Here is a 71,438-nt window from a genome sequence, read left to right as displayed (position 1 = left end):
TTTATTAAAGAGGATGGCCACGCCTCGTTTTCTCCCGTTTTCGAAAGAAGAACTGAATACCAGATCCACCCATTCTCTTCTAAGTTTTAAATGCTCTTTTTCTGACAGATGAGTTTCTTGGAGCATGGCTATAGAACATTGTAATTTCTTGAGTTGGCTCAGTATTTTTTTCCTTTTAACTGGATTCCCTAATCCCTTTACATTATAACTAATACAGTTTAAACTGTTCATGCCTATCCTTATGCTTTCTTATATCACCCATTCTTGACATTTAGACATACTTATTAACATAGTTATACCAATAACCCAACTAGTGATAATTTCAAGGTGGTAGTAACAAACAAAACATAACACAGAACCTTTAACAATATGAACACTAAACTTCCAAATACCCAAATGGTTTGCTATAGGCCTACAACAAGGTAAGAGAACAATGGCCTCTACACTAAGCAAACCACATCCCGATGTAGCTTGGGCAGAGGACGGTGACAATTCCTCTGTGGGATTCGCACAAAGTGCCTTGGCTGCTGTCGTCCAGGTTGTGGAACGGTTGCTGCTCAGTATACACGTATACTCACAGTTCCGCTGATCTCCGTCCAGTAAGGAAAATAAAAAGGATAAATAATCCTAACGTTTGATGTATCCAGAGGGGGGGAAAAAAGTCTTGGCGTTGACATCACTTCTTAGTTATAACGGGCCGTGTCCGCGGAAGGAATCCCTCCCGCTGCGCCTTCCCCGCTTCTCTCGCCCACGACATTCCACCTGTAGCTAGACATCTCGTCCTCCATCTGTGATCTTTCGTCGATCTTTGGATGTATGTTGTACTCAGCCAGGACTGGGAGGGCCTCCTTAAGCGTAGGGTAGATCTGATCTCCTTTTTCCGTTGTCAGTTTTAGTTGCGCCGGATAGAGGCATTTGGCTTTAACGTTCTTCTCTTTTAATTGTTTGATGGTCTCTCGCACTTGTGCCCTCCTCCTTTGCAATTCCGGAGAGTAGTCGTGGTCAAAGTATATTTGTTTGTCTTTATACATTAATTTTTGGCTCCATGCTTGTCGCAAGATTTTGTCTTTGACTGAGTAATCCACAAATCTGACGATCAGAGACCTCGGAGTAGCATTGGGGTCTTTCGGCTTGGCCGCCAGGGAGCGGTGTGCTCTTTCTATTTGCATATTCACGTCTGGCATTGGTTTAAGTACAGATTGAATCATCTCCGCGACAAACTTCTTAACATCTTTTCCTTCACTACCCTCCGGCACCCGATAAATTCTCAGATTATTGCGCCTTGTTCTGTTTTGCAAGTCTTCACATCTAGCTGTTAGATCTCTCTCTCGGTGTAGCAGATAACGTATGGCTCTCTCATACCTTCTTCCATCGTCTTCAGTAGCACTTATACGATCTTCCGCCTCTTTGGTTCTTTTCTCTAGTTTGGTCATTGCCCCTTTCAGTTCTTCCATTGATGTTTCCAGCTTCTTAAGGGACATTTTCGTTTGATTATGTCCCTCACGGTTTGCTGCCCTTAGCTTTTCTAGCTCGGCTAATATTTTGGCTCCTGAGCTAGCATTATCTGTAGCCTCCTGTTGATTTAGCTTCGAACTATCATTTTTCTCTTTTGAGGTCTCTGGTTTCGTCGCAGTCCTGCCTCTAGCAGATGTTGCCATTATCAATCCGTGATGTAGTACCAAGTTTTAAGTTTAATTAGGTTATTTACTATTAAGTTAGACGGAGCTCAACTTCAAGGTTGCTTTTCAACGCATGACGTCACCGGAAGTCCTCGGGAATCACTTATTTAAAACACAAAAAGGAAAAGATATGGTGTGGATCTATAGTCCAGTGTTGTTGCAACATTAAAAAACTGAGAACTTACCTGGAATAGGTAGAAGAATTTGTAAAATGCATTTACTTAAATGACAAATTGGCATACAGTAGTAATTTACATGTAGAATTTGCATGTGGGTATACAAAATATGCAGAGGTATCATGACAGTGTGAGACTTGTTTAACCTAGTAAATAGGTGTGGGAGTCGGACAAAATGTTCCAGGAAGTTCACAGATACTATCTCTACGTGTGAATATTTGTCTGTGTATTTGGAGAAGTGCAGTAAAATGGTTGCATCTTCCTGACAAGAACCTTTTCAGAGGCAAGAAGACAGCGAGAGGTAAAACTATACATTATATAAGTGGTTATTATTATTTATTTTACTATTACTACTAATACTCTTCCAATTGTAGAGAGGTGTATGGTCTCTGAGAACACATCCAGTCCGGAAAATAGTCAAAGAAAACTCACTTATCTAAATAAATTATTATTATTAATATTACATACTTTTGTATTTGTTTAGTCTGAAAAAACTGCAAATATTACACATCTGTGAATTTCTAAAGTTCACTTCTAGGATATCAAGGCAGAATTGGAGTATATCTTTTCAGAAGTGTTTACAATCAATGTAATGAGACTAAGGTGTTGTTCAGTGAATTATTTTTGTGTGTATGATGGCACGGACAAAGGAGCTTTCTGTGGAGCTCAGAAAAAGAGTTGTTGCCCGAAAAGGTCGCAATACCATTTATAATGAGATTGGAATCCACAAATACACAGAGAGATAGTGAATAAATGGAGGATCCAAAGTGTTTTTAAAAAAGGCAACTGGACTAGTAGAAGTTTATACAAGTCCAGTTGCCTTTTTTAAAACACTTTTTAGATATACTATGACTTGGATGACTGAGAACCTTCACAGACAACAAATGGAGGAGATTTAAGACGACTGTTACCCTCTACAGGAGTAGTAGACCAACAAAGATCACTTCAAAAGCTACATGCAAAATTAATGTAATTAATCAAATAAAAATCCTTGGCTCTTGTGAACCACCATTTAATTCAAGTCATTTATTTATATAGTGTCAATAACAATACAAAATGTCTGAAGACGCTTTACAAAACCTGGCCTGAAACCCCCAGAGAAAGCACATAAGTTACATAAGAAACTCAAGCAATGTTCAGAATGTTAGTAATGGTCTGATAGTTCTGATTATTTTTTTTTAATTAAAAGCCCTCTCTCACATTGGCTAATGTTAATGTTCTTGAACATCTGGGCCAGGACTGCTCATTAACAGACAAATTAATTAACTCTAAATTATACCAGCATACAAGGACGAAATTTTGATTTCAGAAGTGGGGGGGACGCAAGTATTTTTAATAAAACTCTAATCTTTCAGTTCACTGTGTTTTCTAGTAGTTCTTCTAGTTTTCTATTGCTACTTTTAGATAGTTTTTTAATTAATCCCAAACTGGGAAATTTCTCTGTTGCAGCAGCAATGTACAGGCATTCAGCACTATATAACAAAAAGCTAAAAATCAACAATAAAAAATAGAGAACTAAAAAAACAAAAATCTATACACAATATTTACAAAAAAATAAGTTTAATGTTCCCTTTTTTGGTTTGACTGGTTGTAAAGCATGTAGCAAAACATTGTCACCCAATTCTGTGTTTCACCTTGTTAGTCAACCTCACTCCAACTCAGTACCACCAATTATACAATTATGGAATTTATGGTAAACAGAGCTCATTTACAAAGCACCACCCAGTGGTGGGCAGGTCAAACTGGCATCACAGGTGGGGAGAAATTGAATAAAATGTCGGCACGCACATACGCGCATGGACACCGATTCAAACGTTAATGCAAATGAAACCTCTGATATTACAATCCTTCTAGCTGACGTGACCCAGGCAGAACAAACGCCCAACTTACAGTAGCAGGTTAACAAGGACTCCTGACCGCAGACTGTAAGACCGGTGTGACAGCAAGGTGGAGTGACAGCGGGGACGGCCAATCACACAAGAAACGGCAGAGCCAATGGAGGAGCTTGTGGGCGGGTCTAAACTAAGGGAAACAGGCTTCAGCTTGAGCGGCCGTTTTCCGCTTGGTCCTAGTGCTTAACGTTTCTCTGTTTACTATAGCGGAACATTGTTTTTGGACGGTAAAAAGTGCAGGGGACCAAAACGGCCTTTTGAAAAAGTGCAGGGGACATGTAGTGCAGTGCCCCCCCCCCCGTATTTCTGTACGGTTCTGTACTGAGGAAGGAATGGGAAAAAATTCCTCCCAGCTGTTGTAGATGATAGATCAACAGTTACTGGAATTGTTTAGCTGCATTATTGCTGGACAGGGGTCAAACCAGTTACTGAAAACAAGAATTCACGTATTTTTGATACTGACAGATACGCTATGTACAAATAATTAATGAAGGGTGTCCTGTGGTGTCTGGCAACAGAATGTTGTTAGTGGGGACCCTCGGGCCCTATGGGTAAATGGAGGGGCCTCTGTGGACCATCTCACTTGATCAGTTTGCGATCTAGTGAATTTGGAGGTTAGGTCAACACCTTGTGTTGTTTTTCATGTTTTTTTAGTTGTTCGTAAAGCGGTTTTGTGTGTGTGCCTGTGTCAGGCTGCATCCTGCTGGGGATGGCTGCTGCCATCAAGGAGTGTCATTGCTATAGGGTGGGGGTGCATGGTCTGGTCTAGGTGGGTGCTACATGTCTAAGTAATATCTACATGAATGCCGGGTCCAAAGTTCCCCAGCACAACATTGTATTGTTGCAAGACGGTCAGTGTTATTTACAGCACTACCCCTGGTTTTAATGTTATGCCTTGCATACTACTTACTGTGATGTACTGTACACACAGTGTGTGCAGCATTGCATGGAAACATAAGCAGGAACTTCAGGGCTTGAAAAACAACATTTCCTTGTTAAATGTAGGCAGGGAGAAAAGGGAAAAGGGAACACCCCTATTTCCTTAGTACCTTTGAGGTCTATATATCTGCACCCAGGATTATATCCAGGATTTATTTAAAAAAGAAGGAATTTTAATTCAGTATCAACTTCTTTTAACTATGGACATATGTTCTGAAAATTCTCTCCTATTCTAATGGATACTTAGTTGTTTAGTTTATTTAATCTACAAAGTCTAAAATCCAACAAAACTACAAGCTATTGGAACAGAGCCAAGTGCTGTGTAGTTTGAAATCTATTAACGCTCAAACTTCAGTAACATACTCATAGTGTGGCAAAGATTTATTAAAATGCTGCAGCACCATCATGTGGCGTTCCATGGTCATTTGCAAAAGAAGCTGACTTATTTATTATTTGTTTCAGAGATCTATTCTCAGCTCCAATATAACATTTTTGAAAGTTGCATAAAATCACTGTAAACTAATTGATAATGATGATGATCATACATAAAGACAAAGATTCCAAAACACAGGATTAGATGTTCTTTGTGCAAACATATACAAGAGTTCTTGGTGAACTGGTTGAAGAAGCTCAGGAGTTTGGTTGAATTTTGGGATGCATCAGTAGTAGTGCTCCTCTGGTTCACGGGGTGTTTTGGCCTTTCACACTATACACCCTCATAAGAGGTGGCCGGCTATAGGGTGATCAGTCCTGAGCCTGCATCTCATGTCCAATTGTTCATGAGAGTCACCTTGTTGCGGACATCTTATGTGACTATGCATGGCATGGGCGTCCTGTTCCCTGAGTCAAGCCTCACCACATACCTTGGGTCTGCTACTTGGGGGCCCAGCAGGGGTCCTTCCGCTTCATCCAGAGCCACTGGCTGCTTCTTTTTGCTGCCTCTGATGCATTTTTGATGGCACTGACTCTGACTCTGACTCTCTCTCTGACTCTGGCTCCTGACTCTCAGTTCTCTCAGCAGTTTGGTGGTTGATGTTGCTACAAACCCTCTGCACCCAACCTCCACTGGGTGGACCTCCGTGTTCAAGCCTCAATGCTTTGTTTTTGCTCGTATGCCTCCTCCATGCAATCCTCACAGGGTACAGTCAACTTGATGATATAAACCTTCTTTAGCGAAGGAGACCAGAGCACAATATCAGGTCTTAAGGTGGTAGTGGGGATCTCTGGAGGTAAGACAAGCTGTCGGCCAATATCCACCAGCAGTTTCTAGTCACGTGCTGAGCACAGTTGGCCTTTCTCTGGTGGTGTAGAGCTGCTCCTGGCTGCTTTAGACCACCTTAGCCTACCTTGCAGCCTCCTCCTGATGGCGGACTTCTTCCATAACCATCTTCCTCCATCCTGGTGCAGTGGCCTTGCTCCAAGATGGGCTGCAACTTGTTAGCCTTAGGGCTGCTCTCCCTTGCTGAACATGCCCTACGATGTCAGCATGTCTGATGGCTGATGTTGCGTCCTCCACTGCTGTTGCTGGTCTCCATTTGCGCCCAGTGGCCAAGGCTGGTGCATTGTTCCTCACTACTACGTCTATGGATTCATTCATCTGGAGTTGTGTTTTAGCGCACTTGAACTCTTTCTTGAGACTGGTGAGGGGCAACTTGAGGACACAAACCACTGTCCATTGTCTTCTTTATATTTTTGGATTTACTGTATTTAAAATGAATTAAAATCCAAGATTTAAATATTCAATTCAATTCAATATGTGACTGCAACAGTATTTACACCCTTAGTTTAATGCTCTAAGGATACTTGTTGGAGAACAGGTATACTGCAAATGTTCTTGGTTATTTTAGTCCGTCCTTTGTCACAGACCCTCTCAAGCTCTGCTAAATGTGATGGGTGTGAGCTACCATCCAGAACTCTTTCTGGCCTACTGCTGAAGAAGGGGACTAACAGTATTTTAATATTATTCCAAGTGTCTCCTATCCAGTTTAGTTAAGTTTGTCCTTCCATGTGTGTAGCTATTACTGCTGTATATGCTGCTGAACAATAAACATGAACACATTATGTGAATGCAATGGTCACGTGCCACAACAACCACAAGTTTTCACATTGCAGGGCGGTGGCGCATTTTTTATTTGTTGACTTCCTTGTAGCATTTCAGACAAGGAATCTCCACAGCCAGCTTGTAGTTTTGAGCATCTCCACTGGTTTTCCCTACAATATAATAATGAAAAGTGATTGTGTTTACTGTATTTACTCTCTAGTCAGGATGGCTTTACCAAAGGCTGTAGGATACGTGGTTATTCTTCTGACTATATGCTGCATTCAGGAGAATCAAGGAAATGGAAAGTCTCTGAATGTCTTCAATGAGGTGAGAAAAATAATTAATGAGTACTAATACTGGAGTTTTATACTATAAAATACTGAAACTGGTGGGATTTGATCACTAAACACAGTCTTAATTGTTTAGTTGATCATTAGTATTTAGTTACAGTTATTGATCTATGTAGACTGATCTGCACAGTTGAACTCATCTGATGATTTTTCCAGGAATTAAATGATACAAAAGGAACCCCCATACATGTCAGAGAAAAAAGAGCAAGTGAGTCACATTTTAGTTCATCAGCTATTATTAACTGATTGATTATTGCACATCTCTGTGCTGATTATTAGAGCAATACGAACTGATCACTGAATCTGTTCTGCCCTGTTTACTGATGTATCAGTTCAACAGTGACACAGTATCTGATCATGTCTGGTTCTACTCTAGCTCTCACTAATTCCATTGATTATGAGCTCCAAACTGTCATCTCTAACCTGGAGGATCTCCGAATGATTTTGAACGATCTCAGCTTTCCGTTAATGATCAACAGCACAAGTGAAATCACCAGCATTGACATCACAACAGGTAAAACATCTTTTTGTTTTTTTTTAATTCAGTTGTTTTCCAAAGGTTGATGTGTCTTCACTCTAACAGCAAACATTGAGGTGTGTGCTACTGTTTCTTCTCTCAGTGTGTTCATCATCTCTGACTGGAGACCGCTGCACATGTGGGGAGAGCTTTGCTTGGTCGTATGACAGCTGCATTAAATATGGAACCTGTGATGCCATCGCTGGTGAAACATGTGGATGTATTAATGGCATCCCGAATGACAACCAGTACTGCCAGCCCAACATCAGTCAAACAGGTACAACTGATGGCTGTCACACAATACATCATTACATCATGGTACAATGCAACCGTGTCTTGGCTGAATCACAGACAGACAGGAAGATAAATGTATTTTTGCTTTTTTAATGGCAGTCAGGTAGTTGACCTCTCCACATGCCTGAAGAGAGGAATCTGTCACATGCAGAAAGAGATTACATTTGACCCCACTTGTTTCCTAATTGTTATTTTTAACAAACGAGTAACACTTATTCTAAAGATTTTACTTGGAAAACACTGGATAAAAAACAAGGACAGCTGTGTAGTTCCTGGAATATGTGCTATAGAAAAACACCATCTTGTGTCTTCTATAATTTGTAAATATACTGTATGCATCATGTTTGGTTCCAGTGTTGCCAGATAGTTAATAATGCTAATTATTTATACAATACGTTCAGGGCCTATACAATATAAAAGGGCAAATATATGGGCAAAGTTACAATTAAATCATCTGATGTGGGTTTTAAATGAAGACATGGAGTTTCTCTGGGCAGAAAGGGAAATAATTTAATCTCTAATCTTCTACAGGTATCATAACATTTGCAACCCCAATTTTAACTGATACGGACAACATTTAATGTTGTTCTCAATTCCACACATTCTGTAATCACTGAACTAAAATATCAATGATTATTAGAGCAATACATACTGATCACTGAATCTGTTCTGTTCTGGTTACTGATGTATCAGTTCAACAGTGACACAGTATCTGATCATGTCTGTTTCTACTCTAGCTCTCACTAATTCCATTGATTATGAGCTCCAAACTGTCATCTCTAACCTGGAGGATCTCCGAATGATTTTGAACGATCTCAGCTTTCCGTTAACAATCAACAGCACAAGTGAAATCACCAGCATTGACATCACAACGGGTATAACATCCTTTTGGTTTTTTTAATTCAGTTGTTTTCCAAAGGTTGATGTGTCTTCACTCTAACAGCAAACATTGAGGTTTGTGCTGCTGTTTCTTCTCTCAGTGTGTTTATCAACTATGACTGGAGACCGCTGCACATGTGAGGAGAGCTTTGCTTGGTTGTATGAGAGCTGCATTAAATATGGAGCCTGTGATGCCATTGCTGGTGAAACATGTGGATGTATTAATGGCATCCCAAATGTCGACCAGTACTGCCAGCCCAACATCAGTCAAACAGGTACAACTGATGGCTGTCACACAATACATCATTTCATCATGGTACAATGCAACCGTGTCTTGGCTGAATCAAAGACAGACAGGAAGATAAAAGTATTTTTACTTTTTTAATGGAAGTCAGGGCAAAGTTACAATTAAATCATCTGATGTGGGCTTTAAATGAAGAGATGGGGTTTCTCTGGGCAGAAAGGGAAATAATTTAATCTCTAATCTTCTACAGCTATCATAACATTTGCAACCCCAATTTTAACTGGTACAGACAACATTTTACGTTGTTCTCAATTCCACACATTCTGTAATCACTAAACTAAAATATATATCAATGAATATGAGAGCAATAAGTACTGATCACTGAATCTGTTCTGTCCTTGTTACTGATTACTGATATTTATCAGTCAAGAAGAGCTTTGATTGATGCTAATGGTGTCTGATTTATTTGCATTGATGACGACCACAAACACAGCAAAGATGTTTACCCTTACCCTGAACATGGATTTCAACCCCTCATACAATGACCCAAGCAGTAAAGTTTTCCAAGACATTAATAAATCAGTAAGTGTTAAGGCTTTTTTTCTGTTTGTCATTCAGTGATATCACAATGTTGATCTAGTTAATGTGATATTTATTAATTCTGGTTTGATTCATCTATCAATTTATCTAACAGATTCAAAACCAATGTAAGAAGCACATCTCAACTTTACATTCAGCAAAGTTAATCTCATTTAAGTAAGTACATTTTGAGTTGTTTAAGTTTACACTCCCTGTTACATAAGTTTTGGACTTTGGAATTTTGGATTCTTTTCAACCATAATTGCAATGTACGTAGGATTGAGGAAATATAGTATTATTTTATTACATTTATATTTTCATTGGTGTGCAATCATCAGTAATTACAAAGTTGGCCTTCAACTTTTTTGATGTTGAAGCGTTAATCACCTTAGTTTCTTCTAAACACTTGGAAAGGAAGATGTGATTGAGGGGCATTCTGTTGGTTGCAACCTACACACTGCACCTTTAAGTTTAGTGTAGAAGTTGTGGTAAATGGAAATGTGGCAGGGCAGAAGTCTTCAGTAAGATATTTTAAAGTTAGTATTAACTAAAACTTGGTCGAAACGCTTTCTGTAGGTAATGATTGGGGAATGACACCATGGTTTCAGATCAGATGTAATGTGGTCCTATATTACTTACCTGGATTTTTACTGGTATTCAATTCTGTATTACAGGAGCGGAAGCACCATTGCTACCTTTACTGTCAGTGCTACAACTTTTCAAGATGCAGAAATTACAGCACTTAAATCTGGATTATTTATCGAGCTGAGTGGAAATTACTCTGTGATATTTGACAGTAAGACAGTTTTGTATGTTTTTTATTATTTTCCAGAGGTGGCAACAGTATTCACATTCTGTACTTAAGTAAAAGTATGGATACTTGTGTAAAAGAATACTCTGGTAAAAGTAAAAGTACTGATTCAACTCCTTTACTCAAGTAAAAGTAAGAAAGTACAGGCTCTGAAATGTACTTAAGTAAAAAGTAAAAATTATTTTGCCATTAATGAAACAATTCATCCGTTGATAATTTTGCAAAATGAAAAACTTCTAGCAGAATAATCTAGACTTAATTGACCAGATGTCCTGCATGAGTATCTGGATAATTTAAAAAAATAAAATGAGGGTTGTTGTTTTTAAACTGCTAGCGAGTGTTAGCTATAGACTCAAAACGATGTTCCCATAGCATTGCTAACGTTGTAAACTAGCTTCCAAAAAATCCTCAAAAAGCTAATGATAGCAACAGAAACCACACCATACATGAATTTTTTTTTTTTTTTTTTTTTTTTTTTTTTTTCAGATTAGACCAGTAGTTCTCAAATAGTGGGGTCAGGTGGACTATCAGTATTACTGTCTTTATTAATGCTTGAACGATAAACAAGCCTCCAGTCACTAGATGGCAGCAGAGCTCAAACTGAACAGACTGCCTGTTCAAAACAGTAGAAGATGAACTCTGGTCATGTCCGGTCTGATCATGTCACGTCTTTTACGTCTTGTCATCCATGGAGGTTAAAAAAGTAACGACACTGTTTTTTCAATGTAAGGAGTAGAAAGTACAGATATTTGTGTACAAATGTAGGGAGTAAAAGTAAAAAGTCATCAGAAAAAGAAATACTCAAGTAAAGTACAGATACCTTAAAAATCTACTTAAGTACACTAACGAAGTATTTGTACTTAATTACTTCCCACCTCTGTTATTTTCATGTGTATAATCTTTGTGTTTGAAAGTTTTACGATAATTATCTGACTTTCTTTGTCCATCCAGGTACAGCATTCTTGAAGTTTGATCCAAAAGATGTATTCTTTGAACATAGCGTGACTGTAACGTGTGGCCCTCCACCAGAGGGCCTCAAGTTTGGTACTAACTGGACTGCTGAGTGGACACGTAATGGCAGTCTCATACTTGCAGATAGAGAACACAGCTTTTCGAGACAGAACGGATCAGCAACATTAACCGTGTCAAGATTTTTCAGAACTGACATTGGTAAGATACAGATTGAATGTGATTACAATGTTTGCCTTTTTTATACTTTTTTATATATAGCTTGTGGTAACCATTACGTTTTGCACCAGTCTCGCACAATGAAATGTGAATTGTAAAGAAAATCAACAGGTTGCAGTACATCGGGAGAGAAATTATTTTGTTCCCTGAAAAACCATCACTAGACTTTAGTAGGACTTGCAGACATTGCATTCTGTGGCATTTGAACAACAATTAAAATGCTGCAGTAGCAGATTGGCCATCTAGACTAAAACTGGCTTTTAGTGGACATTACTGATTTATGGCAGTAGTGTTAAAAGTATAACTCTCCATGTGCGTAAACTGAATTGAATTGAACTGTAAAAGAACGACCAACGGTATTCCAACAACCTAGTGGAAAAAAATGGCCATGCTGTTGTTTCAGTAACACTGATTTTCATATGACGATATGATGATCATTGATTTCAGGACTTTATGAATGTAAGCTGATACGGAAAGATGGTTCAGTGTTCCGAGAGAAGTCCGATGGATCCTTCACCTTCAGAGAGACACCCGTAATCCAAGTGAAACCACTTAGTGCAAATGTGAAGTGTGAGGATGGAACTGTATCAGTGGAGTGCTCTGTCAACAGTCCCTACGAGGTTGAGTTTCTGAACTTCTCAGGTGCAGGTAAATCTGACACAGACAAAAGGCAAATCAGCTATCAGCTAAAATCATGTACCGATTAAAGTATCTCTCATGTCAACTTTTTATAATATGTATTACTTTTAGGTTGTCAATGTTTATACTCTACCAGTGTCTATATTTGTTTATTTGTTTTTTTTGTTCACAGGAATTAACATCACCCATCTGTTTTCGGTCCCTGTTGACTGTACAACAAACCAGGAAAGGAAGCTCACTTGTCAATCAACCGATCTATCATTTAAAAGAGAAATAATACTGACATTATCAAATGACAGTGAGTGCTGATCCAAATGTTCCAATCAAAATATAACTGAGATCAAGATATGTTTTCCTATAACTACAAGCACTGACATGAAAACCTCCTTTTTCCCTCTAGAATTCGTGTGTTTTGATGACAAATTTGGAACTGCAACTGAAGGTTACAAGGCTGTTGCCCCATGTGAACCAGACAAGGTGGGAGAAAAGACAGCAGTTTGTAAGGAAAATGGTAAATTTGAAGATCGCCAAGACAACTGCGTCCTTCAACTTATTCAGGAGCTCTTTGTGCAGTCTGAGGTAATCGTGTTCTCCACCTGTTTCTATCACCAGATGATGGCATTAGCGGCTGCCTTCCTTCAGCCATAGTATTTCCCTTTGTGTTAATAAAAATGTTGGTTTGCTTTGGTAACAATAAAACAAAATGTTCAGTGACAAGACAGAATATGCAGAATATAAGTCGATTACATATTTACATAATTGTTTAACCCAATAATGGAGGTCTTGATTCAAAATGTCTCGCTAAACATGACATTGCCGAGCTAGACATTTTGATTGAAGGTCTTTAAATTGGCTCCTTGAGATAACCCATATATCTTAATTTTCTACTTTCACAGTCTTTAAATAATAATTCACTGCCAGAATTCTTGGACGAGCTCAGCAACATCACTGTCACTTCCACTCAGAAAGTGATTGAATCTCCTGCGACCATCAGGTCCATTGTTGAAATACTCAGAAATGTAGCCAATGCCTCATCATCATTAAATATCTCAATAAGCAGAACTTCAATGGAGGTAAGTGACTTAGTCTGTCAAGGTTTAAATGTTGTAAATAGTAATGTTTTTAAAATGAATACCTTCTTTTCTTTCAATTTAGGATGTGCTGTTAACTGTAGGTGTTCTCACCACAGACAAGGCCAGAAAGTCATGGAACTTTCTGAACACCAATGATACCAAAAACATGTCATTAACAAGAAGTAACATCCCCACAGCTGAAAGTGTCAGCTCATTATTGTTGCAGTCTCTTGAGACTATAACAAGGGGCCTTACCAGTGACACTTTTGACATTGATACTCCTTTTATTCTCTTGAACAAAACTACATTCACAGACACTTTCAGTGCTGATTTCAATTCTTCAGTTGAGATAGACATACCAGAGTCTGATGGAGGAAATAAGTCAATCACTGTTATAACATTCTCCTCAATGGATAAAGTACTTCCCGCAAGAGACGAAGACAATTCATCCCTCAATATTATCAATGGCAGGGTTGTACTAGTTCAATCCAGTGGTACTGTCAGTAACATCTCACTCACATTTGATGTCATAAACAACACTCTGGACAATCCTCAGTGTGTTTTCTGGAACTTCAGCTTCTTTGATGGTCTTGGAGGATGGGATGACCAGGGCTGTGAATTGGTATTCAGTGTCAACAGACGAGTCACCTGCAACTGCAACCATCTGACCTCCTTCTCTATCCTTATGTCACCCAACAGTTTCAGTGACCCTGTCTTGGACTATATAACCTACGTTGGAGTTGGTATATCCATAGGTTCCTTGTTCATATGTCTCCTCATTGAATCTGTCATATGGAGAAAAATAAGGAAGAACAACACGTCTTACTTGCGCCATGTTTCCATTGTTAACATTGCAGTGTCTCTTCTGATTGCAGACATTTGGTTTATTATTGCAGCATTCATTTCAGACACAAAGGAGACAAACAGCCCAGCATGCACTGCAGCTACATTTTTTATTCATTATTTCTTCTTAGCCCTCTTCTTCTGGATGTTAGCATCAGGTCTGCTGTTGCTCTACCGTACGGTCGCTGTCTTTGAAGGGGGTTTGTCTCAAACATCTATGTTGGCTACTGGATTCTCTCTAGGCTATGGGGCACCCATCATCATTGCAACCCTCACTATAGCTGTAACTGCACCCAGAAATGAATACCAAGGAACTGGGTCCTGCTGGCTCAACTGGTACGAGTCCAAGGCTCTACTGGCATTTGTGACACCTGTGCTGTCAATAGTGCTGATAAACGTCATAATCCTTCTTGTGGTGATATACAAAATTTTGAGGAGAAATGTAGGAGGAAGTGCTGCCCAAGCAACTGAGAGGCACATGATTATGGTTATTGCCAGGAGTTTGGCTGTACTCACACCATGTTTTGGATTAATTTGGGGCCTGGGAGTTGGAACCATGGCCAACCCAGACAACGAAGGATTTCATTTTGCATTTGCCTTGTTCAATTCACTGCAGGTACTAATTCAGTATTTAATACAGCAGAACTGTATATTATATTGTACTACCTACATTATTTGTTGGCTTGTCTGCTATCACTGAATCCCTTATAGCTGACGTTACTCTGTGTTTCTTTATAAAGGGTTTCTTCATATTGGTGTTTGGAACACTATTGGACAAAAAGGTATGTCTGATTCAATATACATTTTAATCAGCATAATTAAAAGCCAACTCTGATGTAGAATCCACATCTTGTGTAGCTGATTAATGTGTGATTTAATAAGTAGATTTATACAGATAACTTGGGATAAATGTCCACCTTTAAAGGCTACTTCATGGTTTGTCTACGTCCGTTAATGATCCCAAAGTGACAGATTTTCACATTCCTCTACACGTTCAAGAAAGTGTGATAGCAACATCCTCATGCTCGGAAAAGAAGCTTTCTGTGGTGTTTGGCTGGGCAACTTGAACAAATATAGCTTGGTTTGATTGAAGTGATGAGCTTTAAAGTTAGAAACCCAAAACATTGCAAATGATTCCCAACTTTGAACTTTACACTTTCCTCTAAAAATCAATGCTTGATGCTTGTTACAGGTGTGGTCAGAATTAGCAACAACAACACAACAGTGGGACGAAGGTAATAACAGTTTTCTGAATAATATTTTTTTCCAGCTAATTGGTTGTTTTCAAATATTGTGATGGATCATGCGTTTACTCTTAATTTTGTTGTAGAGCACCAGCGCTGGAATTTCTACAAGTAGACTGGGTTTGGACGAGAAAGTGGCTAGACAGAGTTTGAATGACAATGTCACTCACACATGACACTGTTTGGATCTCTGGGAAATGAGGTTCAAAAACATGCCTGTGATTTTTGACAATATGGAGATATTTGCAGTTGGCACTTTAAGAAAAATAGTTAGGACTTAATTTGAAAATGCTAACAAAGTTTTTATTCTTCTCTTGTTTTAGTACAGATCTAAAAATGAGGGGGCGGCTGTGGCTCAGTAGGTAGAGCGGGTTATCTACAAACCAGAGGGTTAGTGGTTCGATCCCCGGAATGTGCCACATGCCGAAGTGTCCTTGAGCAAGACACTTAACCCCCAGTTGCTCCCAGTACGTGGCACTGGTGTGCAAATGTGTGAGCGAATGGGTAAATGTGTCTGTGACTGTATAGCGCTTTGAGTACCAATAGGTAGAAAAGCGCTATATAAAAGCAAGACCATTTACCATCTGCTGTTTTATTGTTTTGCCACAGACTGAGTCATGTTGTTTTCTTGTCAGTTTTCTGATGGCAACAACGTGTCACCTGGTCCATCATCCAGTGACTCTCTCTCTTCTAGTCAGTCAGAACAACAACTAACTAAGCAAACCTGCTTAATAGAATGTTTTTTTCACTGCCTCAGTTAGTGATTCTGCTCCTTTGGCTCAGCTCTCTAGAAGAGCCGACTCATATGGCTCCCAAATGGCTCCAAAATGGCTCTTCGTTTAGTTTCACTCTGAGCCTTCTATTTTATTGTAATTTACATATTATGAATAGTTTGTGTGTTGGTAAGCAATGTCATATTCATTGTTTTCATAGAAGCCTTATTTTTATGCATTTTTGTTGTTACAAAAATACAGTTACTATTGTTTAACATTTTAATCAAAGCTTTAAATAAACAACTGAAGCACAGCAAACAAATCAAATAAATACAGGCCAAAGTCTTAACATTAGGACACTTTAGATAAATGTCTTTAGAGCAGGTTAGTATTCTGACATGCCAGATGCCTCAGCATGGATGTCTAATTTCTAGATTCGTAGGAGCCGCTGAAGCTTTGGCTCTCCCCAACAGGAATAGCTCTTCTCGTTCTGGTTACACCCCAAAGACACTAAAGTAAACTTTACAAAACTTACTAAACTTTAAAATTTCTATATTGTTCAAAAACTGCTCACAACAACAATATGTAACACACACCAGCAAGATGTTATATTGCGAAGACCCTGGAAATAAACATAACTGGAGACAGAGATCCATTTGCACTTGTCATGCCCCTTACACCACGTGACCCCAAGAAGGCAGTTTTATTCAAAGAGTTCTCTTTCTCTTTTCCTCAAAACTACAAACTCAGCATGGCCTGGATACCAATGAACGCTACAACCATCAGACCCAGGCTGTGAATCTGTCACCACTATTAACCTGACAGCTCCAAACGTATAAACTATCACTTAGTAACTGTTGCAGAACACTTTAATGAATTTTTCTGAACATAAACAGTCTCTTAGTTGTTTGAGGGTGGGGCAGACTCCTCCACTCGCTACATTATATTGGATGTATAATATTGTATTTTCCCTTTACAACATTTGTGTGTGTGTACTCGTGCACAGGCTGTGATAACATACATTGTAAATACAAGAAAAACTTCACAATGCATACTGGCTCTTCTTTCGGTTTACTTTGCAACTCAAATCAGTTAGGCAAGGCATGGCTGTCTTACACAGCTGAGTGATCTTGTTTACTCACAGTGTGGCATCAGAATGATAAATTGTCCTGGATGATCCTTTCAGTCAGATTTAATTCCAGCAGATAGAGGCATATCCTGACATATCTTTATGAATTATTTTATTAGCATGTCTTTTTTTTGTTCTGCTGTTTATTTGGTCTGTTGCATGTTGCCCGTTACAATATGTTTATATATAATATGTACTATATCTATTCCTCATTATGTTTTGAATTTGTAATGCAGACATGTATCATTTCTTTCTTTGTATGTTGGTTATAATTAAACCCTTTGAGAAGCCATTGGACTTTGTGGGATTCCTCCTTCACATAGCTTGCTAATCTGGCACAACGTTAAAAATATTTCTGTCTGTCAAGGTTGGATAGAGGCCTGATGGCAGATTTTAAAGCTTTTGGTTTTACTTTGAACCCAAGCAGGCAGAGGTTTCAAGGCAGCTGCGGGGTAAATAGTGAAGCGGGTGATTGCTCACCTGGATCAGTTTGTCAAAGAATATAACACGTCACAAATTTAAAGTAGTTTGGGAATTCCTAACACCATTATTTCCTTGTTTTATTTTGGGTAAAACGAGGATGCAGTGGACACCACAAGTAATCTGAGAGGGCATTCAGGGTTACAGTATATTGCTCACGGCGCACGCTCTGCTGCAACGACACTGTCTGTCATGCACTGTTTTGTGTTTTTCTGTGACAGACTGTGGAAACAAATTTCCTTATGGGACAATAAAGGCTATCTATCTACCTATCTACCTATCTATCTATCTATCTATCTATCTATCTATCTCTTCCACATCAATAATATAATTTGCACTGTTTAAACTTGGAAGTCAAATAAAACCCAAATCCTCTTAACCTGGTCATCTAAACAAAAGAAATAATTTTTTCCTATGTTTCAGTTGCAAGATTCATCATCCAGATCTATTTGGTTGGTGGCTTTGCATAATGGTTCTATAGGATCGATGAGAGTACTAGGTAAATTTGTGCGTCATCAGTTTAACTATGGCAAGCAGGTTTGTTGTTGTAGATGATGTGGCGATCAAGTACGGCTTCGAGTCAGAATTCTCTGTACTTTATTAATCCTTCCTGTGTGTATGGAGATAATTCTAACATCAGATTACATCCTCTTACCCTCACACACAATGATAAATAATAAATAAATAATTTAATAAATGCAGGAAGCTCTTCCTTAATGCTTCCTCTGACACAGGTGATAACAGTGTAGTGCTAAAATGCACCGTGACGTTATTTTTACTCACTTCAGTTGGTTACATTCATAAAACAATGTTACTTGTTCCAAGCTTAACCTAAGTGAGCACTTTTACAGTGTAGCATTTTGTATTTGTCCAACACCAGTATTTATTCATTGTTTGTCACTTTGCTGCAATGAGGCCAAACTATCTAATTATTTTTCTTCATAGTTTAGTTAGTTAGCAAAGGGAAATAAAATGTGCAGATATATTTGTCAGTGACGATGCTGATTTTCATTCAGGAAGATTTATCAGTAAATGTTTGAAGTTATTTATTAGAGTAATTTTGTTTCTGGGGCAATTGCCTGTTCTGGCCAGTAGATGATGATATGTATGCATCCACAGCCTACATGTTATGCGAATATGACTCATAGAACAAAAGAGTATCGATGTCTGGAATGTAAAAAAAGGCATGCTCTTGTTCTTCTAATCAGAGCCTGAAGAAAAATAGTGTCACAGAAAGATCAATGGATGATGGCTTGTTCCTCACATTCTAAATACATTGTATAGCAGCATCTGATGGTCTGGAAGTATGTGCAGTAACTTTGAGGTTTGTAGGCAACATGTAGACATACTGTTACAGATTACTAATGTTTGGATTTGCATGGATAAAATACAACGCATTCTTTAGCTGCAGTAGGGAAACAACATTATTTGCTTTATGAGATTCATCTTAAATAGGTCTTATGATGTCTTAGAAAATTAAAAGTGCAGCTGATTTAAATGTATTCACTTTCACAGGAAGCACACCAGTGCCAACTCAGTCACTGCACGACAGAAAACTGAAACTTTAGTAGCTGTAACAACTTGGATGGGGGTGGGGGCTCCTGGTCTGGTCTAGATGTGTGGTAGTAACATCCACATGAATGCCAGGTCCAAAAGTTTCCCAGCAGAACATTGTATTGTCACAAGATGGTCAATGTTATTTACTTCTCCTGTCAGTGGTTTTAATGTTACGCCTGATCAGTGAATACGTATGGAGAGAGGGAAATCCAATGGACCCTTCACTTTCAGAGAAAGTGAAATGTGATGATAGAATTGTATCACTGGACTGCTCTGTCAACAGTCCTTACAAGGTGAAGTTTCTGGACTTCCCTGTTTCAGATAAATCTGAAACAAACAAAAGGCAAATCAGCTATTAGGACATCATTTCCCTATTAAAGCAGTTCTTGTGCAAACTATTGGTGATACAGTATGTGGCTGTATGCACCGTACTGTCTAGGTTGAGTTTTGTGCTTTGTGTTGTTTATGAGATAAGATAAGACAGGACTTTATTTATCCCCGTGGGGAAATTAGGGTGTTACAGCGGCAGGGAACAACAGTGCAAGATACAGAAAGATACAAAAAAATTGATTAAGGTAGACAAGAGAAACTATATAAAAGTAAATACGTTATGGTGCAACAAATATTTACACATTGCATCAAGTTGTCAGTCACTAACCAGAAGTTGAAATAACCAACTCGTGTAAATTGAGGGTTGAGGGGGTAAGGAGGTTAAATATACTGTACATATTGACATTCATGAATATCATGAACAAAACAAACTCCAATAGGAGTTGCATTAAATATTGCACCAGAAAGACGTGAGATAATGACAGGGGTGACTTGTATATACTGGGTGATTGGTGCATGTATGTCTATACTGTCCTGAAAATAAGCTTAGCAGCAGAGCTAAGAAATGCTGATGTTAAAGAGTTTGACGGCTGAGGGGACAAAAGACCTCCAGAAGGGCTCCTTCTTGCACTGTGGGTGTAGCAGTCTTTGGCTGAAGGAGCTTCCTAAAGTCCCAACTCTCTCATACAGGGGATGAGAGGGGTTGTTCCTGATGTTTGACAGTTTAGCCAGAGGACAGCCCAGGATTGAGCTGACCCTCTTGATCAGTATGCCCAGTCTATTCTTGTCCCTCTCTGTGACTCCGCCAGACCAGCAGACCACAGCGCAGAAGGTTGCCGATGCAACCACAGCGCCGTAAAAAGTCCTAAGTAGTGTCGTACACACCCCAAAGGACCTCAGTCTCCTCAGCAGGTCGAGGCAACTTTGTCCCTTCCTGTATAGGGCATCCGTGTTGTCCGACTAGTCTAGTTTATTGTTCAGGTGAACACCCAGGTATTTATATCCATCCACGATGTAAAGTAAAGTAAAGTGCTTTATTTGTCATTATACAACGAATCATACAACAAAATTTCACGGTCGGATGGAGGGTTAGACCTGAGCCGCTGCAACCGCCACCACTGTGGGTCAACCTGACCCAGCGCCTAGCACATTTTGATGATGGGAAGATTTGAACCGAGGACCTTCTTGCTGTGAGGCACCAGTGCTATCCACTATGCCACCGTGCTGCCCTTGTGTATATCCAATCCCTGGATGTTCACCGGTGCGGTTTGTGTTGCCTTCCTTTGGAAGTTAATCACCATCTCCTTTGTCTTGGTGGCATTGATGTGAAAGTGACTGCGTTCACACCAGTCGATAAAGTCCTCGACCACCTCCCTGTATTCCAGGTCATTCCTGTCCGTTACCTGTCCAACAATGGCTGTATCATCCAAGAACTTCTGGATGTGGCAGTTGTCTGCGTTATAACGAAAGTCTGGGGTGTAGATGGAGAAGAGGAATGGAGCGAGTACTGTCCCTTATGCACGCGAAAAGTGGTCACCTGTCAGTTTCCGATCCCTGGTGATTGTACAAGCCGAAAAGGAAGTTTACCTGTCAATCAAGAACCCATCCAGTTTTTTTTAAAAAAAAAAACAAAAAAAAAAAACATTACCCCACAGGCTATCCAAACTTGAGAAAACATTTAGAACAATTTCATTCCACACATGTTCCTGTGATTACAACTTCTGAGGTCAAAAACTGCCTCTTTCTCTCTAGGGTTTATGTGCTACATTGAAGAATTTGGGGAAGGAACTAGAGGTTGCAAAGCTGAAGTATCCTGCAAACCAAATGGTGTGGGCATAAAGACAGCAGTTTGTATGGCAAACGGTAAATTTGAAGGTCTTCAAGACAGCTGCATCTGCTCAGCCAGTCTGAGAAGATCTAGTTCTCCAGCCGTTTCTGATGTGGTGATCTGGGCAAAGCCGGGAACATGGCCCTTATTTTTGGTCTCTTTTAGAAGATTGCTTACAGTGCAAAAACTATGCACTGGCCTATCTAGTGCATGACTATTAATTCAAGTAAATATACTTCCATTGCATTAGGTTTTTTTTTTTTTTTTACTTTTGAAATGCTGAAGTTTCATACTAAAAACGTCTTCCCAGATGTGCAGCTGTGCAGACAGCTGAGAGGGACATACTAGTGGTCATTGCCAGGAGTTTGAATTAACTTGTGGTCCGGGAGCACAAAGCAGTACCAACTGTAATAATACTCTGTACTTTTATATACACACTAAAATTCCACTATCATTCAGTTTTCTGCAGAATTCTTTGGGACAGTATAATCATTTGGGATATCAGAAGTGTTATGGATACATACACTACTACAGTGATGGTGATGGAATGAAAGTGGTCTAAATTCTCCATCAGTGGGAAAAATTGCGTAAAAATTTAATCCTTTTGTTAAGGATGAGCTGTGAACACTAGTTTAGCTAGTGACAAGCAGTAATACTGCTGTAACACTACCTGTCTGTAGCCATAGACTGGTGGTTCTGATTTTGAACTTTTCAGGTTCTGACAGTACAAATCCATACTTCCAACACTGGAGCAAATAGCCTCCAGATTCACTAGATACCAACTGATCAAGTATCTGTGGGATGATCCACAGAGGCCCCTCCCCTCAACCCATAGGACCCAAAGGCCCCCCCACTAACAACATTCTGTTACCAGACACCACAGGACACCCTCAGAAGGCCCATGTCCATTCTCTGATGAGTCAGAGTCGTTTTGTAGGCACAATGGAGACCTACACAATATTAGGAAGGTGGTCGTAACGTTATGGTTGATTGGTGTATGTATGACTTGAAAAAATCAAGGAGCATTAATATTGGACTTTTTTTGTACTTTCTAAATGTCCTTCTTTCCTTGTTTTGAAATGTAATAGTATTCATAGAATAATTTTAATTAACAAAACCTTCACAAAGTCAATGCAAACTGGACCTTCTTTTGGTTTACTTTGCAACTCAAATCAGTTACACAAGGCAAGGCTGTCTTACACAGATCAGTGAACTTGTTTACTCAAGGTGTGGCTACACAGTGATAAATTGTCCTGGATGATTCTTTCAGTCAAATTTAATTCCAGCAGGTATAGGGAGTGCCAGCAATTACCTTTATGTTTTAATAAGAGACATCTGCTGCTATTTTGACTTAGCAGGAAGACACTCTGAAGACGCTCTGTTCTATCAATGTCTTTCTGCTTAACTACATGTAAAGTATATGGCTCTGAACAAACCTTCGGCTCAGTCTGTCACCAGCTGCTTTTGACTGTAGTTTTTGCATATTTATAATGTCAGTATAAGAAATAAAGTATTAAACAATCATACTGAGGACATTGCGTAACTGGAAGGATATTTTTGACTTATTTGAAGGTTCACACTTGGCATTGTTTTTTTGATATGATACAGAAATGATACAGTATACAAGAAATTCACATTCAGTGTGTATTTTGTACAGAGGTCGTGCACAGAACCGAACAGATTCTTGAATGCTTGGCTTGATGTTACGATGACACACACAAGATTAAATGTGCTCTCAAGGGTACGTTTCCACACCTCAGACGTGTCCAACTATAGTTGTTGTATAGTTGTTTGTCTGTAGGCAAACAGTCTAAAATGTCTTGGCTGAATGTCTTGGCTCTGACATTACTGGATACATGGGGATAGTAAGAGTACAATTTAAAAAACTGCATCCCAGAAGTTTTATGTAGTTCCTAAAGCTTTAGAAAACAGTAAAAGGAAATACACAGATCTGAAAATGCTAATCAGCACTGTTTAACAAGTAGAAAATTAGAGATTCAATTGACATGGTCAGGAAAATTGGTTAGGCTGCAAAGAAAAAACAAAACACAAAAGTTTTGATGAAATACAGGCCTCTTTGTAAAAGAATAAGGAGATTCTTGGAGATGCTAAAATAAAAGCTGTCCATGGGATGCAGTGGGATTTTCCAACATGGAACACACAGCCAAGTTGTCAGTGGCCACAGCAGAAGACAGTGAAGGGTTTTGGAGCGACCACCTCGGGCTCCTGACATCCTCATCATTGAGACGCTTAAAGGAAGTCTCAAATGTGCAGTTCATGCAAGATGACCGGGACTTGGAGGCTTTTTGCTAAGGAAGAATGAGAAGCCTGAGAAAATAAAAGACCTCATCCACAACTATCAGAAAAGACTGTGCGTTGTCATGGATACTAAAAGGGGCAACACACAGTACTTAGAAGTAAGGTTGCGGGGACCATCTCTGTAGTTCCTTCATTACTATTTTTCTTTTTCCATTTCCATTTTTGTTTTTTTTTTGTGCTTTCTGTAGTGTATTGCAGTTCATTTTTAATTTCAAATGTGCTTTTGAAAGTGTCCTGGTTCCTGTAACAGATGGACAGTGCCTCGGGACAACAGAAGTTGTCAAACATAAGAGTTCAAACATAAAAGCAAACATAAAAGGATAAAAAGTGACAGGTGAAGATTGCACCGTTTGGTTTGGCTAAAAGAACTAGCTACCCTCCTCTGTCTGTCCTTGACATGTCGGATGCTGTGCCACGAGTTACGATTTCATTTTAATGAGTAAGGAAACTAGGAGAAAATGCAAAGAGCAGAGTTTGCAGGGGCGCACGTGTGCACGTGTGTGTACTTGTTGCGTCACTATCTTTGCGAGATCCAGTTTGAGTTTTAGTTTTCTCATGATAATGTAAAGCTTTCACTTGAGTAAAAGGCATCCATTCAAAGTGAAAGTGTACTTTAATTAAGAATGTCAAAATATCCCCTCAGCAGCTAAAACGGCCTATGTCAATCTAATGGATTTTATTGGTGTATCTTTCCGTCCTGTCATTTATACGTGTTTTGTGCTGTATAGTGTATGTGCTTTGTAGTTTTATGAGTTTTATAGCCTTTATTTGGAAAGTCACATCATCTGTCACACAGATCAATGTAAAGTTCAATACTCAAAAGAAACACAGGTTCAGTGACAGAATAAATATACTTTCCACCGCTGATTAAGTCTGAGCTTGATCTCTGTGATGCATGTTACTGGGTATTGAATCCATCATAGTGATATATTGAAAAATACTTTGTTAAAAGTGCCAGTGTTTTATGATACCAGCTGTACACAGACTGAGTCACATCCACGACACAGGCTGCTGGTCGGTGACCTCCTGAAGGTCAATGCTTTATTTGATAGACAAATATACATGGAAAGCTGAAACAGCCTGTTGACCACTCCTGCTGACATGGAGACACGCCATCAATGCAAATGGTCTCTCAGCGCAAAGCCAGGACATCACTGTCATCACTGTGCCCCGTAAACCCCCACCCCCCTCCCTAACACGTACACACCACCCTCGACACACACACCCTCCCCAGCCTAATCTAGCCTCTGTGACGGATGCACTCGCTTACTTTGACTCTAATTCTGATGTGCTTCTGACAGATATGGAGTACCGTCAGATTTCAGTTCACTAACTGCAAGAAACGTTGACGGATTGTCCAGTTTTCCTTTTCCTGTACAGTGGAGAGTAAAACCAAGGTGAGAACAATGTATTTATGCCTTTTTTCTTAATGCAAGAAATTAGAATCTGAATGACTGTACTGCTGATAACCTTATATGAAAAACAGTCTGCACTGACCTGTTGAATGAATAACCCAAACTTTTAAATCAGAGAGCTCTTCGTGTTCTTGTAAAAGAAGTTAGGTAGTGAAATGAATTAGAAGTGAAATGATTTGCCAGGATGGTTTAAAAAAAAAAGATCTATATATTCCTCCTGTGGTAAAGAACACTTCCATCACTATTTTGTTGATAGCAAATTCACCCTTCCACAGATCAAAGAACAGAAAACTACTGAGGTATTTTATGCATGGATATGATGTATGTACATGACGTATATAAGTATTTTGTTTAGCATGGATACAGTATCACCATGGTGTTCTACATTATTTGATGGATTTACTATGAAAACCTGAATTGACTTTATCTGTCCTGATTTAAACAATAAATACGAATGCTACAAGGAAGCTGGGTCCTAACTGAAAAAGAAAATTACGACTGGGCACCGTGTATCACATCAATAAACCTTTACTGCGGTTAATGTGGGCAGGAATGAACAGTACACTGTTAGAGGCAGTGAAAACCACCAAGTCGATGTGTGTATTTATAGCACCAAACTCATAGGCTAAATGCAAAGTGATGCAAAGACATTTTCCTAGATACATACAAGCTCCCTATGGTATGAAAAAAAAACAAAAAAAAAACAGATGGATAAGCTTCTGGGTGTTAGAATAAACATGGTATAACACTGTCGGACGCACAGTATAATACAATGATGCAGAGACAGTTGGTGACAAATGAAAGAAAATGACATGATTCCACTATTTTAGATGAGATCCTGTGAGAAACGGCACGGGTGACTCGGGACGTTTCTCAAGCTAGACTGAGACAAACTTAAAAGCAGTACATGTATTTGATTATAACTGAAAAAGTTTTCACGATTGTTCAGCAGTTTGTCAGTGCGAAACAAGAAAGGGACACTTCAAAGCAACGACGCAAGTGCAATCCTCTTTTTTTGAGTGCTGGAAATGATCTTAAAAGCTTTTTTTTCTATTCTGTAACAATGACATGTATTTGTGTTGCACATAGTGGTGAACATACACAGCTCAGTTATGAGTACGGAACTGTCTTGTAATGTTTAATCGTTTGGTTATTCACTCTCGCTGCTCTCCTTCATCCTGTATACTGTGTAACACTGTATACTACTTTCCCTGAACCAGACAGCAGGCATTCACACTAACCAACTCGCTCATAAACATAGCTAAGCTTTACGCAGCGGAAGAGGCAGATATTCTTTTCAGAAGCTGGCAACATTAAAGCAAACTTAGTGGAGTGCCCAAGCTGATTCAAAGTACCTACCTGCATCACTGTACACTACAGTTGAGCTTGTGACGCACTACAGTGTTGGAAATTTAGTTTGAAACAAAAGATTAAACAGTTGCCATAATTATTAGTAACCATTCTAAGTAGCAAAAGTTATCAATATCAGGCATGTAGCTGTGGAAACATCTCATTTTATGTCAAAATAAATGCTCCCCAAAGACATACAGACCAATAAGCTATATGATAAATCTGTTGACTGTGGACATTTGGAAGCCGAAACTGTGTACATATGATTTGCTGCCAGTTTTATCTAAGAGGGTGGTGTCATCTGCGTATCTGGAAAAATTTGGAATGTTCCAAAAACAAGAAAAACTGCATGTACTGTACAGTGTCCATGCATCTGAGAGTGTTTGTATTTACAGTTATTGGCTTATGTCTCTTATGTGTCTTTTTTTCCCCCATCACAGTAACAATGTGTTCCAGGGTGTTTATTTTTCTGATTGGAGCTGTGTACATCTACTATCAGGTAGACATCTTTATCAGTCTAAAGTCTTATGTTTTAGCATGACAACACCATAACAATATACTGCATTATATACTTATAACTGCACTATTTCAGTGTCTAATGCAATGTTTTAATATTGTATATTCTGCTTTGCTGCACACAATGTAGTGAAACGTGGTTATAATTATAATCGGTTTTATATGCATACTAAAATGTAAATGACAAAATCCAACTTTGTTTGTGCAGAATATCGATATTTAACGACAGTGTGACTTTTTTTTTCTTTTCTTTTTTTGCTGTTGCAGGTCCTTGCGGAAGGTGAGTCACCTAGCATTTGTAAATATATTTGTAGTGTAAATATGTTCCGCTTATTCATTCCAATGTAACTGTCATAATTCGTGGATTTACTCCATGGGTCACAGTAAAAAAAAAAAATGCTGACCCATAAACGCACACAAGTGAACGTAGGTGCTGCTGCAGCTTCCTGTCTGTCTTGTGCTGTCCCATTTTTATTTTGCGTAGCTATTTAGTACAAATTTGTCTACGCAGCCAACATTAAGCCAGGTAATTCCATATTGAAGGACAGTAATGTATCGGTGCAAGCTTAGCCTCTGATGTAAGGTGATCTGCTGTGAATTCAAACAGAACATATGAACATGTCTTATTTTGTCGTTGAAGATGTCTACATTGCTGAGCTGATGGTGGAAAGTAATGTCACGCTGGACTCCAAAACCGTCTTGTCAAGTCTGAATGCCGCTAACCTCAGTGTGACACATGGCGGGACTGAATACAAAGTGACCCTCACAAGCGCTGAACTGGTAGCAGGTACACTTCTGAGGCACTTTCCTTCTTCTTGGGACACAACTATAAACAATTATTTTTAATGTGATGGGGCATGCAATATAGTGCAACACGCAAAAGTCTTATAGTGAAACTTTGAGGTATAAAGTTTCACCATGTTTTACCACTGACATGTGCATGAGGAAATCTTTTGGTTCTGTTACTTCAGCATTTACTGTCCCCTCTGCCACTGGCATTGTCCTCACTTGTCTGGTACAGGGCTTTTTCATCTAATACTGAATAAGAAGATATTGACCCATATTCTCAAAGTGGAGACAGTCGCCATAAAATATTATTTTGTTTTTACAAAAGCTGCAGATTACATTCTAATATCATATATCAAAGAACTTGCTAATAACAACAGTAATGGTTTGATATGTAGTTCAATTACAGCCAGTGATGCATGACGTACTGATTAGTCGACAAATGTACGTAAAATCAAAACTTCCATGGTAAATTTTTAACAATTACATCACTCCTTAGTTGTTTGTTAATGCTTCCATATTTTCTTCCTCCTGCAACAATCTCCTTTTACAGAAGAATTGGCAAGATATTCCTAAATTGCTCTGCATTTCTGAAGTCCTGGTCGCCATCTTGGCTTTGAGAACAGTTTTTGTTTTTTAGTACTTACAGTGACCGACTTTTATGTCTGTGTAAGGGATGACGCACAAACATGAACTGTGCTGGCTAACATGCAGCCATAGCAACAAATCCTCGGCAGTACAGAAAATTACTTTTAAATAGCCGTCCCATGAAGTGACCACTGTGTATTTAAGCAAATGAGTTAGATGAAAATTCCAGCCGGTACAGTTGTCAGGAATGGGGGAATTTGCTATAGAGATAAAAATTATTTTATGTAGCAAGATGGTAACGTGTTTATTTCTGCTGTAATATGGGGGTTTACTTGTTTTTAGAGCCAGCCTCAAGTGGCCATCGGGAGGACTGATGTTTTTGGCAATTCATTTTGGCTCAGTTGTCAGCATATTCTGAATAATGAACCACACAAATGTAGTAACCACAAACAGAGAGAGGCATAGAGAGATCCAGATTAAATTAAATTAAATTAATGACATCTAATGGGAAACAATAATTCAGTGGTAAGAGTTACAAAAATAAAGTGCAGTGCTAGAATAACGTCTAATTTATTAGATTTATTAGTTTTATTTTGTTGGGTGGAGCCTGATTCTTGCAGGTTTGGCATGAAGTATTTCTTAAGTCAGGGGGAACCCATGTGTGTACCCATAATTTACCTGTTTTTCAACTTTCTAATTAAAATGATGGACCTAGATTGGAAGTGTCAAACATGCAGCCCAGGGGCCAAAACTGGCCCACCAGAGGGTCCAGTGATGGCCCGCAGGCTGAATTTGCAGTGTGAAAATGATATAGACATTAACTGCAATTTTTTAATAAAAGTTACTGCTGTTCCTAATTTGTCCATTAGGGGTTGCCTTGTTTTAGTCACAGTTGTGGACATAACACAACACTGAGAATCAGAACCACACAACAACAACAGATGGTAGCAATGTGCAGAAACTTATGGAAGACGTTTTTCATAAAACGTTTTGTAAAGGGATAGCTCATTAAATGTTTTCAAAATGGACTTGTAGTTGTAGAGTTATAGGTTATATTGTTACTGGTCTGGTCCCCTTGAATTCAAATTGGGCTATATGTGGCCTCCGAACTAAAATGAGTTTGACACCCCTGACCTAGATGGACCCACATTTTCATTCATTCGTTCATCTATTTAAACACTGCTTAAAAAGATGAACGAATGTGTTTTTCCTGTTTCTTCCCCCCGTAGGTCAATAGAAAGAACTTACTTATTCCACACAGAGATAATTTTTCTATTGAGCAGAACATCATAGGTTCAGTTCTTCGCAGTTCAGTCGAAAATTAGGTCCGATCAGTCTTTTCCAACTGAAGGGGTTACGTTAGACATTTCTGTTTCCAAACAATCGTATGACGTTACAACGACAATGAAGTTTCTTGCCTTGTGATTATTAGCAGAATACTATAGTCCATGTAAATGTTGCCACTCAGAACTAAACTCAGTAAAGCACAAATGTTCTGTTTTATGTTTGTGCTTCTCTTTCTAGAGTGCCTGATCATTGGAGACGACACCAGCTGCAACTGCTCTTCCGGGTATGTTTGGAGCAACGAAGTGTGCTACAATTTCAACTGCTGCCGTGAGACAACTTGCACAGGAAATGTCTCCGACATCACACCACTCTGCGTTGCCAAAGTCAACGGTAACCACCCTAATGTGTGACAAGTATCCTGTCATTTTTGTAGTACTGGTACACATGTTTCATGGCATTCTGTACTTATTGACACAACAGAATAAGGGTCAAGACGATTTGAAAGTGTGTGTGCCATTTTTGTTGGTAGATTTGCTTTTTGCTGTGCGGGAAGATATGTTTGTTGTTGATATCAGAACTAAAACGAGTGTTAATCTTTGCAATCAACACAGTTCACATCAATGGATCAATAATCTTCAATGATCTTAAAACTACGTGGGATGACACCAAAACTGAACTGGTACTTCTCACAATCATCACAACATAACATTCTATTATACTGCTGAAAGTGTTTGCCAGTATGATACATGAACCAAATATAAACGATTTCATGCTCTTTCTTTTCAAAGCTTACAAAGGCCTTTGACGGACTGAATGCCGTGCAGCTGGTGAACGTGAACGGGTATAGTACAAAGATAGGAATTTGTTTGTTTTTCAGACACAATTTGAAGTAAATCTTCACCTTTTTTCCCCACCAAACAAAATAGTTTGTGTTCAAAACCCCCCAACCCACTGTTTTAAATGTAGACATTATATTGAATACCTGGTATGATTACAAATATTACACTGCAGTCAAATTTAATAGTTTTATATATTAAAGGTCTTGTAATTCTTCCTGAGAGGAATCTGAATGTCAGTGCAAAATTAGTAATAACATGATGCCATGCTGCATCTAGATGTTGATTCTATGATGACTATATCATGAAAGCATGACACCAGCAACATACAGTGTATGTTCAGCTCTCTTTTCAACCAGAAGCGTTCAGAGTGGCTGCACAAAAAAGGAAGAGCGCTCTGAAGAAAAAAAATAGAAAATGCTACAACACACAATACACTTTAGAAGGAAGAACCATGTGTATTTTGCAGTCCTGTCTACAAACTGTATCATTTTGCCCAAATTCTTTTTTTTGGATATTTTGTAATGCTGTCTATTTGTGCACTGGCAACCTTTTCTAGAGCAGCCAATTTACGTAAAAATGGATAAAGGAACTTCTTTCAAATGTTGCTTTAGATGTGTTCATATGTTTTTACAGCTTAACGAAATACCATACAGATATGGACATGCAAATGGACACTTTATCATTACCTGTTCATCTTTCCTCAAAGGACATCCGCGCCAATCACATTTGAGACACCTGTCAGTGTCAAATTCAGCACCCTTGTCCTTCAAAACGTAGTGACGAAACTGAAAACCATCCTTCTCGCTGAAGTTTTTGTCGACACTCTAGGTTGGTAAAATGTGTTACAGTTTACTGTGTTTTTTCAGATCATGATTATTTTTAGGGTGTAGTGCGTGCTTTCAGTGTATTACTAAGCATCATTTTTTGTAAGAGTAACCTGGTGACTTCATCACATCACACTCTTGAGCATGGGGTCAGGATCTTGGGCATAGGTTTAGGACATTGGGCACAGGTTTAGGATCTTGAGCATGGGTTAAAGATCTCGGGCATAGGTTTAAGATCTTAAGCCTGTATGTTTTTGTGTGTTTATTTTGCACAGGAATGGTCACGATAACTGCCCCAGAGACGACAGTGTGCTACGGATCTACGCCACAATTGAACTGCGCATTTGAAGAGGACACAGACAGAGCTGGCTGGAACATGACCAGGAAGAATGAGCGCTTTGAGCTCAATACTGGTAGTGTGGTTCAAGTGGACAGCGGCTGTGGAACATCAGAATACAAATCTTGTGTTAATGTTACACTCAAGAATGTGACAGGGATCTGGACAGGCAAGTGTACATGTGTCACACTAACAATGTTGAATGCTTGAATTAATACTGAAATGAAAGTAAAACTTCCTGAGTTCTAAGAAATCAGAATACACTCAACAAACACAGTACAAAGATCAAGACAGATACAGTCTAGTTCCTCCTCTTTTTGCTCTCAAAATACGCTCAGTTCTCCATCTTGTAGATTCCACAAGATACTGGAAAATTTCCTTCTACTCCTTTTTTTTTGACATGGTTACATCACATCATTCTCACATTCCACTGGATACAGATCTGATGACTATAGGCCAGTGAAGTCCCCTGAATTCATGGTTTATTATCCCTCAGAGAGGCTGCAGCATCCAAACCACAAGTGACTGGTATTAAATTGGCCTTAAGTGGACAAAGAAAACGATATAAAATTTCCATTAAACCACACAAGCATTCTGAGCTCCTTTCCTTTTCATTTATCCCAAAGATTGGTTCATTTGGGCTGACGCGAGCGCAATCTCACTCTGCACAAATGAACCGAGCTGAGTCCTGTTAGAGAGGTTGGTCTCAGCCTGGTTGCAATGGCTCCCCAGACTGGTTTGTTTGCAGTAAACCCACGGGCCAGTTACGACCACCTTATAATTATATAACCAGCAGTTTACCTGATGAGTCTTTGGAAGAGAGCACATTTGATTATTTCCTGTTTGTATTGAGATACAATTTTTCCTGCATAATTATGACCAATCACAAAGTGGTGACAAAGAACATAGTGTTGTGGGTACGTCTCAAATCCTTTATCTTGACTAGCTTGTGAACGCAAACTGAACCAAGGTTAATTAAATACAACATTATGACAATATTCTGTCAAGTGCTCTCGTGATCAGAACAAAATATTTGTTGATTTGAATCCCAGTACAGTACAATGTAATAGTATTGCAATTGTTAAAATGTTACATTGGTAGTTTTACTTAATACTCTGAGTGCTTTTCCCCTACTGACTGCTTGAAATTGATATGAGTGTTGATATGATGTCTAATTTCAAGTCAAATAATGTACGTACATGTTCCCTACAGGCACATACGAGTGTGGATTTACTATTGGGTCGGTCAGGCATACAGCCAGGGCTGAGATGAATGTGACTCTCCTACCTGATGTGATCACCATGAAAACGAACCCCCTCACTGTGGCATGCCCAAACAAAACTGTGCAGGTCACTGCCACCATCCCATATACAACAGAGACATATGTAGTCAAGTGCCACAAATGTGATGAGTCCAGTTTAACTAACAGAAGTAAGACAAACCTAAAGTGTTTCTTCACATCTGTCTTCTTCTTTCCAATATCTAAAACAGACCTGCTTCAAATAATATCACTGACACGTGTTTCAGTTGGCACTATTCCTTCAAAACTCACATGCACAAACAACCCCAAAGCTAACGTTATTATTTTTTTATTATTATTTTTTTGTTACAGGGGATGGAAATAATATTGTCTACAGTTTTAAATTTGATGTCAGTTGCGACAAAGGAATCACTACTGCGCAATATACCAATATCACGTTTATAAACTCGAAGGACCAAAGTAAAGGTGCACGAGTGGACATCCCAGTAATCTATGGTATGTAATTGTTGTCCATTATTTGTGAAAACAGTGCATTTAAACTGCTTTGACTCCAGCTTGTCTGTAGTATAAAATTATATTGGATGACTTTATTTAGAATCTATTTGCACTGATATCGCTTGCATTAACTAATAATTCCTTTGCTGTATGTTTTTTTTTTTTGTCATTGTTGTTGTTTTTTCAAGAGGGTGCATTAGCTTGCCAGGAAGACACATTTAATGGAGTGATCTGGCCAAAAACCCCGACGGGAAATACTGTGATTAATCGGACATGTCCAGTGGGCAGGACTGGCTATTTATCACGCACTTGTGGTTCTGACAATGAATGGCAGGACGTGTTCTCCTCCTGCGTCAGCATAGAGCTGAACAAAGTCGTAGATTCGGCTGAGGTGAGTGTGGCTTTACTTCTTGTGATATACAACTTTTGAATCGTGGATTTGATCAGACACGCACGTCATAAATGAGTGTTTAAACTCCATTTGCCTGAGTTACTATGTTCAAAGCAATCACTGACAAACTGCAACCACAAACAGCAGTATAAATCAAGTTCCATCTCTGTGCTCTGCGGCTGAGATAACATAAGCTTAAACTTAGCAATTTGACGGCGTAGCTACGGAAAACTACGGACACCCCAAACTGTTGAGTAACTAAGATCTTATATCAATGGTATCCACAATTACCAGATGCTACCACAGTTGTTATAAGTAGAGGTGATGACAAGAGTGGGAAACATGCCCCTGTCCACATGCCTTATTGGTGTCAAATGTAAAATTCCCTTCCAAATTAAAAAAAGTTTGTCTGGTCTCACAGTGATATTCAAAATGGGGTTGTAGTCCTCCTCAAGATTTTGTGCGTGGAACTTAATTGTATGCTTTTTTTTTTCTCTTTTTTCTTTTTTAAGAACTTCTTGAAGGGACTCGGGGCGTCCGAGGAGGGGGCCCTGAATATATTTGAAGGACTCAAGAACAGTTCTGAATCAAGCTCTGGTGGAGATGGAGGATCAGCCGATGTCGCCGCTTCCATCAGTGTTCTAAACACAATGGCTTCGGCAACAAAAAACATACAATTGTCAGAGAATGTCTTTCCTGTAAGCTGCTTTACTTTTATGCACCTTTGTCTCACAAGGTCCTATATGGGGTCATTGTTTTGTTTTGTTTTTTTTTTATCCTCAGCTTTTAACCATATTCCATTGCTTCCTTTGTCCATGAAGATATTTTAGTTGTCATCTTGTGACCTCAGTATAGCATTTTGGTCATGATGAGTTGGACAGTACACTGCTGTTTCCACCAGTGTAAAAAAAGGGAATATTTAATCCACAATAAATGTAGTTGTAGTCAATAGAAGCACTTATCTGTGCTTACTATACTGACAGACACAAGCACCTGATGTACCTCAGTAACCAAATTCTTCTAAAACTCAGCCAGCTCGTGGAGTGGGAGAAGAACCCATCTACACTGGGTTTGACAGAAAGTAAAGTAACCTGAAATGGCATTCCCTCTCTGTTCGACTATAACAGTGAAAGAACAACACAAACTGAATAACACTGCATGTGGATAACAATAAGTCAAGCAAAAAGCAAATAGTGTTAAAGATTTGACAAAAATGCTTGTCCAGTGTTGCCATGAATCACCACCCTGGTCTGTAGTTGTTAATTTGGCACCCAAATGCAGGGATACATGACAAAAATTAAGTTACTAACCTAGTGCTCACCTCCCACATCAGCCCTACTGGTCTTGTTTGTGAGGAGTAAAACTATTGTGCATTTTAAGGTTCAATTTCTAGATGGTACCCTGGTGCAAGGGCAGTGCAGCTGCAGTCTCCATCTCTCTCCACTGGGCTAAAGCTATCCATTGAGCTAAAGCTATCCACTGGGTTAAAGGTGCCATGTGTAAGAATTGAGGTAAAAATATCCAAGTGTCGTAATACCAGTTTCGGCCATGGGAGACGGTATGCGGGCAACATAACCGCCAGCCAAACTACCGATTCTCACGGGACCTATAATGATCTTTTATGTATATCGTTTGATTTTCATTAGCAATGCCTCTTCTAGCAATTAAGTAAGTTATCATTAGTCACCAAAAACATTCGGTCTCATTACACCTTGCGATGTTTTCCGTTAAGTTTCGTGCGTCCATTTGGGGTTCATTATCATCGAAGACATTTCAAGCTTCTTAGCTAATGTTACATTTTAGCATCAGCTTGGTAGATAGCCTAACAGGTGAAAACCGGATCGGATCTGTGGGTAGAGCTAACTATCAAACGCTAACAGCTACGCTTAGCCATCGCTAACATTAGCACGTTTACCGAACAGCCTTCGAAACATTTTTATGTTATAACTTCCCGAAAAACTACACAAACATATCAAACAAACTTCTAGCGAAATACTAACAGCATCTTACTTACCAATCCAAAAGAAATGTTGCAAGTTCGGAGTCGAACCTCATTTCTTTCATGTCCATCAGTTGTCTCCAGCGATGGAAAGCAGTGCCAATATTCACTCGGGTTCTGTTCCTTTTTTTATCCGATTTTATTTGTGCTTCCGAGCGCGTTTTTTTCCCTGCAGCGGGTGGTTGTGGTGGTGGTAAGGGTCTCTTGCCAAGGGCTTCAGCCATTCTTCCGCTCTCTTCCCTGAACTGAAATGTAGGCCTAGTAGTGGGCTGTACTTTCCACACGATTGACACCAGGTTCAAGTACGCCCACAAGCCGTGCGAGTTATTCGTGTATTGCAGTTTGGCTGGCGGTTATGTTGCCCGCATACCGCCTCCCATGGCCAAAACTGGTATTACGACACCTGTCGGGCTGTAGCTAGTAATTTAGCATGCTAATTCAGGTTGATATCTCTGCAGCACTATACCTTGTCATTTTTTTAATGGTATCATCGCCCTTATTTCTTCTCATTCTTTTGATGTGTGTAGCTCATTTTTTTGGATATTTTTACCTCAATTCTTACACATGGCACCTTTAAAGCTATCCACTGGGCCAAAGCTATCCACGAGGTTAAAGCTATCCACTAGGTTAAAGCTACCCACTGGGCTAAAGCTGTCTACTGGGTAAAAGCTATGAATCACTAAGACCAGGGTCTAGGGTTATGGTTTTCTTCCCCCATACATGTGTACATCTGCGTGACAGAATCAGGTTATGTTGTAACAACAAAACTATCTTCATGGTAAAGCCTCAGAAGATGCTTTAAAACGTTGGTCAACAACAAGTTAGGGCTCAGGAAGCTCTGTGTGTACTAAAACTATACATAATTCTGATTCTCACAGTTAGCCAACTGAGTAAGTTTAAATGTTGTTTGCTGGCTGCAAGATTTGTCTTAATGGGCAATTTTTGTATGTGACTAGGCTTCACTTATTTCCTTGTACTTTACTGGCTGGAGAAGATTCTCAGTAATAAGTTTTTTGGATTTGGGGAATACTGTTTTAGATAACTTGCTCAGCTTACTGAAATATTTCCCAAATACAACAGATTTATGCACCACAATGCTTCTGTTGAATTCTGTTTCAGAATTTGGTGAATGCTGCAAGCAACATGTTGAAATCCAACTGGACTGATGTAAATGAAACAATTCGTTATAATATGTCATCAACATACCTTCTGTCTGTGGAGAATCTGGTGAAGAATGTCAAGGTCAACAACAGCAATGGATTTAACAGTTCAAACCTAGACCTTAGGTTCTGCTCAAGTAGTTCCTGCAATGTATCTGTGTTTGACATCGATGTGACTCTTGAAAATACTACCGGATTAGTGAAAACCGTGGCTGTGAAAAATCTAATGGAGAAATTAAAAAACAACTTCCCTAAAACCGAGCGTAACCCCCTGATATTATCAGCCACAATGCAGAACAGCAGTAATTCATCTTTACAAATTAAACTGAACTTTCCCAATTACTTGCTAAACACCACGGCACACTGTGTCTTCTGGGACACCAACCTGAACGAGTGGTCAAAAGAAGGATGCTCTGCCAACCAGACTGATGAGAACTACACACTGTGTGAGTGCAACCACCTCACTTCCTTCTCTGTCCTCATGTCCAGGAGTGAGGTACCTTCTCCCGAACTGGACATCATTACCTACGTAGGCCTTGGGGTGTCCATTTGCTCCTTGCTGATCTTTCTCATCATTGAGTTTATAGTGTGGTCAGCTGTGGTCAGGACCAACCTTTCACATTTCCGTCACACAGCTTTGGTGAATATTGCCACATTCCTTTTGCTTGCCGATGTCTGTTTCTTGGCTTCCGCCTCCCCAGACAAACTCGGTGAAACCCTATGCCTAACTTTAACTGTATGCAAACACCTGTTTTTCTTGGCCAAGTTCTGTTGGATGCTGTGCCTGAGTGTCATGCTGGTCCACCAGCTCATCTTTGTCTTCAGTCCGCTAAGGAAAAGAGTCTTCATGTTCCTCTCCAGCATCGTGGGCTACGTTTTCCCAATCCTGATTGTGGGGTCCAGCTACGTGTATTGCAGATACACCGACCAACGCTACTATAATGAGAAAACATGTTGGCTGGTTTATGAAAAACTCTTGGTGGGCTCCATTCACGCTTTTATCCTCCCTGTGGGAACAGTTATTTTGACCAATCTCTTTTCCATGGTGGTCGTCATTGTTACTCTGGTGAAGTCCTCAGTCCCTGACAACAGCAAGGCAGATGACAAGGAGACAGCCAAAAGCATAATTAAAGTGGTGGTCTTTCTAACGCCTGTCTTTGGAGTAACATGGGTTATTGGCTTCTTTCTGCTTACGCTGGACGAAGATGACCCCATGCAAACCATTGTGAGGTACACTTTCACCATCCTGAACTCCTTCCAGGTAAAGCAACACACTCTTTCTCTCCCATTATCAATTACAATTAACTCAAGGTTTCTGCTTATAACAGATAATTTTCTTGTAAAGTAACCAGAGATAGGCATGGTCCAGAACTGATCTGCACTCAGACATTACGAATCCATTATATGTGTTCTGAATTGCATATGCAAGAAGTTGTATTTAATCCGAGTTTATTAGATCTCTGCAGCCCTCTCATCAACAGCTGCTTTGATCAACTGCCAGTACCATAGCACACATGAATAATGACTTTGGTATTGTACATTTCTGCAAACATCAAACCCTGTTGCTCTTTTTATTTATTTATTTATTTTCCAGTGAAAGTTATCTACATCTAAAAACAATGTGAAAACCTGCCACTCTTCATTTCTCTTGCAGGGTTTTTTCATTTTGGTAACGGGGTGTTTTGCGGAGACAAAGGTAGGATTTTTATTTTAATAACAGTGGCTGGTGTCTAATGCTGATGTCTAATGTACATGAAATACCTTGAAACATTCAAAAAGAAAAATTGCTTTAAAAATTGCTGCAACTTAGTATGTGCATACCAGATTTATAAAGTAATGTATCTGTGTTACTACTTTCAGGTCAGAGAGGAACTGTTCAAGCTCATAATGGTAAGTCTATCTATCTATCTATCTATCTATCTATCTATCTGTCTATCTGTCTGTCTGTCTGTCTGTCTGTCTGTCTATCTATGCAGTAAGTATATATTCAGAATTATATCTAAAGATTCTTTAAACATGCGTCATAATTCTTTTTGTATCTCCACTCAGGCAAAGTCAAAAGGAAAAAGTGAGAGCACCAAGAATTTGACTTCCACTATGTACACAAAAGACAAATGAGGACACAGGTTAAATGTTGTACTAACAGTCTTTTTTTTTCTTTTTTTTTTAACTTTACATTTACATTTGTTGCATCACCTGTGACACATTTGAGGCATGTAGACACGATTAATTTAGTGGAAAAGCTAGGCTTTCCGTCTGGGCTGTTTGCTCGGGCTGCACTTGCATCTGTGCCAAACAACACAGGCTTTCTGTCAAGGAACACACGCATGTCTGCATTGGCCAAAATAGAGCAAAAACCAATGCATCACATTTGTTAACCAAACAAGTTGCCGTTCTTTTAAAACCGCTGAACAAAATAACTGTCATCATCAACAGAGGTACATACTGTTCTCTGCTGCCAGTAGGAAGCCTGTGTTCATTTGCATCATCAAGTTTTTCCTAGCTGCAGTTGTGTTTGTTGCTCTCGTCACTATGCTGTCATTTTTAACAAGCATCATGTGGTGTAGTTCAGCATGGTAGCTAGCTAATATTTGCAAATTAGTACACAAAGTTCAGCTGACTGAATTAATTTAACCTCACGATGGCACTTGATGAAAAGTTTAAATTTAGGTAACTAAATTAATTGGAGAGAAAGATATTAGAGCCAGTTTATCCTTATCTAGTATCTTAGACATCTATTTCTGTGACTCTCAGAAAACCTTTACAATCCTAGATCTAAATGTTTAATTATGTCAAATCATGTTTTGTAGATTATATGTTACTCTGCAGTGCACCTTAAAAAACCTTAGCTAACTCCTAGAATTTCTCCTGTGACTGTATATCAAAGAACTTGAAAAATTCCGAATTACACTGCTGGTTTCATCCATATGCAGGTTGTATCTGTATAAGTTACTGAATGTATAAATGTACTGGGTTGCTCAAAATATCTCTTCCTGTTTTGCAACCTACTGATACTAATAAGGTGATGCATGCTTCATGTGACTACTTCGGCTGTTTTGTGATCATAATGCACATTGTACAGTTTGTCACAACAATATCCTGTTCCAGTAACCATAGTGTTTTTACAGGCTGTATCAAGTTACATGAAATGGTACTCAGTTAACTTTGAGCCCTGTGTAGGCACCAAGTATCAACTCACTTATTTTCAACTCACTTATTTCTCAATTTCAAACTGTGATAGAAACAGCGGTTAACATGGGTGCAGCTCCACTTGCATCCTACAGTTTTCATTGTGTTTTATGATAGTTTCTAGGCAGTTACACTGGCATAGCTGGTTGTCTATTAGATAGAATAATATTAACAGATAACTATTAGAATGGAAGTTATGATGATATTATGCATAGGCCCAGTTTTAACTGTCCACAAATGAAAATGGCAATACATTATTATTTTCTTAGGTGTAGAGCCGCTGCTGGATTGTGAAATGTAGATAGAGAAATGTTACGGTGTAGCTTTGCTGAGAGGTTTTAAATCTGCACTGATGAAAAAAACAAACATTATATTGGTTGGTAAAGTCATTAGTGTACGTACATACATCCAGCTGCATTTTTTCAAATAAATGAGGCTTTGTTTGATTGTTTTATTTAAAGTAAATATGAATGTTTGACATGAACTACTGTATAAGAAGTATACTATATCTGTATGAGCACTGCATGATCCCTAATATGCAATAAAATAAAGATGAGCAATATGAAGTCTTTAATTGTTGATAAATTTCAATCCAAATGTTCAGAATACATTAGCATGGGAACACCAAACTTACACACAGTACCACTGTCACACTGTTAAAGTATGTACAGTATACAGTTTGGGAGATTAAAGTTTGACATTGTTTCCACTATAATCATCATAAAATGTGACTGTGACAGACTGGGCTAACGTTTTACTACACAATGATCGCATTTCATTTTTTCAAAACTGGGGGTGGGATCCTGATTTCAGAAGCACATGTGGAACATTAGACTGATATCCGAAAGTGAGGATTTACATGGACCATTTAATAAATATTCTACTAATATGTCACTCCAGTGTTGGCTCTGTTTTGGTGTTGGGATTTCTCTGCGGACAAAATGCAGGTGACTCATTAGTCCTGAGCTCTCCTGATGACGGTGAAAATGGCCAGCGTCAGGACTATAGTTCCTGCTGTGCCACCGATCAGAGCTCCCAGAAGCCTTTCGTCTGTTTTCACATCCTCACACCACTTTCCAATGTAGTAGGTGGTCTGGCTTGTTGCACACCTGGAAAGCAGCAGACAGATCTTTTAAATATCTAATCGCTTTAACTGTAGTGTCCACATGAATATACTGTACATACAGCTAGGCGTTAGATCCATTTTGCCCGTAGTCTTATGCAGCCTGGCTGACAATAGTAGTAGTATTGAGTATCCAGCTGGACAGACTTGTGAGATCTTGACTTAAGAAGGTTTAAATGAATGGTGTGGCATTTTGGGATTCTTTTTTTAAGATTCAGTCAGATGATCAGTGTCAAAATGTTGAGTAATTTATTACCAAATATGAAGTTGAAGCCACTAAGTGATAAGCATGTCATGAAATTTAAATCTGCAGTTTAATAGGATGAAATTCTGCCTACCAGCACTTCTACAGCTAACCTGAACACAGTGCATCTTGTTAGTTTAACTGGTACAAACTCAGAAATGTAACAGCTGCTGTGTATTTCGTAACCGTTTGCGGTGCAGCATCACACCAACGACAAAATTCCAAAAAGTTACTGCTCCAATCTTGGGTTTAAAGTCCAAGTTATAGTTTCAGTGCACAACTCCAAAATGCAACCATTTTGTTGTTGTTTCAAGTCTTATGTTAAGGTAAACTAACCACCTCCTGGTCATCTGAAACTCCTGCTTGAATATCAGAATTTTGAACTATTTATTTGTACTCAGGACATGTACATTGTGAACTTTCTGTTCATGCTGTAAATATTGTTCAGAGTTATGTCAGACTATTCCATAGATTATATAAAGATGGACACCGAGCAGCTCCTCAAAAGTGAAGCCAAATCAAATAGAGCTCCCCCTGGTGTCTGGCTGCAGTATAGGTCATAAGCTCCACCCCCTCCATGTTAGTGCATGGGACATGGGCCAAACTAAAACACTAAAATACACGTCAAATAGAGAAACAATTTATAAGAATAGCTTCTGTCCTTTTAGGTAGTTACATGCTGATGCATGTTCACATGTCAGTTTTTTATTTGATGCTACAGAAACAGGATGTTACATTATGATGACTTCCAGTTGCTATGCCAATCGCTCTGTAAAGCTGTCCTGTAGGACAGTGAGACTAGGAAATAATAAATAAATGAATAAATAATAGATATAAATAATAGATAAATAAGTACAGTGTGGGAAACTGTGGCTCAGTAGGTAAAGCAGGATATCCACAAACCAGAGGGTTAGCGTTCAATCCCTGAATGTGCCACGTGCCTTCAGCAAGACACAGAACTCCCATTTCCTCCCATTTACCATTTTGGACAGTATTGCGCAGACTCTGGCTCCAAACTTGCAGGATGGTGCCACCCATATCCCCGGTAAAGTAGCATCAGTTTGGCCAATGTAAGGAAGTGGGGACGTCCATATTTATATACAGTCTATGGACTACTCCACACTCAAGGCTACAACCAAGATACATCTGTGTGCTCTAATTGAGGATGTGATGGTGTCTGACACTAGGATGTTGTCAGCGGATCACATTTGGGTGTGGAGGTTATCAGTTTTTGTTTTGGTGCAACCTGTGGCTGTATGATCAGATTGGGATATAAGGAGTTTCAGAGTCTGGTCCAAGGCATGGACATGTTCCTCGAAGCATTCGTCAGCAGTGTTTGCTGATCAAAATTGGCTTGTCAACTTTTATCATAAATCTAGTGGTAATTAAAATTCCACTGCAACAAACTAACTTAGCTAATGAGGCTGAAATGTGTTTTTGAAGTGAGGAGGTTAAATAAGTTCACAACTGTACGTACCTGCAAGAGGCTATCCCCCCACTCTCCACACACACGCCTCCGTTAAAACATGGGTTAGGGTGACAGAGGCTGGCAGCACGTGCTTCTCTGTGTTTTGGAGCCTTCGGGTTAGTTTCCAACTCACTGACTGCTCTCTCCTCTGCAATGCCGTTGCTCAGAGGGGCTGGTTTGACAGGCACCTCGGTCTGGATCAGGTGGGTCAAATCTAATGAAACATCAGGTTAATATGAATGTTAGTAAGAATAACAGGGTGGTGTACCCGGTGAAGAAGTTAATGTGCTCACCGTTGAAGTCAGCTGTAATGATGAGGTCATTGTTTTTGAGGAAGCTCCTCCTGTGCAGGTGATTGCGAGAAATAAATGTGCTCCAGCCGAAATCACGACCACGATAGCACTGGCAGCTGGAATCCCACTCAGCTCCTGATGTGGCTGTTGGCTTGTTCCAAGTGGCAGCAGAATCTGAGGGGCAAAATTGTTAAGGAAAGCTTGAATGAATTCTGCATATTTAAGGTTGAAATGAAGGTGTCAAAGTCCAAAGACAGAATGCTCAAAATTCACAGGATTCTTCGTGACAAACTGCGAAAAACTGGCTGCAATCATCTCTCCATGACCTGTACGCCTTTTGGACACTAAAGCAGGAAGGAAGAACTGCACCCCAGACACAAACTATTTGAGCTGCTTCTCTCTGGCAGGAGGCTGCAGTCAATCAGGACCAAAACCTCACGCCACAGGGACTGTTTCTTCCCTTCTTCCCTTCTGCAACTAGACTGCCATGTAAGTCAACATACTTTCCTTCCTCACACACACATTCACATACTTTGTTTTGGTATTGCACAATTCATGCGCAATGTGTGCAGTTTCTTTTATGTTTTCATTGTTTGTTCCTACAGACTTTTTAAATGTAATTTTAATATACTTTATACTGTTCTTATTTATTACACTAAGACAAATTCTTTGTATGTGGGAGCATGCGTTGAAATAAATGCGATTCAGATTCTGGCCAACGTAGAGTGCCAGAGCTTTTAAGAGATGAAAAACACAATCTGCACAGGGAATGAAGTGACAGGAACTAGAGGGGTTGTATGGTGATCTATGACTGCATTGTTGGCACCAAAGACATGGACATACACCAATCAACCATAACATTATGACCGCCTTCCTAATATTGTGTGGGTCTCCCTTGTGCCTCCAAAACAGTTGCGACTCATCAGAGAATGGACATGGGTCTTCTGAGGGTGTCCTGTGGTGTCTGGCAACAAAATGTTGTTAGTGGGGGCCTTTGGGTCCTATGGGTCCCAGTGAGGGGCCTCTGTATCATTCCACAGATACTGGAGGCCAGGTCAACACCTTGTGCTGTTCTTCATGTTTTTTTTGAGTTGTTCATAAACCGTTTTTGTGTGCGTATGTGTCAGGCTGCATCCTGCTGGGGATGGCTGCTGCCATCAAGGAGTGTCATTGCTATGGGGTGGGGGTGTCTGGTCTGGTCTAGGTGGGTGCTACATGTCTAAGTAACATCCACATGAATGCCCCAGCAGAACAATGGATTGTCACAAGATGGTCAATGTTATTTACTTCTCCTGTCAGTGGTTTTAATGTTGTGTTTTTAAAGCAGCAGCTGATTTGGTGGGTATTTAGGGTCTCAGGAACAGGCTGTAAAGACCATGTTGACAGCTTTGCTCACTAGATTATCATTAATACTGTCTGTTGTTCAGAGCGCTGGGTTCATCTGATATGGTCAGATGTCAACTGAAGAGTCAAGTCATGCAACTCTTTTCAACTTGTTCTCATAATATTAAAATATTGATTAGTGCAGCAGTAGGGGTTTTGTTGTTGTTGTTATCTGCACTACCTCACCACCACCAGCCATACCTCCAGTGAACTAACACATTCCTCTTGCCATTAAACTTTCTACCCCCTTGCTTGTGGTACCTGTGGTGAAGCTCCTTGTGGAGGACATCCTTAGTTTAACATCTGGATCCTGGTCCATGACAACAATGGTTGCTTGCCTGTTTTCGGCTGGCCACTGCATCAGTGCATCATTTTCCCCACTGCAGAGGTGCAAGGTTACGCCTACATAGTCTGGGTAGTCGCTATGTCTTCCACCAGGGTAAACACTTATACCGAATGAGTAGCCCTCCGAGTTGTAGAAGCATTTGCTTCTAAGCTGATGGCCAACAGGAGTGGTGGCGAGAAGACCAGTGATGTTGCGGATTTGCCAGACAGCATTGGGACAAACTGTCTCAGTGAGAGTGATGTCATCGATTAAGATGGCGCCCGAGGACGTGGATGAACCTCTGATGCCTTGAAAGAAGTAGCGGAACTTCTCTGTCACCTTGAGAGTGACGTGGGCTATTTTCCAGGCGTCATCCCCATCACCTGAGACACAGAAAGCAGCTGATTAACTAGTCTTCTTGAATCACACCGTGAACTTTAGACCAACCACAACATAGAAAGATAGGACAACTCAATAAAATAAGATACCTGTAATAGTGTAGATCTTCTTGACACTACGTACAGTCCCTGTCCCGTCATCAGTTCTGATCCATATCACCAGTTTGTCCCCAGCTGCTCCAGTCATCTTATAGAAAAACTGCAGGCACTGCTCGTCTCTCTTTGGATAGAGGATGCGTGACTCCAGCAAGCCACTGCTACCGACTGCACCGGTAGAGGTATCAAACTTCATGAAGTAGCCGGAATCTTTAAAGAGAGAAGTGGCCATCAGTACATGCCTTGATTACTGAGTTAAACATAACTTTACTCATGTCTTGTTGCGACAGTATTTAGTGAAGAAAGTAACCATTCTAACTCCTGTGCTTTTGATTAAGAACTGACAGACCTTTGCACTCAGAATTTACTTCTTACCTCTGCAGCGACCTGCCAGGGTGTGATCAGCAGCTGCTGGACTGCTCAGAGTCTGAACCCAGTCTGCACTGTCCTCCTCGTTCTGAATCATTCCACAGATGTTAATCAGCTCAAAGGAGCACTGGTCCAGGAGAGTATGTGTGTTTGCTGCAAAAGGAGAGTAATCAACAGCCAGCCCACAAATCGGAAAATGTTAACTGTAGTTCACTTGACGCAATAGCAAAAGGAAAGGAAGCAGCTCCTTATAACTGCCATATTGCGTCTGTGTCAGAGAACATTTCAGTCAGATGTACACTCAAAAAACCTCCCCCTTTCAATTATCCTTTGGTGCATCTGCACTTGTTGTTAATTTTTAAAAATGTATGCCAGTAACTTATTCCCCAGTGTACGGTAAATGATTAAGTCAGAAGGTTGGTGACTTTTTGCTAAGTATTACAAACATAGTTACAACACTGGTTTTAATAAACAGAAAGATACAATAAGTCACTTTACACCAAACAGTGCATTAAGGCAGCACTGAAGAAAAGAAAAGCCAACTAAATAATTGGCTAATAATCAAACATAGACCAAAAAGCTGAGAAGGGTTTCCACGTTAGGTGGTGATTCTAGGTTTGAGCCAGTAAAAATATTGATTAGTGCAGCCATGAGTAAGGTAACACAGCTACATTAGCACATTCCTTTCCCAGATGTAGGACATGAACCAGGTACCAGTGTAACCTTTAGACAGTCAGCAGGCACAAACACTCACCACAGTCATACATGCGGTTGAGCCTGGTGATGTCTACAGCGCTGAAGTCCAGCCGCTGGCCGATAACCTCATTAAAGAACGGTATGGTGGTGGTGATTGTGGGGACGCTTTCGTTCTTGTTGAAGGAAAGCGGTCTGTAGTGCATGATGGACTCATAATCATATGGCGTGTTCAGATCAGTAATGAAGTCTTCCTCGTACTTGTTGAAGTTGTGCGCCTTCCCTGTGGGGTCAGAGAAAGTAACATTAACTAAATTTACCTTAGCCCACCGAAAACAAATCTGTAACAGTATCTAAAATTTTTGAGTCATGTTTTCAGTTAAGTGATGTCATAGGACCCAAAGGCCCCCACTAACACACTGTTGCAGTTTGGTGTTTCGCACTAATTAAAAATACTTAACACATGCTGACACTAGACAAGTAGCCATGGAAGTTATTATACCTACCGAACATTAGCATATTAGCTTAGTCTGCACAACCAAGCTGCTAGCAAAACACTCTTGTTCAGACCAAATATATTTGTTGTTACAAACATTAAATAAAATGAATATAGTTATTTCCTGCCAGACAAATTTACAGAAACTATAACTTATTATTTAGGGGAACTGAGCTGCTCTGTCTGCTGTGGAAACTACAGCACGCTTTGCTTTGAGATTATTAACTGCTGATTTCAAAATAACGTTGCTGCTGATTTTTTAACTTAAGTCTTAAGCAAAAGGCAACCGCCACGGTTGAAAAGTGAAGCCTATGCCGAGGTATCAAAACTCTGAATATAGCATAGCATTCATAGCAACTCTTCATACAGCTCACCCCTTTAAATGATATGAAAGGTTAAAGTTATGCATATTTAAGGCACAGCTGCTTACAATAGTTTTAGGTTCCCATTCTCAACCAGTACTTAAATAGCACAAAAATGTCAATTGAACTTATGATTATTCAAAGTACATCCTACAAACAAACTAAAGTTACAGTGCAAGCTAATAAGCTTTGTTTTTTATACTCCAGCAGATCTGCTGGGGCATTCATTTCATTAGGACAGGCTTTATGTGGTGATGGTAGTAACCCATTACAGTGACGTAGTCATACATGTCATCTGAGCACAGAGGAATTGAATTTGAACGCCTTAATGCCTCACTTCATGTCACAAACTTAGTTGCTCTGATTGACTGTAGGACTATGCAATGCATATGTGTGCAGAGGTATTTTTTTCTCCTGTATTGGTTGAAACGCTCCCCATAATAAAATCCAAACAGAGTGTTACTTACTACATATTCGGATAAGAATTAAATTTGGCTACACTAGGCTAACAACGGCCTTCAATTGTGGTCTACAATTCAGTAAATGTAACACTTTTGCATTGGTTGGTTAACAAAGATGAAATGATCGCGACCCACCTTCTTCGATCTGGTCCCACCAGATTTTAACGTAGTCGTCTCTGTCTGAACGAGACTGCTCGTGATAGAAGCCCAGAGCGTGGAGAAGCTCGTGCTCCACGACGGCCTTAGTGTCACACCCGGCCCCGATGGATACATTCTGGCCCTTTTTATCATCTCCAACGTATGACCAGCAGCTGAACAGTTAAAACGAAATTGAAAAAATAAATTAAATCAGCCTAAAAACATCTTGTTACTGTTATTGTTTTGAGCTTTAAATAGCATTCCATCACATCAGCATTTCCTGATCTTTGGTTTAGGGTATTGTTGGTATGAGGCGCTTATCCATAGTAAGTCAATATCAGTTTCATTGTATGTTAGATTTTTGTACTATCACAGCTTTACCTTGATGGTAAACAGTCCATCGCAATGGGTAACTGTAGCCATTACGTTGCTCTCCTCAAATCTCAAATCTACCAAACTCCATTGACAAAAACATTCGCTTTATGTTGCAGAACATGGTCTACTGCTAGCATCCAAACCAACATGTCAACAAACCAAAATCACGCAACAACTCAAACAAACTGAGCAATCGAGTCAGTGGTAGACCACCAACTCAGGTAATCTTTGTGGTATAATGGAAAAAAATTGAAAAGAACATAGATCTTAGCAGTAAAGCTGTGTTAATATTGTCAGTGCAGTCCTACTTCAAATAAACCATCCCTTTAATGGCTCAAGTTTGATTACATAACAGCCCCGCCCATGAAGTTGAGCAACAGCAGAGATCACTCCTGAGTCAATGTGGCACACTGCAGCTCACCCAGACAGCTTGGTAAAGGAGATGTAAGTGGTTTCTCCCTCATAGGGCTTGAAGTCCACACAGGATCTCAAACGGTACTCCTCAAACGCCTGTAAGATCACACCTTTGGCATTGAGCTCTAAAGTAAGGGTAAACAATTTACGAATCAGTATACGTTCGTCCACATATGCGTTGGTGGAAATGTATTCCGTCGTGCACAGTGTACCTAAAGAATCCATCAGGATGTAAGGGATGGGAAACGTCCATCTTCTTGTTTCATCAAGGATTCCATTTCTGCTATGCTGCAAGGGCGCATTGAAAACATTCAGTTCTTGACTTCTAGTTTTTGACGAGTACAGTTTCTGCACAGACTCTGCATACTTACATCTCCAGCAATATCTCCCTCAAACAGATGATTCAGCTCTAGAAATGTGTAAAATATATTTTTAATAAAAAAAAATGACTATCTAGAAACAAATCACAGTGTAGTGTATCAGCATCAGACAAGGCTAAAACACCATACCTCTGTTGATGTCAGGTATGTCGTCTCTCAGTTCACCTGCGTCTGCATCATTACCTGGAAGATAAACTTACTATTAAAAGAAAATAAAAGAAAAAAACGGAATAGCTTGTGCATTTTGTCAGAAAAAGTTAAGAGAAACCAACCGGTGGGCATCGGAAGAGCTTGCACCTAGCACACAAGAGATTCATAATAAGTCAAACCTTCAGCAGGGACATTACCATTCCTGTTTTTTCTGAATTCTTGAAAGATTCCCTACCTTCAAAAGCGCAAAGACTCCAATCAGAGCCGCAATTTTCTTCAAACAGTCTCCAGAGCCCATGTCTCTACTCACACAGAATTGTGTTTCTCCGATTCCAGCATAAGCATGCCCATGAAGACAGCGGCCGGAGAAGAACTTTGATCGGGATTATTGTTTTTAATGAATAACCGGCATTTCACACGTGTAACACTTCAGATTGAGTGACACGAGCTGATGTAGAGGTCCATAAACCTGCTGATTTGGTGTTTATTGGTATATAAACCTCTGACCTCTGTGCGACAGGGGCAACAATAATCGGATGGGCTGCCTGTCAAGTTTGAGTGAAACATAAAGCATGTGCTGTAAATGTGTCAACAAACAATACAGGACTGAGTGGTTCATTCACCGTATTGTACCATGACACCTATAATGAAAGGTTTGATGTTAGATTTTTCTTATCTTATCTTCCTCTGTTATATATGAACTGTCAACGCAGCTGATTTTGTTGATATTAAAGAAGCAATATAATGAAAGTTCAGGGACTGAGATAACACAGACTTCAAAAACAAAAATCAAGTCAAGTCAAAAATTAAGCATAATCTAAGCTGGAAAGGCTTTTTATATAAACCTACGGCAGATTTATAAGATGATGACGCCTCCATTCACATAAATGGGCATAACTTTGATTCATCTGAGGAGCTGGATGGAGGTGGTGATTCATGTCTACAGTGCACCCTACATTTCCCACAGTGCAACATTCTTTTTGTTCGGACCTGATGGCACTTGCAGGATTCTGTCTTCAGGGGTACCTAAGCTCCTCCAGAGCCACAGACTTATAGCATTATATGTGTGTGTGTGTTTTAGACTCTGTGTGACGACCACATTGATGGTAATGTGACGAACCAGCGGTGATTAATAATCAACCAGCAATGGAACATCTTATCAGGTTCATGTTGGTTACTGTTGCATTTATCCAATCAAATCCAATAAATGGAAAGGTGCACATAATTACATAAAATCACTCACGTGGCTGCCATGTTTGCAGAACGACGTCAAATAAAAAAACACATTGACAAAAGAACGTAGGCTTGTGCGTTAAGAGTTTAATTTAATAATTTTAATTTAATTACAACACTTCAGTGATAACACAATTTAAAAGCAACATATGCATGCATTTTAAGAATATGCATGCAAAAGGATATTTTATGTACACATGTCTATGCTAAATATAACCAAAAATGTTTTATTTTGCATCTTATTGTGATACTGCCGTGTTCGTAGATTCTTTCTTCATCTTCAGTTTTCTCCTCATGTCTGCTTCATATGCTGCAATCCATTTTAAATTAAAAAAAAAAACAAAGAAAGTACATAATCATGTGATGTAATCTTGCCAGGTGAAACATTAACATGCCTATTGTCTTACCTTTGTTTCATTGCAGAGGTCTGCATGACCTTACTCGTTTGACTTAATGGGAACTTCTGTTTTGATCAGTGATGTTATGTCTGTGGACATACAGTAGAAACTGTTTATGGACATGTCTGCTTCCTGACTAGAGATTATTCAAATGTCTTTGAAAACACGAAACATTTTCACACACAGTTATTGAGCGCGGCCCACTAACCCTCAAAGTCGATGAAGATAATGAGGTCGTCGTTCTTGAGGTAGTTGCGCCTCCTCAGGTCAAAGTGCTTGATGAAGTTCCTCCAACCCCACGATGTGCCTCTGTAGCAGTTACAGGAGGGGTCATACAACCCCACCTTGGAGGGATTGTCCCAAAGTAGCTTTCCATCTGATGCTAGAGGAAACAAAAGGGCAGAATCACTGTGTGAGCAGATAGCGTAGACCTCTAAGAGCAGCCTTAGGGGTGGGAGGTTCGGGTTGGGGGATGCAGGTGGGATTACCAAAGCATTTTATGCTACATTTTGTTTGTATGAAAAGTGCTATACAAATAAAGTTTGACTAATTGATTGATTGGTCATGGTGTACTGCTCTTGTTTTAATCCCTCTGGCCACAAAGCACTTACTCCTCATGTCAGTGGTGAGACTGCGAGCGGTGGACATCCTCAGCTTAATATCTGGGTCTTGATCCATCACCACCAACCTGGCCTGTCGGTTTACAGCTGGCCACTGCAACACCGCGTCATTCTCCCCGCTGGCCAGGTGAAAGTACAGGCCGGTGTAGTTCCCTGTGTAATCACTGTAAGTGGACAAGGGCATGATGCGGGCGCCGTAACCGTAGCCTTCAGGGCTGTAGAAACGGGGGCTGTCGATAACCGTGAATTCGTTGGCCGTTTCCATGATCTTGGAGAAGTTCTGGATCCTCCACACGGCGTTGGGGCAGCGCGTCTCGCTCAGGCTGATGTCGTCGATGTAGATGCCACCGGCGGAGCCAGAGGGGTCACCGCGCACAGCTTGGAAAGCGTAGCGGAATTTCACTCCTTCTTCCAGTGGGACATGGGCGATCTTCCATGTGTGGTCAGAATCCGCTGTGTAACAAGAAAGGGGATGCGACAACAAATCGTTCATTGTTTAAGTAGTGTCTTAAGGCATTCTCCCATATTTTTCTTTTTTGTCAAATAAAGAGCTCTACACTACTCTCATAACAGGCCTTTAATTAGGACCCAGAAGCTTAGCTTAGCTTAGCATAAAGGTTAGAAAATACGGGGAAAGCTAGAACCAAAGTCAGTTAAGGTCAACTGGCCCTGCAAAGAAAATGTTACAGTGGGTGACTCACAGTAATATGAACTAAAACTTGTCATTCGTTCATTCATCTTCTGTAACCGCTTGTCTTTCCAGTCTAAGGCAGGGCTAACACAGAGAGACACACTTACACCTACGACCAATTTAGAATCACCTAACCAGCATGCCTTTGGACAGTGGGAGGAAGACACAGGGAGAACATGCAAACTCCACACAGAAAGGCCCCAGTTGGCCCATAGATTCAAACCCGGAACCTTCTTGCTGTGAGGCATCAGTGCCAACCACCACACCTCTGTGCCCCATTTTTTGTTTGTGTATGCAAATTAAGATACTGGAGCCAACAGTTTGCTTAGGTTAAGCCTAAACTTTGGAAGCAAAAGGAACAGTTTGTCTTGTTCACTTTAGTCTAAAAACCTATTCCTATTCTAACTCTGTTAGAACATCTGAGCATACAGAAAGGTCATGAGGAACTTTTACTTCACTTTCACCCATGGCGGTGCTTGTAAGAAGTTCTTAACTGTCAGCACATTTCATAACTGTGCACCTTTATGCTTGAGGATGTCTAAAAACAACTTGATTTGAATATTACTTATCGCTCACTGAGCAGCTAAACAAATGTTCAAATGAATATTTGCCTTTAAGGCTGTGTTTGCAGGCCTTTGCTGGAAAATTCATGGCAGTTACTGTGAAAAATGTATCATGCATAAACATAAATATATGTAAATACCATAAAATTTGTGTATTTTCTTCAGTCTGCGAACAGTGCCTGTGCCATCATCCACTTTGACCCAGATCACCAGCCTGTCCTTGGGGCTTCCAGTCATCTTGTAGAAGAACTGCAGACACTGAAGCTTCCTCTTGGGGTAGAGGGTTCGGGATTCCAGCAGAGCAGACTCCTCAGGCTTGCCTGTATTGGTGTTGAAGTACATGAAGTACCCAGCATCTAGAAAAAAACAAAAAGAAAACCGAAGCGTTCACTTTAAATTTGGTTTCTTTTTTTTCCTTTCTATGTCTGCCAGTAAAAGTTATTTCAATAAGAAACATTCTTTAGCTCTGACCTCTGCATTTTCCAAGGAGTGTGTGATCTTCAGCACCCACACTGCTCTTGGCATGGACCCAGTCAGCATCATCAGAGGAGGCCTGGACCATCCCGCAGATACTCGCATACTCAAAGGAACACTGATCCAGCAGCGTGAGAGGGCCGGCTGTGGTGGAAGAGAGTGATGAATTTGGAGGTTTATCGGACTTGTGTACGCACTGAATCCCAATTCTCGCGCTTTCGGTTAAATAATAAATAATATACGTACAGCAGTTGTACATCCGGTTGAGCCTCAAGACATCCATCTTGCTGAAGTCAAGGTACTGACCAATGATGTTGTAGAACTCTGGGATTTTGGTGGTGATAGTGGGGACGGACTCGTTCTTATTGAAGGAGAACGGCCTGTAATGCATCACGGACTCATAGTCGTATGGTGTGTTTTGATCAGTGATGAAGTCATCGTTGTATTTGTTGAAGTTGTGTTCAAGTCCTGCAGGGAATTTATTTTAGTTACCACTGAAAGGCAATGATAAGATAGATAGCCATGCAGCAGCTTACCATTTCTTTGTTTAAATTAATCTAGATTTTTTCGTCATTACTATTAATAATATTTTTTTAAAAATGCTTTTACAGAGCATGAAAGGAAACTATGGAACATCAAGCTGCTAAACAAACCTGGTGTGACCTGGTCCAGCCAGATGTTGACATAGTCGTCCCTGTCCGTGCGGGACTGCTCATGGTAGAACCCCAGAGCGTGGAGCAGCTCGTGCTCGATCACCGCCTTGTGGTCACAGCCCGTCCCCAAAGACAAGATCTGACCGTTCTCCTGGACGCCAACGTAGGAGAAGCACCTATGACGCAGGTAGGATTTGATTAAAGTTGATGACTCAGAATGACTTTCAGTCACTCAGACTCCATGCTGTAGTCTTCAAGTACAGAAAGAGAACACCCTGACGACACAGCCACAATTGGTTGTGTTGACAAAGCTTCTCCAGAGCTACTGAAGAAATGGCCCAACATGGCCCAACTGTTTACAAGTAGTAAAGCACTGCTAGACTGATCTTGATGTGTTTAATTGATTCAGGTCCAGAAAAAAAGAGTTACAGGACTATGGAAATTAATAATTCTTCATAAAAGAAAGAAAGATGTGGTACACAGTAGATATGACATGAGTTGGAGAAGATATAAACACCTAATACCACTTCAGCATTAGAAGTGATTAGTTGATCAAAGTGAAACTGTTAACACAGCGTCATGTGAGCCAGATAGCATCCACTTGAACGCAGAGACTTTTTTTTATGGCTATGGACAAAAGTGTGGAACTACTGCCATACCCTCCTCTCTTTTCAAACTTGATGAAGGCCTTCTCTCCCTCGTAAGGCTTGAAATCGACGCAAGACTTGAGCCGATACATTTCAAACGCCTGGTGGACGCAGCCTTTGGCATTCAGATCTGGGGAGTGTGAGAAACAACAATGGACAGGCTATTTATTTCAGACACGGTAAGGTGCTTTTTTACATATCTTTTGGAAAATTAGGAGGCTCCCACTCCAGGCCACAAATACAGTGAGGCATTTAACACCAGTGTAGTTAAAAAGGCGTTCTGCAGAGTGTACTGCATACTAAAGAAACTCACCCAGATCATCACCCAGGATGTAAGGGATGGGGAATTTCCATCTGTATCTTTTGTCGATCAGGGCATTTTTTCCTTCCTGTAGCATAAACAAGGTGTTTAAACATGACTCTAAAAAACTGTGATCTTAAACCTGATGAATGCACAAATACGCACAAGAAACATCTTATCAACTGTTAGCAGAGATCATCAAAATAATTCCCTTTAATTACGACTTACAGCAATCAAAATGTCCCCTTCGAAGAGGTTGCCGTCTGAACCTGCAGCACAAGTGAGAACAACATGAACTATCCAGTAATTACTCGCCATTGTACACATCACTACATTAGTGTGTAGACTATGCAGTAATGCAACTTTGCAGCTCACCCTTATTTAGGATGGGATTCTCATCTTCACCATTCTCATACACCTCTGTAACATAAACAGACATAGCTCAGATTTCTTTCAACACCTCCAACAACTGTCATGTCTTTCAGGAAAGATTCATTTATGACCTACCGTGTACCTCAGTTGAAACTGGTATCTGCATCAAACAAAATCAATGTCAGCCACAGTGCAGTTCATGGATATAATGCTCACTGTAAATGGTAAATACTCACAGCGTACGACGTGGCCACAGCCACCAGTCCAAGCAGTAACAATACTCTCGCCATCATCATGCAGCGAGTGTCGCCAGGTAAATGTTGCTTCTATGGTTTAAATGTGCACGCAGGCGAGATACGAACTGTATGAGCTTTATGTCAGCTATAAAGACTAACTAAAGGACTTTGACTGAAAGTTGTTACTGATTGGTGGGTGGGCGGCACTTTCTGACACTACATCTGTCTGTTATCTGATAAATAAGGTTTGAGAGCGGCCCTAAACTCAGCTTAACAGCCTCCAGTGAGCTCAAGGTTATCTATAATACAGAGAGTTAAAGGATGATTTTATATGTGATTAACTCGAAGGTCAGTTAAAAAAAAACAAAAATAAACAGCCCTTTCTGGATAAAGTTTATTAGCCCCATGCTTGCATGGGGTTTCTCCAGGTGTTTAAATGCACCAAACATTCTCTTCTCTCTCTTTTCTGTCTCTACCCGGCTGGCCTTAGGCACATGGGTCCCTTCATATGAGCTGGGTTCTGCTCAAGGTTTCAGGCCGGGTTTTGTAAAGAGTCTTGAGATGATTTGTATTGTTATTGACGCTATATAAATATAATTGAATTGAATTGAACATTGCAAAAGTATACAGTTTGATTGCAGACTCTGTTACTATAGTTACTAAAATAACTGTCTTAAAACAAAGCAGAACCTGTACTTTAGCTTGGAAGGTGAAAGGTTTTTTCTAGTGATGCTTTCTAACCAGTAGAGGGCGACAAATACACAATTGCTGTGAACCTGTGATTGCCTGGTATACTAAAACACTATCTTTTCAAGATTTCTTGATTATTGATTAATGCTTTGACTAAATGTAATATTTTACTTCAACAGTAAACATCTCTTAATGCAGTGGTTCCAAAACCTTTTCTGTGAAGCCAACATTTGTTGCTGAACACTGTAAGCCCTGAGGTGAGTCTTACCTTCTATGTTTTGAATTAATTGCTTCATAATATATGAACCCTATAAAACATTTGTTGTTTTTCTTTCTAAATAAGTAGGCCTACATATCACTTCACTTTTCCACTTCTCCACAGGGTTTATTGTTCAGTTTGTATCACAGAGAGAAAAAATGCAATAATAAAATCAAAGATTGGACTTGCTGTCAACAAGCACTTCCAGACATATTGATTGCATTACATTCTTGGGTATACTTTCATTCTTGAATAAAATTAGCTTCAGATGTTAAAATTGAAGTTAGGAACGGTGCTACAGCTTAACAGCAGGTTTTTTGAGCTAAATTGCTGTGCAAGAAAATAAAAAATCCTACATGTAGAATAATATGATGATGATGATCCAAGACAAGATGTGTTACTCAGCGCTTTGGAGAGAGGAAACGGTGAATTCCAATAAAGTAGATGGATTTGGCCTGGGTGGCTCTTACTGTACACTGGGGCGGGTCTCTCTTCCTGGCCCACTATTGTGCTTGTAAAGCTGAGGGACAGATACAGTACGCCTCTTTATATTTAGTTGCTTGTACCATTCTTTTATGCTGCTGTTGCGGTGGTGGCATCAGCTTTATAATAGTCACAAATCTGTCCGACTTGGTACATGGCTTCCTTCCTATCTCTTCTTTTTCTATTTCTGGGTCGCCTTGTGTATGTGTGTGGGAGTGTGTGTCGGTGTTGAAGCCACGCCCCCCTGTTGTTCCTCTGTCATAGGGATGGGAAATATTTGAGATAGAACATCCCGACATGAAAGAAGTGAGTTTTAGGAATGATTTAATACCATTTGAAATACATTTTACATGAAGGACACCATTAGAGGAGGAAGGAGATACAGTACAGTACATTGTAATGATGATGTGGCACGCCCTAATGATAAACAGTCACCTTGAACAGGATGAAGAATCCACATCGTCTGATTTCTGCAGTGCTTCCCAGTTACATTCACTGCTCAGGAGTTTCATGAACTACATGCTAGACAATAGCAAACCAAACCACGAGGATGCTATGGAATCTTAGCCAGCTGAAATGACCGCACGGCTGAATGCAAACTCAAACATGTTAGGATGTGCCATGAAGAAATTAGTGGGGAAGTTAGCTTGTCTGGTTTAATCTACTCCTCAGGTTTAGATCAAGTCGGCAAATATACATGTAGGTTAATTGAGTGCACATAAGCAGTATATTACATTTTATACAAACTCGTAGCAATTGTGTGTTACTCTTCATTTGACAGGACTTTTATTTTGATAGGGGTTCAGTGAAGCAGCTGGAGCAATAGGACGTAAAACTATGCTGAGTACAAATGCTCATGTCCAGATCTTTTAAGAAGCGACTAAAAGTACATGTACAGTACCTACGATGTGTCAACTATTGACAACTGTGACTGAAAACTTAACAGGAGTAAGCGTGTTACCTATCAGAGAGACCTCTGATGTATCCACTGAAAAGTAATAATTAAAATCAACGCCAGCAAAAAAAATATATGAGTTGAGTTAGTTTATACTTTGCTAAGCTGTTTAAATATCATTACATAACCACAGAAATAAATTAAAAACTACTGTCATAAGGCGTATTATCTCCAAATACACAGCCTTCATGGTAAAGAATGATTCAGACAAATGCAGTAATGGTTTCCTTAAATGAATAGTCAAAGTAGAAAACAGCTACATCATGTCACGTACAAAAAAAAAAAAAAAAGAACTATAATACATATGTCGTTTGATCTGACTTAAATATTGATTGTAAACTGCTACGGCTGAAACGAACCAAATTAACCAGCAGTAGCACATGCAGTCTTGTCCATTTAAACTGTTGATCTGTATTTCTGTTAGTCATCAGAACTGTTTTTTTTGTTTGTTTGTTTTTTTTTAGATCTGAACAAATCTGCTTAAGAGGGATTCAAATAATCTGAAAGCATTTAAATCAGTAATATACAGGCTGATTGTTGGAGCAAAATATTTCCTACTTGTACCCGTTCTCATGTAGTGTCAAATGTTCAACATATAAATCTCATCTAGTTATCATTGAATGCTACGACTGAATTTTGTTTGGATGTGTATACGAGGCCATCTTCTGCTTATTTAATAGGACAGTTTCCTTTACTTGAGTCATCTATAATCAGGCCAGAGCACTCGAGTGATAGTAAACCAGACACTTGTGAAAGGGACTACAGTAAACAGGTTTAAATTGCAGCCAAAGGCACCACTGATAAAACCATGTTACCGATAAGGCTTCTAATTAATCATCTGATCTAAAACAGTCCTTTCAGCTGACATGTTATTACTCGGCAGACCCTGAAAGAGCTGTCCTTACTTGTTTGAAGGTTTCTGTTTGAGTTGAATGTTTTGGGGATGGGGCCGCATACTGTGATGTTTAAGCAGCCGTGGCTTAGATGCAGTTATAATGACTGTCATACTCAGATACAATACACGTGTTTCAGCATAAATGTAAAACAACATGGATTTATATTACAAAAAGATGTTGTTTTTTCCCCATGGAGGTTCGCACAGGAAGCTAAATGTATACCGTCATTACAATCGACGGCACTGAAGCATGAGGCTGAAAATGTAATGAGGAGGAACTTTAGGAGATCACACAGCCTGTGTCCTTCTGAGGCTTCAAATCTGGTTCTTTCACCGGTTTCACCTCCTCTTCCTTGGGTTTGGCCTGCAGGTGAAGAAAAGGCAACACAACCACATAAGGAATACATCCTCAGAAACACAATAGTATAGCATTTCCTTTATGTGGCGTCTTCCAGCAGTACCTTGTCATTTTTGGCTCCTTTGGTCAGGTCAAAGGTGGCGTAGACTTCAGGAGTACACAGCTCGCTGACAGGCGGCAGCTCGAAGGCGACCGGTTCAGCCAAGCCGTAGCTCGCCTTCAACTCCAGCTGTGGCGCCTCAGCTGGGACTTTATGGAAGTATCTGAGGAATAGAAGTTTGAATGTTGAATGGTTTGGTTCCATACAGGCTTTAATGTTGCACTCAGATATGTTCAAGACTTCATAATACGAGTCAACACTGGGACTTTTTCTGGCATCATGCAGAACATCTCATATTTTTATTGGGCAAAATCTCCACGTCAATTTCACCGAACTATTAACTGCACAAACTTGTCATAAATGGCTCGTTTCAGCCTGATGAATGCCACACAGCTCTTTAAAGCTCTTTTAAGGGTAAAAGGAAGACTTTCTTCACACCGAAGAGCAGTTGAAAATCCACTGATGATACAAGTTCTGCATAGTCAATATGTGTAAGACGACCGGAAAAGACATTGTAATACTGGGTTTGCCATCAGAGCAGTGTCATGACCTGACGTTTTTCCTAAGCAAAGAGGCGGTAAAGTGCCTGATTATCTGTGTGACATACTGCAGCCTACAATAACTGATGCTGTAGTGGCAGATTCTTTTCTACTAGACTGTGTAAGTTACTGTGCCTAAATATACCAATAACGGTCCATAAGAAAAAAAAACGAAAAAAAAAAAACTACAATTAAATGATTTAAGTTTAATTCAGTTTAATTAATATTTTTTTTAATTATGCCTATATTAATTGCCTTTTTTTCTCCTTTTGAAGGAAGGCCAGCTACCTGAGCATGGCTCTTTCATTGGGTCTGGAGTCCTTTTAAGACACTTTTAATTCTAGTACTGCTATGCACAAAACTGAAAAAGGGAAGCACACACTCACTTACCAGTTCGTTAGGGACGCTAGTGGAAATGAATGCTTTCGTCCTGCACTAATCTTATTTCCATGGAAGTTATGGTGTTCAGCATTTGAAAGAGTTGTTGATTAAATTGTGTTTTCATTTGTAGTACTTCTGAAGTGCATTGTGTTGTACAGACATGTTTCTATTATTTTGACAACCCCATTTTAGCCGGTGGGCCATGCTAAATAACACATTTACTGATGAAATACTTAGTTTAATTCAATACTAAACTAAGTATAGTAACAGCACCACAAACTACATCTTCCAAAAGTAATTGTCTAGTTAAAAACCACCTTTCTGATGCTGTTTCAAAATAAACTGAACAATAGAACATTAGAGGAATTTAGTGCAGTACTGTTAGATTCTGATGTATTTGTTTTCACTAGTGTACCTAATGAACTTGCAAATGAGTGTATACTCTCAAAAGATAAAGCATTCGCAATAACCCCAAAAAGTTCTTCATGTTTTTTATTCTTCCAAGTTGGCTTCTACTATAAATGATAATGTCTTATAACTGCAACAGAAGTAGCTCAGTTAACCTGAACAAGCTGTGTGTGTGTGGCTTTGTTAGCATGGTAGTGAGTAACAGTAACCAGCTGTTGTTAATGTGTTTACATGTGTTACAAGCTTGAAGTCAGTGGTTTTCTTTTTCTTTTTTTTCTTTGTAATACAGAACATATCTATGAGATAAAAAGACCGGTTCACATTAAAAACAATTACCAAGTGTAATTCTAAATGATTACCCAGATGATCTGAGCAACTGTTGTCATTAATAAAAATGACTGTGGATTTTCTAAAATAAATAAATGTTTCTGTTTGTCTCTACCTAAGTCCAACTGTGTGTACGACACTGAGCGCGCATGCTTTGAGTGTGTGTTGGCGGTGACTGACTCACATGAAGCCATTTTCTCTCTGGCACTTCTCCAGTGTGTTTTTAATGAGGCCACCCAGTTTGAGGAAGAACAGCTGCTCCGATGGTTTGGCCGTGGTGCCTGGGCCTTTGGTCTGACGGTACTCTTTACACAGCGCCTCGGCACGGGAGTAACCTAAACACAGACGTCATTGTGTTAATACAAAAGAATAGAAGGGAGTTAAGGAGGGGAAGCAAGCAAAAAAGGGCCTCTTCATTTCATCGCGTGTGCAAAAATACTGTAGTGACACACAGGAAGTAAACACGCAGCAAACACCTGTGTTATGACCTACATGCACATACAGTAATTCTTCAAGTGTGACTGAACAGAAATGCGCAGATAACATATCCTAGGGTCTGTTAATGACTAGATACTTACCTGTAGTTGGACGAAACTATTTTGATCCCATTTTCTTTCCCTGGATTTGTATATTTGGCCAATAAAGTAACAATTTACAAAATGACTACATTAAAATCAACACAAAGAACAAAGTACTTTTCAATCATGTGTTTGCGCGACATTTTAATGTGCTTTCTAAGTTTTTAAGGTAAAAAATACACACATCTGACGAATGTTGAAATGAATGTCGTCCAAAACATTCTGTAGAGGTACTTACACTTTTCTGCCTCCTGAAGGGATCTTATGGCCTCGCCACACTTGTCACTCGCCAGCAGTGTCTGCCCATGATAGCAGTACGCCTGCAAACAGAATTAGAGAATTATTGAGTGTAACTTTGAGCAGGATTTGTTTTGGTTTTTCTATCTTTGTAAGGATGAGCAGTTTTCATCCAAATCAGAGTTGTCCACATACATAAGCCATGTAAAAGTGCTGCTTCAGCTGAAGATACTTCCTCCACTTGCTGCTGCACTCTGGCTCCAAGGTGTTGAGTGTGTGGTCTGGAGGAAGAGAAATACTGATTCTTAATAGCCTGTAAAATGATAATAGCTTTGGCTCTGGTTTTGTATGCACCCTAAACCAAACATGTTGGAAAGAAGAATGAAAGATTGCTTAAACTTAATGGTTATTAACAGACAAGTTAGTAAAGACACCTAAAAATACTGACCGGCTTTTTGATAGAAGTTTGCCGTCTCAAATGCCAAAGCTGCGATGAGTGTGGCATTGTGCTTCAGTTCAATCGCTCTGGCAATTGTGACTGTTACAAAAATAAAAAAAATAAAAAGACAAGAACTATTGATACAAGTGGTGATGATCAGGGATTATTATCAGTTAACATTTATTATTTATTATTATAATTATTTATTCCCATGAATATCTGCTGTTACCAGACTCTGAAACCTCGCTTTGATTGCTGGATGTAATCCTTTTTAATTTCAAATGTCACTGCCAGTCTCAAATCAAATGTTCCGACTGAGGTCACATTTCTAAATAACCCAACATTACAGAGGCCAAATCAATGCTAAGCTGGTAGGTTGTCCACAAACCAGAGGGTTAGCAGTTTCATTCCCAGGGGACTACATGCTGAAGTGTTCCTAAGCAAGTCCCTGAACCCGAGTTGCTAAAAGTGCTTGGTACTGGTGTGTGAATGTGTGTCCACTTGTGTGAATGAGTGGGTAAACATGTCATTGTGACAGTACAGTGCTTTGAGTACCAATAGGTAGAAAAGCACTATATAATACAAGACCACTTACTTTGTACTCCCATTGAAGGTAATACAAGTGTTAATATACTATTGCCTTGTTTAAGGTTATGATGGGATGGATAAGATAAGCTTTACTGCCCCTTACAGGGACACTATGTCTTGAATGTAGACCTGCAAGTAATGAAGGAAATCTATCAGGCTTTAAAAAGCCATAACACATAACAGTACGAGGCTGCGGGTTAAGACCTACAGTAAGCACCATCATGTTACAGTGATGTTAAAACGGCTGCTACCTTCTTGGGCTTCTGCTTGACACTGGATAATGTATGCATCGATCACTCTGGGCTCCAGGTCTCTGCCCTTTTCAGCTGGGGTGATGAGGCGGGGGATGTGGACCTCCTGTAGGACAGATGTGAAAACAAAGGGGTTTATATGTTTTTCACATGGTATTAACCTGTCAATAAATTTGCTTAAAGAAAAATGGTGCAAATTAGAATGAGGTCTGTCTCCAGTGGTAAAATGTATTTGTGTGGAGCGGAGTTAAATGTTAAAACTTTTCTTGTTATCTTTCATAGCAGATGGATTCTTATGAGATTCCTCACAAGATCACGTGACAGTCCACCTTGCCGGGCGTCAGAGATGTGTGATGATAGGAACCTTTATGCTAACTATATATCTAGCAATGCAAACTGCTTGCTTAGAGAAAATACAGTAGTCCAAGCAACTGTGTGTCAGATTACTTTCCTTGAAAGTAATACAATACTGTATTTCCTCTCACTCCACACCATTTTCTTGTGACCAGCATACATTTGTCAGTCTGAATGGGGCATGAGGCGTGAGACTGAGAGTGAAACCATAACTTGCATTACATAAAACCATTTGCCTACACATGTGCATCACCTTTAAATTTTTGAATATTCCAGCAGCAACCTTCAAGCTCCGGTGAACATCTTTCGCTTCAGCCTCTGTTACGCTAATAAAGAGGCAAACACGGCCATTAGTATGCACCACTTAGTACAAATGAACAAAGCTACGTGCAGTTTTAAAATGTATACATGAATAATAATAATGTAACTGAAGAATGAGTTCAGTGGCAGAGCCAAAAAAAGCCCTTACTTTTCCTTCCCCGCTAGTCTCGAGGCAAACTTGGTGTACCAGAGGGCTACATTGAAAGCCATAGAGGCCAGTTCAAAGACTGCATCCTGCTGGGCACTGGGAAGAGGGCAAGAAAAGACAATGGGTTATACAAGCGAACACTATCGTGATTGAAAAGTAGCACTAATATTGGTTCACTAGCTGTTTTTAACTCTTCAAACAACTTTTGCCAGGTAGTAACCACAATGATGCTCAGAACAGAACTGTGTTGCAAGGTGCGTGATACTACTTATAATGGATTGGTATGCCGCATGAATCAAATAAATAATAAAAAAGCTTGTGTTTTGATGCATTTTTGATGCAACTTTACAGAGTCCTTTATTTCAGAATTCTTACAACTATCTGAACTTCTTCTCAACAGCAAGTTGATAAATGTAATAAGCTTGTAGCTAAGGCATCACTCCATCATTATTACTTGTCTCTAAAGGAAACAATTTAAAATTTCTTTGAACCAGGCGTATTCGCTCTGAGTTTTTACCTTGGTGTGTTTCCCTGTAAGGTGTCAGTCCACTTAAAGTTCTGGATGAACCTCATCTTGTTCTCCTGTGTGGTCCCATCCAAGGATGCGATAAAGCCTAGTGTATCATTAAACGTGGTTTAATAAAGACAAGCAGCTGGTTAGGTGCAAAGCAAAGTAATGCAACGTTAAAAGGCGAACACAGAGAAAGAAAATTCATAAAAATTAAACTCTCTAAAGTTCTCTAATAAACTAACAATTTTCACAGTTTTGTGAGTTGAAATCCCATTCTTTAACCATGTGTTTGGAGGTTAAGACACAACAATATCACGCTCACCATCTGCTTTTGAGTATTATGCCAAGTATTGCCATAATAAACTGACAATTGGTTAATTAACATCTAATTTTTCTTATTATAGTTGGAAATATGTTCTTCTTTCACTCTGTTGGTACATCCTCTTGCCACTTGTTTGAGCTCTTTTTTGAGTTATGTGTTTCTCTGGCTCCTCCATTCCATTAAAAGGACATAATACATAGGTACATCCTCATATACCTATTTATTTTAGTCCTATTTGGTGTCTACGAAAACTTTGGAAACAGAATTGACACTAACTTCTGCTTGTTTCAGCAAAGGCTGACTAAACTACGTGATCTTGACTGAGTCGCTAACAGGCCACTCCATTGGTTAAGGGTTGACACCGTCACAAGACAGAAAGAAGAACAGATGATATCACACATTTGCGTGACGTCTGTGCGCATACCTTGCAGGAGGGAGAAGTATGCGTCTGTGGCATTTTTCATGATCTCTGGGTTGCAGGTGACATCAGTGAACATATCCAGCAGTCTCGCCCGGGTCGTCCTCAGGTCACTGAATGTGTCAAGCAAACAGCAATTAATTGACGTTGTATACTGTGAGGATTGTTACAGTATTCAGAGAGGTTACACCGAAGCATGTAATTTTGTCAAACAACACGGGGTCTGTGATCACTAACAGTTGTATGCTGTTGGTAAGTCCCTTACACAGTCAAAAGAGTGAGACTAAACAAAAGCTATGTATTAATTCTGTTTGATCGTGGTTACAGTCACGGTCCATTGAGTTAACACCGTCTTCAGAGTAAACGTGCAGACAAGACTTACTTGCATATCTTATTGGCAGCGGGGCTCCCTGCAACGCCATAGAAATTAAAGGACACAGGCGCTGTTGCCTTCAGTGGGTTTCTGTGAAACCAGTGTGCCATCCTGTGAATGAGGACACACCTAGAGAGGTTGAAAGACACAGTGTCACAGGCGTTTAATGAGTGAGCTCTATTCCTGTTACTGGATATGTAGTTGTGAAGCGGGTGACCACCATGATAATTAATTAATGTTAATTCGTTATTTATTAAGCTAGCAAGTGTACGATCTTGGCTAACGTCATTTTACAGTCGTTGTGTTAGCACTCTCAAAAGGAACCTTTTGTCCCTACTAAAACTTAGTATGCAAAATTAAAATCACATTAAGCCTCTAGGTTAGTCTAATGAGCTGTGGATAGTGTTTAAATCAGCGTACGTCTTGTTTGTTGTAGACAAAAGTCCATTACGTAAGCAACGGGAATCAAAAGCTAACAGCTAACACTGGCTACATCTACAAACGTAAATATAGTTCATTTAAACGATGTGACAACTGACTAAAAAACGGCTAAAAAACGTAATTGAAATTGTTTCAATACAGTATACGTTTACTGCTTACCCTTCGAGCCGGCTCTGTTGATTTTGGGTTTAAAAGCCCTTAAGGAAAGTCTGAGACTGACAATTTACTTCCGGAAATAAACACGGAGCAGGAGCTGACCAATGAAAAAGCACGATTCAGTCACCTGACACACGTCCGGAAAATACCTCAGGTCTGCCGTTCAGCTTTTTTTTTCTGTTCAACAATCTGTCGTCAAAAGGCGTTGAAGAAGCAACGATGTGTCACTTTTCAAACTCACAGATAATCTTCCAGGGATTATTGTTTTGCCCAACTAGTTTTTGTTTATACACGTAACTTTACTTGGTTTTCTAGAAATAACATTTGGGACAAATTATGTGCTCATAATGTTAGCAGCGCAACAGCAACAACTGACTGCAATAATTAACATAAACCTTATTGCTCTTTTTGCTAATTGCCGGATTCCCTGAAGATCAATTTTATACTTTTGCATGTGTAGTTAACCTGCTGTGTAGAAGCTAAAAGATGACATTAACTTGAAGTGTATCCACCAACTACATCCTCAGTTACAGTTGGGGGTCATTTATAAGAAAGATTCCCATGATTTTACTGCTACACGTGAGTTAATTTACAGGCAAGTATTTGTAAAGTATCTGGCATTTAAAAAAAAATAAAAAAAATTCCAGGTTATTTTTTAATCCATGGTAAAACATGAATTCAACTTATTTTATTTTCCTATTTGGCAAACAGCTTGAACAATTAACAGTCATTTCAAGTGATCAGAAAGAAACAAAACAGGCAATGACAAAAAATAAAAAATAGATGTTGTCGTCTCAGTCTCAATAGGAATTATCAACAACCCACTTCCATACACATACATACATGCACCAGATAAAGTCTGTTTTACAAAGGACATCTTTGTATATTAGGTAATTTTTGTCATGCTCTTTAAGAAGTAATTGTGCTTTTCAACAAAAAAATAGAATAGAATTTATTTCATTATCACATTCGTTTCATATATCTCTAGAACAGCAATATCCATAAGGCGGGTGGACCATCATCTGATAAACCACATACTTGGGGCCACTGACATCCGTTACTAGTACAATGCCAGTGCTGTTACTGCAGAGTGAACATTTTGGTGAAATCCACATTCACATTTTATTTTCTCTAAGTATCTAGTAAATAAAAACAGTACAATAAAACATACAAGATATTTATGAGCCAAAACGCTGGAAACCCAAGGAAGTACTCAATAACAATGTTATCAGTGCACCTTTAACTCTCTTCTAAAACAAGTTTTGGCAAAAAGGCACTTTTGGTAAACTTAAAGGGAATAAAAGTATAATTTTACCTGTTTTGCACTTCAAAGATGGGACATAAGGATTTGCAGTTCATTCTGTTCTCAATCAAATCTATTTAAGGTGCAAATTCAGAAATGCAGCATAACAGATGGTCCTGATATTTGCAGAACAAAAATCTTGGCTCCAAAAGGTCACTTTGCTTTGCATATCAGAAAGCAAATATACAGTCACCGCCCACCCCTCAAATCTAGATTGGGCCTGCTTTTGCAATCATGGATCAATACGATGTCGAGTAGGAGACTGATTAAATAAGTGTTGTCTGCCAACATTACCTCAAAGACTGACCCCTGGTTAAAACAGACAAAAAAAGAAGGTTACGTTTAGTAACACAAATTCCATTATGTGTATAAAACCCTTAAATTCAATAGTCAACTTTAAAGCAAACGGCCGTGAATAAACAACAATGTTCCCATTATACTGCAGATTGTCATACACATTTTAAGTCTGCGCGTTACATGTGCCTTTTTGTTGTCGCACTTAAATCGTACCATAAAAAAGCACATGTAAAAAACATCGTAACTCAGTGTTTCCTAAAAGTCATGCAAGACATTATTTCAGCACACCAACAAGCTCAACGCCCTGCAAATTAACAGCATGTGCAGTGTTATCAGTATAGGAAATACATTTGCAAAACAATTTGCAAACTATCGTGTACTGTATATTCACATTCTAAATATACAGTGGTTTGCTCTCATGTCAATCAACAAATCTAGACTAATGCTTTGGACAGTAAGACATCCAGAGATAAACCAACCTGGTGACATGAAGCCAAACATATGGACAAATGCATGTATGCTTTACACAGAACAGAAATAAAAGGAATGACTTTGGCACCTGTGCAGCTTTGGTGACTAAAAAGTAAAAGATTTAAACACAAGTTGAATTGTGTTCAACATGTTTCAATGGATCCAGTCCCATTTCTTGGAAGCCCTTTGTTACATTCCTCAAAAAAGATCAGAGCTCAGAGTAAAAACACAACCCATCACAGCCTCTAAAACCCTGAAAAGTTGTTTACAATGGCACGTCTGAAGAATACCCATATATACATACATACATATATGGCAGAATAGGCATACTTTAAAGGCGTTTGGCGTAATTATTGCATAGAGAGTGATCTCGAATGTCTCCCCATCCTCCATTCTTCATGTGTGTTTTGTGCTCCACTGCTTCTGCACCACTGAGGATGAGAGACGGAGGAAAGAGGCCCTCCTTGGCTGTTTGAAGGCCCTCCTCAACCCTCTGCGAGGCCCATTCTGGCCGGCAGTTCTCCTTCTGGTGGAGGCCGCAGTCTCCAGTGTGGAGAACCCTGGAGCCCTGTGCTACAAGCACTTTAAGGGGCTTCGTTATGCAGGTTCCAGAGAGATGCTGTAATGTCCAGTCCCAGTTGTAGTCGTCGTATGTGCAGAACTCGTTGCTGCAGCCCATCAGCTTGTAGTACACCTCTCTGGAAATGCCCATGCCTATGTTGTGTTTAGTGGACATCCACCCTGTGGTCAACACCTTATTGGTCAGTCTGGTAAAATCAGTCAGGCCGTTGTGGTTACCCAAAGCCAGCATATCACAGTCCGGGCAGCTTTTCTTCCTGAATTCTATCATTGATTTATAAAAATGGAAAAAGTCAGGTAAGATGTAGTTGTCCTCCTCCAGAAATACTGCAAAGCCGCTGTAGCCCTGCATCGCCTGCACTCGTTCCCACACAAAGTGCAACTTCCACCACCAGTGGTGTTTGGTTTGAGTGATGAAGGCTTCCCTGTAATGTCCATAGGAGTCAGGGTGTTCTGCATTGAGGCATCCTGTTTTCAGAGCGCTGTCCTTGGATGCGTCTCTGGGGCAGTCTCGCGGGTCCTGCCCAGGAAACTCCCTGGGATACAGCTGAATGCTGAAGGGGAAATAAATCTGCAGCACCTTGCAGAAAGTTATCCCTCGCACAATTGTGTTGATTTCCTCTGAAAAGTAGTCATGGCTAAAGATAAGGAGGAAGCTGTGGACCTTGGCAGCTCTCTCTAGAGATTTAATAAGCAGTTTGAGGTATTCAGGCCTGTTATGGACCTGCACGACCAGCACCAGCTGAGGTTCCCCCGGAAACTTATCTGCATTGTGAACACACTGCCTGTAATTGGCAGTGTAAACGGACTGAGACAACTCTGACAGCGAGCCGAAGTTAAACTTCACCGGTTCGCTGGAACGCACGCCCCGATTCACCTGAACGGGGACAGCGAGTTCGCTCGTGTTGTCGTCAGAAACTATCAACACGCGTGTTGAAAACAGGAGAGTCACTAACACAAAGGAAACACCCAAAAGCGCGAGCAGATTCTTTTTGTTCATCCGGAACCTCATTTTCCTGAAGTTAAAAAAAATAAAGAAAAAACTGTAACCTTGGAGTACGACAGCAGCGGGTTCCGTTCACCTTGTCGCGCGCGACTTCATCTTAAACTTCTCTGCATCGTAGCCCCCTCGTGCCACTCTTCTAAAACACGCACGCAACGTCGCGTGACCCGCGTCTTAAACCGAGTGGCTACTTGACGGCTCCTTTTCCTCTCCCACGGCTGTCTCCACAACAGAACACCGTGTCATTAGCCAAACACTCGCGTCTCTCCTTTTTACCACCTGCAAGGGAAGAAAAAGAACAAAGCGAGCCGAGTGAGTAAGCGTTTGATACAGGTTACGTGTTAGTTTGGCGTTAAAAGATAAGCTAACCGCAGTTAGCTTAACTTGACTTACCCAAAGTAGGTGCAATGTGTCAACACGCTCATACCAGGAAGAGGATGATGGGACTATGATACATCTTGGTACAACTTATTGACTGCTGACGTGTACAACCCAGCCAACGGGGGGAGAGACTGAGCTCCTGCTCAACGAATCACTCTCCTACCTATAGTTGTGTAACACGAGAAGGAAATGTAAATGAGGCCCCGTTTGAATACTACGAAGAAAAACTTATAGAAGGTGGTTACATTTACTTTACCGCAGAACAACTAAACGATCCAACTTGGCAGTCCACAATACGGAAGTCACAGTATATAAGCAGTTAACCCACATACCACAGGTTCATGTGTGTTATTCCTTTTTGAGCCTATAGCCAGCTGTTTAGTACCTGAAATAGTTTGAGCCCTACAAAGATTCAGCCCCAAACTTCTCATCTCTGATCTTATCTAGTCAGGTCTGACTGGTTCAGCACATGACAAAAAAGTCATGTAAGGCTGGAAAACTTGATACGCCTGACAGGAGGGGACATAACAACAGAACATGGAAGTAGAGTTTCCCGGGCTGGTATCTGGGTCATTATTATGCTGAAATGGGACACTGTAGTGCTGATAATACCTGTGTTACCTGTTGAGAAATATGAAATCTGCAGAGGTGCAGCAGGAATGATATGAACAAAGCCAGGTGGTTTGGTTAGTACTTCTTAGTAAATAAATAGTATTAGGAAAAGGTAATAAGGATATCACTGGAGATATTGTATAATGCATGTAAATGTTGAGTACAATCAGTTCAGAAACGGTTAATGACCACAAACAAATCCCAAGGGCTAAATAACTGACAAACTTAAGTACTCTGTTAAATTAATCTGAATTAAGTAATCTTATACTAGAAAGTGCAATAAATCTTCAACATTGCAGTTCAGTGCACAGTGTTTTAACGTCAACAAACCATAAAAAGCCATTTCCCCAGTGGCAACAGGGATACTCTTACTGTTATATTGTTTTAACCTACAGTGGGCATAAATTGTCTAAACCTGTGTTAAATCAGCAGGTTTTTGTGATGTAAAAAATCTATGATAAATAATATTAGAACCAATGAAAACCAATGTGACACATTTCAGAGAAAATAAAATAAAAATAAAGAACGTAGAATAAGCTAACTGCATGCATGCCCCTAAACTAATACTCAGTTGAAGCTCTCATTGTTTTTCTCAGTCTGTTTGGACTCCGCTTGTCAGCTTGGCACATTTTGACTTGGGGCTATTTTCCCACTATTCTTTACAAAAATGTCCCAGATCTGTCCAAATGTGATCTCTTGTGTATAGCCCTCTTCACATGAGAT

General features: G+C 39.8%; 6 protein-coding genes and 1 long non-coding RNA gene across 7 annotated transcripts; 3 read left to right on the top strand and 4 right to left on the bottom strand.

Moving 5' to 3' along the window:
- Positions 1-8,528: 8,528 nt before the first annotated feature.
- Positions 8,529-10,846, top strand: LOC311499584. The gene is made up of 4 exons (XR_014699452.1): positions 8,529-9,042; positions 9,505-9,593; positions 9,706-9,767; positions 10,265-10,846. It is a non-coding gene; the product is annotated as an uncharacterized lncRNA (long non-coding RNA).
- Positions 10,847-11,046: 200 nt separating this feature from the next.
- Positions 11,047-14,844, top strand: LOC311499857 (adhesion G-protein coupled receptor F1-like; the record flags this gene model as incomplete). The annotated part of the gene is made up of 6 exons (XM_084560995.1): positions 11,047-11,053; positions 11,353-11,445; positions 12,037-12,237; positions 12,629-12,807; positions 13,125-13,301; positions 13,384-14,844. The coding sequence occupies 6 exons, from the start codon at positions 11,047-11,049 to the stop codon at positions 14,842-14,844; spliced, it is 2,118 nt and encodes a 705-aa protein (XP_084417121.1).
- A 14,997-nt stretch (positions 14,845-29,841) lies between these two features.
- Positions 29,842-39,208, top strand: adgrf3b (adhesion G protein-coupled receptor F3b). Its single transcript, XM_084560994.1, has 10 exons — positions 29,842-30,076; positions 31,553-31,890; positions 32,313-32,376; positions 32,899-33,263; positions 33,543-33,833; positions 34,346-34,531; positions 36,952-38,253; positions 38,647-38,688; positions 38,853-38,882; positions 39,042-39,208. Exons 1-10 carry the CDS (start codon positions 29,854-29,856, stop codon positions 39,108-39,110), a joined length of 2,910 nt encoding a protein of 969 aa, XP_084417120.1. The 5' UTR covers positions 29,842-29,853; the 3' UTR covers positions 39,111-39,208.
- Positions 39,209-41,136: 1,928 nt separating this feature from the next.
- mep1a.2 (meprin A, alpha (PABA peptide hydrolase), tandem duplicate 2) lies at positions 41,137-49,647 on the bottom strand (the record flags this gene model as incomplete). The annotated part of the gene is made up of 14 exons (XM_084560993.1): positions 41,137-41,290; positions 43,026-43,230; positions 43,310-43,483; positions 44,954-45,400; positions 45,506-45,721; positions 45,887-46,033; positions 46,635-46,856; positions 48,028-48,203; positions 48,827-48,944; positions 49,032-49,107; positions 49,191-49,228; positions 49,329-49,382; positions 49,472-49,496; positions 49,585-49,647. 14 exons carry the CDS (start codon positions 49,645-49,647, stop codon positions 41,137-41,139), a joined length of 2,115 nt encoding a protein of 704 aa, XP_084417119.1.
- Positions 49,648-50,971: 1,324 nt separating this feature from the next.
- Positions 50,972-55,597, bottom strand: mep1a.1 (meprin A, alpha (PABA peptide hydrolase), tandem duplicate 1; the record flags this gene model as incomplete). The annotated part of the gene is made up of 13 exons (XM_084560020.1): positions 50,972-51,069; positions 51,189-51,362; positions 51,592-52,053; positions 52,995-53,210; positions 53,326-53,472; positions 53,575-53,796; positions 53,982-54,157; positions 54,641-54,758; positions 54,942-55,017; positions 55,158-55,198; positions 55,305-55,349; positions 55,437-55,461; positions 55,538-55,597. The coding sequence occupies 13 exons, from the start codon at positions 55,595-55,597 to the stop codon at positions 51,020-51,022; spliced, it is 1,812 nt and encodes a 603-aa protein (XP_084416146.1). The 3' UTR covers positions 50,972-51,019.
- Positions 55,598-58,136: 2,539 nt separating this feature from the next.
- brox (BRO1 domain and CAAX motif containing) lies at positions 58,137-66,606 on the bottom strand. The gene is made up of 13 exons (XM_084560550.1): positions 66,073-66,606; positions 65,482-65,601; positions 65,106-65,212; positions 64,366-64,462; positions 63,849-63,944; positions 63,633-63,705; positions 63,026-63,131; positions 62,196-62,285; positions 61,943-62,028; positions 61,749-61,830; positions 61,117-61,267; positions 59,281-59,440; positions 58,137-59,183 (listed from the first exon to the last, which is right to left on the bottom strand). Exons 2-13 carry the CDS (start codon positions 65,580-65,582, stop codon positions 59,100-59,102), a joined length of 1,233 nt encoding a protein of 410 aa, XP_084416676.1. The 5' UTR covers positions 65,583-65,601; positions 66,073-66,606; the 3' UTR covers positions 58,137-59,099.
- A 94-nt stretch (positions 66,607-66,700) lies between these two features.
- On the bottom strand, positions 66,701-70,690 carry LOC311499532 (alpha-1,6-mannosyl-glycoprotein 2-beta-N-acetylglucosaminyltransferase). Its single transcript, XM_084560547.1, has 3 exons — positions 70,360-70,690; positions 70,116-70,266; positions 66,701-70,001 (listed from the first exon to the last, which is right to left on the bottom strand). The coding sequence occupies exon 3, from the start codon at positions 69,729-69,731 to the stop codon at positions 68,472-68,474; it is 1,260 nt and encodes a 419-aa protein (XP_084416673.1). The 5' UTR covers positions 69,732-70,001; positions 70,116-70,266; positions 70,360-70,690; the 3' UTR covers positions 66,701-68,471.
- Positions 70,691-71,438: the final 748 nt, after the last annotated feature.

This window comes from Chelon labrosus (assembly GCF_963514085.1).
Source record: "Chelon labrosus genome assembly, chromosome: 14".
Taxonomy (NCBI): Eukaryota; Metazoa; Chordata; class Actinopteri; order Mugiliformes; family Mugilidae; genus Chelon; species Chelon labrosus.
This window is presented reverse-complemented; position numbering and strand designations above follow the sequence as displayed.

Excerpts from the sequence above, each read along its gene's own strand:
- adgrf3b (XM_084560994.1), top strand. The coding sequence starts at position 29,854 with ATGTTGCCACTCAGAACTAAACTCAGTAAAGCACAAATGTTCTGTTTT. Across the intron at positions 38,689-38,852 it reads GGTGTTTTGCGGAGACAAAG|GTCAGAGAGGAACTGTTCAA; the intron begins GTAGGATTTTTA and ends TACTACTTTCAG. Across the intron at positions 38,883-39,041 it reads AACTGTTCAAGCTCATAATG|GCAAAGTCAAAAGGAAAAAG; the intron begins GTAAGTCTATCT and ends ATCTCCACTCAG.
- brox (XM_084560550.1), bottom strand. The coding sequence starts at position 65,582 with ATGGCACACTGGTTTCACAGAAACCCACTGAAGGCAACAGCGCCTGTG. Across the intron at positions 65,213-65,481 it reads GCTGCCAATAAGATATGCAA|TGACCTGAGGACGACCCGGG; the intron begins GTAAGTCTTGTC and ends TGACACATTCAG. Across the intron at positions 61,831-61,942 it reads AGCACTTTTACATGGCTTAT|GCGTACTGCTATCATGGGCA; the intron begins GTATGTGGACAA and ends TTCTGTTTGCAG.
- LOC311499532 (XM_084560547.1), bottom strand. The coding sequence starts at position 69,731 with ATGAGGTTCCGGATGAACAAAAAGAATCTGCTCGCGCTTTTGGGTGTT.